The following is a 72089-nucleotide window of genomic DNA, read 5'->3' as shown; positions in this document are numbered from 1 at the left end:
TCTGCTGTTAACTCTGAGAGTCAGTGGTTACTTTCTCTGAGAGAGGCAGACTACGTTATTTTTTACAGTGGATTCAAATATTGCCTGATTATATCCTCTTGATTGCCTTTATGTGTCATTCTTAGACTGATGACTGAAGACCCTTTGTTTTAGAAAACATTGGCTTAGTGTGCAGCACTTGACATGGTGCTTGACACATATAACAGCTTTGAGTTTATATTCCTCTAGATAGACATTTTTTTTTTGCTTTACCTTCATTTAAAAAATTATATATTTTGAAATAATTATAAATATGCAGAAAATTGCAAACATAGTATACAAGTCCTTAGCTACTTTTCCCCAATTGTTATATATAAGTAGCTATATATATAGTACATAGTTATAAATACATATATATACGTATGTGTGTGTGTGTGTGTGTATCATGTGGTATCATGTGTGTATAATTTGATGTCACTTATCACATGTGTAGGTTTTTTAGTAACCCAGGCTATTAAGATGTAGTACTCTTCTCCCTCTTGTACCCCTGTATTCATACTCATTTTACATTTTCCCATCCCTAGCCCTATCCATTGTGTTTCCCATCTCTAACTTCATTTTTTTCAAATTAAATCTGGTTTGATATAATTTTATAGACAACCAAGATTTCTACACTATTTATTAGTTCTTATACTTATGCATTTAAGTATTTACCTATTTTGCTTGGTGACACTGGAAATGACCTCGAAAAGTGAGAAAATCACCTGATAATTTATGCAAGTGTTTATAATTTTTATGGTGTCATATAAAGGGATGAAATCAAACAACCTCTAAAACTCATGGCCACCAGTGTACATCCCTAAAATAAGAAAGTATTTGTTAGTATATTCCAATTTTTTTATGGTAAAACTGACTTTTCCAAGATGCTTGCTATTCATTTTAGTATTAGTCATGAAAGCTTAAAATGTAAGTATAGACTTATAATTACTACTTACAGCAGTTCCTCTTATATTGAGACAGTTTTCATTTGCACTAAACCTATAAAATTGATAATTATATGCAAGGATATTTAATTAATTAAAAACTGATTATGGAGTCTTTCTTATTCATTTGGAAAAACAGGGCTCTTTTCCCAAGTATTTAAGTATTTTAAAACATGAATCCTCTCAGGCATTGCTAGGATGTTCTAGACATAATAATACTATTACTGGCTTGAAATATATTATTCTCACTATGTAAGCCATCAAACATGTGATTACCAGAAAAAAAAATCTTTTGAAACAGTTTGTACTGAAGTAAGTCTAAAAATCCAGCTGAATAATATTAAATTATAAGTCACGGTGTCCAAGTATGTGTTTCATTGGAAACTTTAAACTCCAGATTTTAAATTATTACAGGAAGGAGGCAAAATTTTACTTCTGGAAATATTAGATATTATGCTTTTTTTCTTCTCAGACAGTAGAGTAAATATTATCAAAATTAATATTTAATTTCTGAATGAATATTAATTTCTCAAATTAATATTTAAGAATTTCCATATCGTATTTTGTTCATGTATTAAAATTGTCTTTCTCTTTGCTATAGAAACAAAAGATAAAGGGGCCATTTTAAACAAGATTTATAGTAATATTTATTTGACCAAGACAATTTATGTTGACATGACTAAAAATTAAGCATCCATCTCTGAACATAATTAATTTATGAACAGTTCAAATGCCATTTTTTATTTGGAACTTGTTATGAATTATGTAATAATTCGCCCTCTCTCATGAAGTCCTAACCCCAGTATCTTAGAATGTGACTGCATTTGGATATTGGGTCTTCAAAGAGATAATTGAATTAAAATGGGGTTGTTAGGTTGGAGTCCTAATCCAATGTGATTAGTGTCCTTATAATAAGAGAAGATTAGGACACTAACATGCAGAAAGGAGAAAATACATGAAGATTCAGGGGGGAATGGCCATCACAAGTCAAGGAGACAGGTCTCGGAAATAACCGAATCTTCAGACAAATTTAATGATTCAAATGCAAAATCTTTTCTGATTTACTGCCTGTCATTTGAGTATCTCTGTATGGCCTTATTGATTTGCTGTATTTACTTACCTTCTGTTATTAATTTAGCAACAAAGGTAAAGATGTGCCAATCTGCAGTCACCTTAATTTTGAACTTCTAGTCCAGAACTGGGAGAAATAAAATTCTTTTGTTGAAGCCTCCCACTCTCTGGACTTTGCTATGGCAGTGTAGTGATAGCTATGGAAATATCAAGACCAATATTCACTCTTCTGAGAGGTTTTATGAATTCTAACCCTTGCAGCTGCAAACTTTGTTGTGGTCAACTTCTCTACTTCCTCTGACCCCATGCCAGGTAGATACACAGAGCGTATTGTAATGGGTAGTGAGAGTTTGATATGTCCCATAACATGGCAATACTGAATTTGTTCCCTCTATAGCTCCATGTGTTTATGTAAAAAAGTAAAACAGACTGTGTGTGCACAAGTGTGGGTACCTGTACATGAAGGGTTGTGTGTGGGTGTGCATCTTGAAGACATATTATTGTGTACTGGTTTAGAGTACAGACTCTGATACCAGATGGAGCCTAACTTTCTGTTCCACATGTATTAACTGTGATCTTGGGCAAGTTATTTAACCTTTTTGGATCTCATATCCTTGACCTGTAAAATGGGTTTGGAACTAGTCCCTATATCATTAGGGACTAGTTCCCGATTAATTAGAAAATTTAGAATAGTGCCTGACATATACAGATGGTCCCCTACTTATGATGGCTTGACTTAAGATATTTTTTTTTTTACTTTAAAATGGTGTGAAAGCATTAGTAGAAATTGTACTTCGAATTTTGAGTTTTGATTTTTTTTTCTGGGCTAATGATACATGGTATGATAGGCTCTTGTCATGCTGGGCAGTGGCAGTGGGATGCAGCAGCTTGTCAGCCACATGATCACGAGGGTAAACAATTGATACTCAGCAGACTTTTTCACTTTCAGTATAATGTTCAATACACTGCATGAAAAATTTGATACTTTATTATAAAATAGGCTTTATGCTGGGTGATTTTGCCCAACTGTGTCTAACATAAGTGTTCTGAGCATGTTTAAGATAGGTTAGGACAAACTATGGTTGGTAGGGTAGTGCATTAAACGCATTCTTGATTTAACAATATTTCCAATTCATAATGGGGTGGAGGAAGATTTGTAGTAAGTGCGAGCAAGTGTTGAATATTATGGTATGTATCTTTGCATTTGATTGGCAGGTAGCTTCAAGTTGAATGAAATGTTAGACTCAGCCATTGATGAGAAATAAAATACATAGCAAGTTAAGATGTCCATATTGTTTAAAAAAATGAGAGCTCGCCTTTCTTTTTATACATTTCAATAATTATTGATTTGAATTATTTCTTTTGTTCCTTCAGTCACCAGCTTACCTGATTTTGGGCAACATATCTGACCTCTGAGCTCAAAGCTTTAGTTTCCTCAACAATAAAGTAAGAGTAATGATCTCTATTTCGTAGGGTTATTGTGAAGATTAATGAAATATGCAAAGGTTGGAAGTACTTTACGTGGTACCTGGAATCTGGTAGACTCTAAACATCTGTAACCTTCTCTTCTATTCTCAATATTCCCATAATTTCAATATGGTACTAATGCTTGACACTCAAAGAGGGGAATTAAAGTGTGAGAACTAGAAAAGCACCTTAAGCAACCATTTGAGCACTCATGAGCAGATCCAGAGCAGTGAGGCAGGTGGAAGAGAGAACGGCAGACACCACATTCTTGTTATTTCCACATCAACATGTTGTCCTCCTATCATACCCGTTTTATTTCTCCCCTCTCCCTCCCACTCCAGGGATAGTCATACTTAATACAATCAATGGCTTATGGTAGGCAAAGATTGGCAGAGAAAACCAGACAATAGTAAAATTTCGGCAAATGTGAACATGCTTTATTTTTCATAGGATGATGACCATCAGCCTTTTAGGAGTAGATGATACAAATGCTGAATCTTTTCTGATTCCCTTCCTGCCCTTCGAACTTCGCTGTATAGCCTTTTTGATTTGCTGTATTTACTTAGCTTCCCTTATTAATTTAGCGTCCCATCAGCCTAGGTAAAGGTGCACCAAACTCCTTTGCTCTCTGAATCCAGAACTGACATATCCCTTAGCAGTGCTTTGGCACAGTGATGGATCTGTGATGAATTTCTCTTTTGCCAGTAAAATTACATTAGTCAATTAATTTCCATTTTAACCTCTTTATGATCCTAACATATTGCAGACAAGTAGAGTATATTGATAAGATTAGAAATGTTTAAGTAATATAAATCCAGTTCACCCGAATTTCAATCATTTTTCAACCATTGCAAAATTCTGGTGAGGCTGAAAATGAGCTCAGGAAGAAAAGCTTGTAGGTTTACAAGAGGCCAGATGGTGGCAGCAGAGAACTTGAGAGGAAAAAATAACTATTTAAAAACATGAATATGTACAAACAGTTGCAAAACTACTAATTATTGATGATGATTAAAATAAGGAAATTCACTTTATTATGAAAACAAGAACATACATTTATCACCATAGTTACCTAAATGTGACTCATTGGCAGTGTGAACTCAGGCAAACCTACTAATTTTTCTAAATTTTGTTTATTTGTAAAGTAGTGGTAATAACAGTTGCAGGTTGTTGTTTGGGGATTGAGAGAAAATTAGAAGAGTTAGCCCCTTACCTAGAAAGTTGTTAAGTATTGAGAGGGGGGGAGGGGGGGAGAGAGAGAGAGAGAGAGAGAGAGAAGGAAATACTGAATCTAGAACTTATTTCTAGACAGTGGGATTCCATGAGGAGATGGGAGCAATCAATGAGTGCAGGCAAAAAGGACAGACACTGGTAGTGGAGAGTTTAAAAAAAGAGTTTATCCTTCAGCCTCTGACATATGTGCCTTTTAGACAGTTTTCTTACTAAATCCTTTCTAATCCAATTGGATTAATTTTTTAAAAAGATTTATTTATTTATGCATACAAGAGCTGGGGTACAGGCTAGAAGCATGGGGGTTGAGAGGATTCACCAGAGACAGAGTGGGGAACAGAACAGGCGGATTGACTGAAATACACTGCTGAGGGGAGCAGCGGGCGCGACAGGAGAGGTCTGCTGTGCCATGTGGGTACCTTCCTGGCCTGCCGGGGATCAAACTTGTGCTAGAGAGGCTGTGGACAGCTTCATAGGTTGCGTCTTAACCCCTTATGCCACCAGGAGACCCTCCAATTGGATTTATTGTTCAATGGAGGATACTCTCCTTCAGAGGTTCAAGATAAGAGCTGGGTTTTCCTGGGAAGCCCTCTCCATCTGCTTGGGCCTACAAGGATCTCTCCCTTCTTGTGTATTTAGCTGTTAGCAGGTAACATCTGCTATCCTGCTCTGAAATGTGTTTTGCAACTCCCTCCCGATGTAAGGGAGCATTGATGGAACTATACTACTTCCATAATCTAGACCAACTTTAGGTTTTGATATCATTTGAGATCACACTTGGGGCTCACAAATCTGCTTAGAGGCCAAGCTATTCTACTTCACAGAATAGACCAACTGCTAGATCTCTTTTATTTTGGACTTCCTTGAGACAAGCACACCTACCATAAGTAGTGTAGATTATACACAAATATTGGACGTCCATGAAGGAAAAAATATGGTTACATTGTGGTTTTGCGGCAAGAGATGGGGGCTTGTATCTCAGAACTGAGATAAGTATGAGAGGCTCCATGCATGACCACTGAGTCCAAATGACATTATAAAGTTATTTTTCAATCATTTTCTGTGGGATCTGAAATTCTTTTGCCTTTTATTTTTGCTGATGCCAAATCTAATGCAATTTTTGTTTATTTTTGATGTAAAGAAAACTGTGGTTTATTTTATTTTATATATTAATTCATTAATTTTCTTACATCTTTGTTAATTTTTGGATAGTATTTGATTTCTCCCCTCAGTTGTAGTCCCTGTAGTTCTCCCACATCCATAGCACCCATAATCCATCACCACAGTCCCTTGTGCTCTTCCCTCAACTGTTTTGACTCCTCACCACCCCCCTCCCCTGCTGTATGCCTCAGAAGGATGGTCAGCTTGCAAGTTTTGATTTTTTATTTTGTTTTTCCTGATATTTTGGTTTGTTTTTTATTTTTTAATTTAATTTATTTTATTATTTTTTAAAGTTTATTTTTATATTCCCCATACAATTGCAACCCCCTTATTTTGACCCCAATCCTTCCTTTCCCTACCCCCCACCCCCATAGTGTGTCTCTGGTTCATAGTTGTTTGTTGATTTTGATTTTTTCTTTTTTATAGTTATTCTTTTTCCTGGTCCCTTATTTAGGTTTTCTAGATTCCTGTTATGAGTGAGACCATCCGGTATTTTTCATTTTCTGTCTGGCTTATTTCACTGAGCATGATCCCTTCCAGCTCCATCCATGTTGCTACAAATTGCATGTGTTTATCTTTTTTGATTGCTGACTAATATTCCATCGTGCATATGTACCACATCTTCTTGATTTTGATTTGGTTTTTTAATGCCAGTTTTAGCATGTGATGTCCATTCCCATTGTGGATTGCATGAAAAATAGTGAGTCTTTGAACTCAAGCCTTAACCTTACATCTATATCCTAACCAGTTTTTGTAAACTGTATGCTGTCAATGTTTACCTTGATATTCCAAAAGATAAATATGTTTTTAGCAAGACTATATCAGGTAGTAGATGTACTTAAATGAGGTTACTGGAGAAGGTCAGTTTGAAACATCTTTCTTCAAATTCTCACATTCAACAAATTAGTTGTATACTGTTAGATCCTTTGTGAAAAACTCAACCAGTGCTAGGATCAAAGACTCAATCTCCAGAAGGACAGGGAGCTTAATGGAACTCAATTAAAGTACTCGAGAAAGAAAGAAGCATCTGTGGGCTGAGGGGGTTCTGTTCAAGAGGCATTCTGAACCAGTGGTTTGGGTTTATTCCTCTCAGACTCCAGTGAAGTTGGACATGGTGTATAGTCTTATTGCTTGTGGGAGTAGGGTGAGGAGAAATTTGCCTCATCTCATCGTCGATTAGATTTACTGTTCTAGTTGTTTCAAGAACCTTATTTCAGGACCATGTCCTTAACAAAGATCTGAGGAAAGCATGGTAGAGAACATGGTTGAAGTCTTTTGCTATCTGAGATACTGCTGTATAAGAAACGGCCGAGGCCTAGTCTCTAGAAACCCAAGAAACTATGGTAATTCCCTTGCGTTTCTCAATTCTATAACTCCCATCATGTCCTACTTTGTTCAATGTAATCTTTATTTTCCTTAGGTCAAAGGCTGCACACCTGAGATCTCAGGATTGAATTTGACCAACTGAAGTACTTGCTCTCCAATTTGTTATAGTCTCTGCCACTCCCTTTTGATTCCCAACAAACAAACTGAACGTGGTTATCATCATCCTTTTGCTGTTACTTTCCTTACATTTGTAGTTCAGAATACAAAAGAATACAGCGCTTAGAACCAGATTGTCCAAGTTGGAATCTAAGCCCATATCACTCACTATGATTTGGCCAAGTTATGTAAATTTTTTGTATTTAAGTGTCCCTAATTTTAAGTTACAAAGACTACAACTATCTGATAAGGGTAATGTATGAATTAATTAAGTTAATATACGTGTGGCCTTTAGGACAATTACTTAATGCATAGTAAGTGCTTTGTAGAAGTGTTATTCTTTTTTATCATTATTGTCTACTTTTTATTATTACCGACTTGTCTCTTACAGGTGTTTGAATGAAATGAATGCACTAGATCTGTGAACATAAAGGTCTTAGTGGGGGGTCTTACTTCTTCAAAATATTGATAGTTGCATCTTCAATCACACCCAAGCAACATTTTTTTACTTTCAACAATGAACAATGTTTTATCTCCTTGGAAGTAAACAAAAAGGTCTAATAAACTTTTTTTGTTAGGGAGAGGGGAACTATCTTTTGTTCCTTTGATCTGAGATTAGTAATTTAAATTCAACCCTATTACATTTTAACAGACCAAAGAAAATTTACTCAATTTTTAACTCTGAAGTCTGCACAGATTTCTTCACTCTGCTCCCTACTTATACATTACCAAGAGTATGTTTCTACTGCATTGAGAAATTGGCTAAATGTTTTCCTCCATCTGTTTCCTAGAACTAAATTGTGACTTTCTTTTCATATCACTTATAACTCAAAATAATTTGAGTGGCTTCTTAAAGTCTAGGGATAAACTCGTTAGTTGGGTTGTCAGTCATCCATTTTCTGTGTTGAGTCAAAAATATTTTACACTTGGTGAATAAAATATGGATATTTCATTTTATTGAACCATTTCTAGTTACCAGCATTGAGTTCTTGATCTCTTGGGATTTTTGCACCTGCTTAATTTTGATACATAACCTTTAGATTACTTTGAAAGTCAAACTTCGAAAGGGTGAGATTTTATTGCACAGTACATATTGGCATGTTTCATGGGTTCCTAGGCTCGCTCTTTTATGTGCAGAGGATGAAAATAAATGATCCGTTGACAGTCGTCAGTTGGAGTTTTATTACCTTTGTCTGACCATGTCCCTTAGGTGAAATGACAGCCAGGAGTGCTGGGTTTTTATTTATTGTTATGGCATTGTACACATAGATTTTCTTTCTTTTTTTTAAAGATTTATTTATTTATTTATTCAAGCACTGGGTACAGTCAGAAGTGCGGGAGGGTGAGAGAATTTACCAGAGCCAGAGCGGGGAACAGAACAGACAGACTGACGAAATACACTGCTGAGGGGAGCACAAGGCAAGGCAGGAAAGGTCTGTCGCACCATGCGGGACCCTCACCGGCAGCCAGGGATCGAACTGGCGCTGCAGAGGCTGAGGGCAGCCTCGCAGCCCAGCGCTCAACCGCTGCACCACCAGAGGAGGCCCTACATATATATATTTTTAAGACTTTTAAAATTTATTTTTCATACCAGAGCTGGGGTGTAGGCCAGAGGTATAGGGGGGGAGGTGAGAGGACTCATCAGAGACATAATGGGGAGCAGAACAGGCAGACTGACTGAAATACACTGCTGAGCGGAGTAGCTGGCAAGACGGGAGAGGTCTGCTGCGCCATATGGGTTATCTCCCTGGCCTGGGATGGAACTTGTGCTGCCATGGCTGCCAATAGCTTGATAGCCTGGAGACTTAATCCCTGAACCACCAGGGAGGCTCTTGTACACATTTAACATCAAAATCAACAAGCAACTATCAACCGGAGACACACTACGGTGGGGAGGAGGGAGTAGGATCAAAACAAGGGGGTGATGGGAATTGTATGGGGACTATAACCAAGATGAAAATGCATACATTGTGCAAAAATGAAAAATGATGTAAAAAATATATAAAATAAAAATATAATAATAAAAAAAGGAACCACGGTTAAGGTCTGGAAAGAGTCCATGTAGGAATCAGGAATCCTAACCACAGAAACTTCTTGAATGAGCCTGTGATGAAATGAGCAGATCCTAATCTTGCTTCTTGTTGCATTCACTTTTGGATAAATAAATCGCTGCCACCCTTTGTGGGAGGTAGGACAGGACTTTCTCTAAGATTGTACTTTTTTAAAAAAAATTTTTTAAACATGCTTTTTTATTTTTTCTCAGTAGAATATTTCTCCCCTTCAGGTGCAGTCACTATAGTTTTCCCACCACCGAAGCCCCTCTGCTCTCCACCACACTCCATGGAGCTCTCCTCAACCCCCTTTTCTACCCTCCCCCCTCCCCGTACTTTCCCCTTGAGAGTCCCCCTGAGAGTCTCTCCCCTCCATGAGAGTCTCAGATCTGCTTTCCAGGGTCAGACTTACAGTTTGTCTTGTCTGACCCTTTGTTTGGTTTCTCTAGATTCCACATATAAACCATCCAGTATTTATCTTTCTCGTTCTGGCTCATTTCACTTAAAATGATCCTTTCTAGTTCTACCCATGTCACTGCAAATGGCCAGATTGGACCTTTTTAAATCACTCACGCTCTTCCTCACATGCTGGTCCCACAGCTCACTTTAGAAACGTGGAGACCGAAGGTCAGCGGGGGATATTAAAGGATTCAAGGGAAGAGGATCATTTTTAAAAATATGTTTCAGAACAAAACATGCAATGAAATATGTTAGAGAACACATTTGTGGTGGTGGTGAGTGTGGTTGTTAAATATCCAGGCTTAGAGGAAAAGGAAAAAAAAAAAAACTGTGTTCTAAGAATTGTTTTCAATGCTTTAGAGGCATTATATAATTTTCACCCCAAAATAATCACAAAATATAAAAATTTATTTATTGAAGTGATATTGGTTTATGATACTGTTCATGATTCAGGGAAATAGGTTTGCATCTCCCACCATACTCACCACCATTGTTTTTTTCTTGTTAAAGATTTATTTATTTATGTATATGAGAGATGTGGGGGGTGAGAGGATCCACCAGAGACAGAGTGGGGAGCAGAACAGGCAGACTGACTGAAATATACTGCTGAGGGGAGCAGTGGGCGAGACAGGAGAGGTCTGCTTCACCATGTGGGTTTCTCCCAGGCCGGCTGGGGATCTAACTCGTGCTGCAGAGGCTGCAGATTGCTTCAATAGTGCGGTGCTTAACCCCTTGCACCACCAGGGAGGCCCTCACCACCATTTTTTTTTAGCAGCCTTGTATTCCATTGTATATATGTACCGTATCTTTTTAATCCACTTCTCTGTCATTGGGCACTTATGTTTCCATACCTTGGCTATTGTAACTAGTGCTGCAATGAACATGGCAGTACATGTACTCTTTCGAATTAGTGATTTTGCATTCTTTGGGTAGATACCTAGGAGTGGAATTGCTGAGTAATATAGGTATAATTTAATATTTTGAGAACCTTCATATTATTTCCATAGGGGCTGGACTAGTCTACATTCCCACCCACAGTGTATGAGGGTTCCTTTTTTCCCACATCTTCACCAAAGTCGCTGTTTCTGGTGTTCTTGATATGGGCCATTGTCATGGAAGTAAGATGGGATCTCACTGTGGTTTTAACTGGCATTTATTTGATGATCAGTGATATTGAATATTTTTTCATGTGCCTATAGGCCATCTGTATGTCTTCTTTGGAGAAGGGTCTAATTCTTCTGTCCATCTTTTGATTGGGTTATTTGTTTCCTTTTACTAAATTATATGAGTTTTTGTAGATCTTGGATATTACCCTCTTGTTAGAGATATGATGTGCAAATATTTTCTCCTATTTGTCAGAATATCTTTTTATTTTAATGATAGTTTATTTTGTTGTGCAGAAGATTTTTAGTCCCATTTGTTTACTTTTGCTTTTATTTTCCTTGCCAGTGGAGCTGGGAACCCAAAGATAACATGGAAATCAATTCATGGAGTATTTTGCTTATGTTTTCTTCTATGTATTTTATAGCTTCAGGACTTTTTGATTTTTTGAGTTCAGATTTGTATGATATAGGAGAGTGATCTGGTTTCCATTTTGAATATTAATGGAGAAATGAATAGGCACAGGAAACTATTTTCCAAATTTCACAACAAAGTCAGGTCTGTGAAGAATTGAAGCATTTTAAAGGATTCAATAGCTGTTCCAGGAGTCAATATCAGTTCCTGTGAGCTGGTCATTTTGTCATCCGCTCAGATATGGGCATTTGCGAATTCTTACTGTGGTCATTCTGGCTCACACTGCTGTGACCAATATAGAGAGGTCCTGGGACAAAGCCATTACAATGTTAATAGAAGACATTTCCTGCAAAAATACCTCCTCAATGCAGTTCACGTTTGTATTGCTGTAATTACTGTGAAGTATAGAAACAATAAATATATATTTGCATTGAAATAATTTGGATTCTCCAGAGACTATAAAACTCCAACATATAGTTGAAAATAAGTATTGAGATATCCAAAGCCTTGGTGATTTTTCCATTTAGATTATATCTCAGTGTCCTCACTACAAGAATCAAGTGATCTTTCACTTCTGACTTCAGCACAATTATCTTATTTAGTCTGTACATCTTGCTTGCAGTGTATTGAATGGTTATGTCCCCCCAAAATTCATATGTTGAAATACTAACCATCTAGGTGATAGTATTAATAACTAAGACCTTTGGAAGGCAAGTGGGTCATGAGAGAGTAGCTCTAAAGGTTGGGATTAGCGTCCCTATGAAAGGAGACACCGAAAGACCCTTTACTCCTCTGCCCTGCAAGGTTACATTTAGAAGGTGCTGGCTAGAAGCCAGAAATCAGGACCTCACCAGACATAGGATCTAGTGACCCCTTGATCTTTGACTTCTCAGTTTCCAGAACTGCAAAAAATAAATATCTGTTGTTTATAAATTACCAATCTATGGTATTTTGTTACAGCAGCCCAAGTGGATTAAAATATCGCCTTGGGATTAGTTATTCCTGCAGCATGTTGTATTGACAGTAATGAAAATTGTGGGCTTGGAATTATATTACTGGCTTCTTCACCTTATGTAAATTTGATTAAATTTTCTGAGCCTCAGATTTCCTGGGGTAATTAAAATGAGGTTAATAATTTTTACTTTGTTTAAAACCAATTATGAATAAACCTTTGTGAAAAAAAAATTGCAAAAGTCTTGTGTATGAGTCATTCATCAAGCAGTGTCTTCAACAGAGAAGGGGTTATTAAAGTTATGTCGGAATGAGTTTAATATAATTTGCAGTGATTGGAAGATGATTTCTTGTTTTTCATCCTCATATTTTGAGATCTTTTGCCATCTGAGACTCCTGAAAACTACATCTCAATTTGACTTAGTCATGGGGAAAAGGAAATAATCAAAAGAAGGAGTGACATAAGCGAGCCTCCTTTTCTCACCTGGGCTATAAAAGTTCTCTGGAGATTGAAACTGGGACCCTCAATAGACTCTTTGAATTGCCCTGTGTCAGCTGATGGCAGCGCTGAGCACTGGGGACCTGCCATTAGTGCCTGCGCCATTAGTACTCAAGGCAGCAGGAGTCCCTGCAGGAGGGATGGTGCTGTCTTTTAAGCTGTTCCCTCTGCTCTTGGAGAAAAACCTGCACGATTATGATTTCCTTCTACAAAAAACAAACAAACAAAGACCACATTTTTTTCCTACACCTGGTGCACACAAGACTAGAAGTTAAATTAGAGGAGTCACAGAGTTCTAGGGGTGATCACAGCTTCTCACTGTTTCTTGGGCTACAGTGTGTAAAGGACTTGCTTGAACATGGGGTCGGGGGTGGCAGATTTCAAGTAGGAAGAAATCAACAACCTGTTGGTAGCATATTATTTGAAAATAAACATTTGACATTGCAACGACAGAAATATAAAAGCCGATATCTCATCATAGGAGCATAGAGATTGGGCCTTTTTCTCTTTTCCCTTCTCTGAATGTTTTTATTCAGAGAAGGATTATCTCCCTTTTGTTTCAAACAGCAGAAAAAACGTGCAGGTTCAGGGAAGGAGGGGGTTGAGACAGGGAGAGAGGGAATTAGAAGGGAGAGGCACTTTGTGCTGGCATGTGGTGCTATTGAACAGCTTTAAAGGTATTTTAATCATAGGCCTTTAATGCTATTTTAGAATATGTGTGTGGCTCCCTAGCGTATCTCCTCCCTTCTGCTCCAGTTGCTGAGAAATAGGCAAATTGCTTTCAGAAAGACAAATGCAGTGTATTTAGGGACCCTGTATTTTGGACTGCAAGCGCTATGAACAAGCAAGTTCATAAAAGCATGTGCCTGGAAGCCTGACCCTGTGATTAGGGTTCTCTGTCTCTGGGAAATGAGGAGCTAGCACCCCCTCTTCATATTAACTCAGCTTCAGAAGCCTAAGACAAGTAGCTACCTGTGGAGGTGCAATGTGCTGATTTGTCACTGCCTTTATTCTCCTGAAATATGACTTTCTATTCATGCCATCCTGGTTTCTATTCTACCCTGTAATTTGTGCAAAAGAAAAGTATCAGACATGCCTGCTGAAGAGTCTCTATTGACATTTTGCAGAACAGAACAGATTGGACCTATTTTCTTTCTGCAATCAGTTTAAAGTGTTTGAACCTTCCTAACAGCTGTGAAGCAATATTTATTCTTAATCAGCAACTGATTTCATGAGTCTAATGCTATGTAATGCATGTGACTGTATTAAAACATGCAGAGCTGCCTGAGTGATGAGGCAGAACTACAACAAGAGGAGATCAAGTGTGCCTTGGGAGCACTGCTTTGGGGTCGTGGAATGGGTGAGACTCCATCCTCCAAATGTAATAAAATAGTTCTCTGGGCAGTTGAGAAAGGTGCCAAGGATTTCCATTTCCAGGAGGGTCAGCAAATTGGAAGGCCAAGGGAATATTTATAGATTTTTACCTGGTGATGGTGGTAGTGGGGTCACAGTTAGTACAGCAGGAAGTTGTGAGAGGATGAATAGGAAGTAGCCATTTGGGTTTGAATTTCACAGGAACCAAATAAATTTCAACAGCATCTGCTAATTTTCATGCTATTAAAAGAGTCATAGGGGAGGGTTCAGGATATGCATCTTTGGAGTGTGTGGATAGAATCACCTTGGGAACATATTAAAAATGCAGAATCCTATTTACATACTCTAGATTTTCTGGTTCAGAAGGTCGAGGGTGGAGTAACATAATTTGCATTTAAAATAATCACATGTAGTTCTGATGCCTGTCATTTAAGAAACACTGTTTCAAAGATTTCAAAAGGAGAATGAAGAATCTAGTATTTTTATTGTCCATGATTAAAACTCTTCACTTCTCCATAAATATTCAAGAATAAAAAACAGGAAGCAAACTCAACTCTAAAATATTATTGTGTAGATTGTTTGTAAGTAATGGGGAAGGCAACGAACAGGTTTTTTTTTTTTTTTTTTGGTCCTTAATATATATTGGAAGATTGAAAATAAATTTTATTAAATTTTACTAATTTAATCTTACTGACAGGTGGTAAAATTGTCTCAGAGATGTTGGGTAACTTGTCCAAAATGACGTATAGTAATTATGAGGACACTTTAGGCTTCTCATTCTCCCTGTTATGCTTAGGGAGTTTTATCTACCATGGGTGCTATCACAATATCTACACCAACAAATCAATTTCTCCAGCATCTATCCCCTGGCCTGTTTGACATATTTGATTAGATATTTCTTAGTCACCTCAAATTCTAAATATTTTCAATTGTGATTAGACTTTTATCTCCATAATTTTTCTCCTCTACTATCCTCAACTCAACCAACAGGCCCTACCTAAACATATTGGTGCCAGCCCAAAATCATGCTGTTCATGATCAAAACACCTGAGGATCTTTTACCTCCTAGTACTACTATCAGTGCTCCCTGCTTATCTGTTAGTTCAAGCTGGCATCATTTCTTGCCAGGCATATCAGTTAGAGTTTGCACACAACACAACTCTTCACATAACCAAGAGGCTTAAATTAGAAATTATTTTTCTATAACTTGCAAATATGCAGGACAACCAGGCAGTGCTTTGGATCTTGACCAGTTCAGCTAATCCCAGCTTGACTTTTCTTTTGCATCTGTGATCTGCTGGAAAGTTGGCTGGTGGCTAAATGGTCACCAGGGTCTCATTCATATATCTGGTTGTAGGTTTATCAGTTGACAACCGGGCTGGCTTCTGACTGGGATGATTTTCCAGTGTGGCTGCTCATTCTTCAGCAGGCTAGGAGGGGCTCATCCATATGGTGGTCTCAGGATTTAAAGTGCAATATGAGAAAACAAGCCCTATGTAAAAGTCTCTGATGAAGAGTATTTAACCATTGTTTACACCATATTTGGTAATGTCTCCCAGAGGCACCCAGTAACAAGGCACTACCAAAGGTTTTGAGTGAAAGAAAAGGACTATTTTATGGTCATTTTTGCCCTCGATTATACTATACTGCACTCTGTAACAACCTCTTAAACGATTTCCTTACAAGCTTTCTTGCTTCCTCCAATCCACTTTTTATAAAGCAATCAATGAATGGTCTATCAGGTTACTACCACCTTAAAACTTTATTGGTATTGAGGACCAAACTCATCTAATCTTCCTCTATTCTTCTAGTCTATACAACTGGAAAATTATTAAACTGATGCAAGAGAGAAAGAGAAGACAAACTTTGATTGCATATGCTTATAAAATAATAGGACCTAGCATCTGATCATTCCAGTGAGGTTATAGTTTCTAGAAAGGGCACAATAAATTTAGGGGGAGGGGAACAAAGAACTTTGCAATGTAAAGAAAAATGAAATTTGTAGATACTCCTCTACATATACATGCAAAACAGACTTTGCCAGCCCTAACTGGGATAACCCTATCTCTCACCTTCCAGACGCCACAGAGAAGATTTAGGGAGACAGGTAACTGGGCAAAAAGCACCACTCTTGTTTTTTTTTTGCCTCTTAATTTCTTCTAATTCTAAATAATCAGCATGTTGCTAGACACATCTAGGAGCTGCCTGTCTTTGGTCCCAACATTGGCACACCATTGTCAGAATCTTCTAAAGTCCTACACCTTAACATGACTTACAGGCAGCCAGGATTTGTAGTCCATCTACTGTTTCTCTATATTGTTAATTACTCTTGCTTAATAGCCAGATTTAGTCTCCCTTAGTCAGAGAGAATATGCTGCAGTAAGTGCTCATTAGTCTCATCTCTCTGTACCTAAAAAACTTTTCCTCATTTATCTGTCTCCTTCTCTTCTTCTGCCTAACAAACTTATTTATCTTTCAGTCTGAGTGTGAAGAAAATATCCCTTCCTCAGGCCTCCCGTGTATTGGTTCTTAACCCTGAGGTCCTCAGGTGGAATTTGAAACTTACTTTTTCTTTTTTTTAAAGGTTTATTTTTATTTATACAAGAGGGGGTACAGGCCAGAGTTGTGGGAGGGTGAGAGGATTCACCAGAGGCAGAGCAGGGAGCAGAACAGGCAGACGGACCGAAAGCACTGCTGAGGGGAGCAGTGGGCGCGACAGGAGAGATCTGCCTCGCCAGATGGGATTCTCTCTGGCTGGTCGGGAATCGAACCGATGCTGCGGAGGCTGCGGACAGCTTCACAGCGCTGCGCTCACCCACTGCGCCACCTGGGAGGCCCTGGAATTTGAAACTTTCATGGTACATGAAGGGCAAGAAAGGACCAAAAGAAAGAGGTAGACCTCTCCAGCTTGGGGATGGCCATTTTAATAACACAGGAACCTCCATACAAGGCTTGTCTTGGGGCTACAAAATGGGTAGGTCTCCTATAAGGAGGACTTAATGTGGTTTTGTCACGTACAGTCTAGATGCTCTCAGCATTACTCTCTCAAGACTATCCTGGAAGGGGCGCCTAATATGGGAACAGTAGTTAGAATGTATGCTAAGGACAGGTGAGGTCGAGTGTAAGGAGCCTCCAATTTCTGGGTACTGCTTCATGATTAACCAGCAGTCGTGTCCTCTTAGTTGATGGTCTGCAACAACTGACTCCTTTAAATATCATCACTTACCCTTTATTAGAATTATGTGTTCTGGCCTCCCGGTGGCACACAGGGTTAAGACGTAACCTATGAAGCTATCTGCAGCCACTGCAGCAAGAGTTTGATCCCCGCCAGGGAGTTATCCACTGGGTGCAACACACCTCTCCAGACTCAACTGCTGCTCCCCTCAGCAGTGTGTTTCAGTCAGTCTGCCTGTTCTGTTCCCCACTCTGTCTCTGGTGAATCCTCTCACACCTCCCAACACCTCTGGCCTGTACCCCAGTTCTTGTATGCATGAATCAATAAACCTTAAAAAAAAGAATTATGTGTTAATAGTCTGACTTTCCTATGAGAATGTAAGTTTTGTGAACTCAGGACCCATATCCATTTTACCTAGTACTGAATATCTAACAGTACAGCTCTTGCTATATCTTTGGTGCTTAGTAAATACAGGTTGAAAAATAAAAACATTCCTCACTTGTCTGGTTTCAGAATTGTTCTTACTGTGGGACACTATGACATAGATTCAATTTGCTAGCCTGGTATCTTCTGCTTATATTTTAAATGTATTTTGTGTTCATGTACTAAAATGATTTTAGTAGTGTAGGGAGAAGGGAAGCATATATATATTAAATTAAATGTACAATGCATCTTTCACAGAGGTCAGATATAATGAAATTTTATGTCAATGTACTTTTTTTGCATTTAACCTCCTAAGAAACAAAAATAAGTGAGTCATTTAAGGTTAAAATGATTGAACCATTCCGGAGCAAATTTAGACATTTCTAGCAGTCTTGTACTGCTTCTGTGGCCATGTCCTGTGGCTGCATGGATATTTTCCTGGCAGACGCACAACGTGACGATCAGCCAAGGTCTGCTCTGTGGAGGACTTCATTCTAAAAGGAAGGGAAAAACCTACTTAGGAAATGTAGTCTCAAGGCCGACCTTCTTTGACGTGTGTATTTTCTGAGGTATGACTGTGTCCTGCATATTTTCTCAAGTGAAGCTGCCACTATGAAGTTCATAATTATACTGGGAGGTCTGTTACTATAAAGAAGAGAAAAAGAAAAAAGAAAAAATTACAAACCTTCTCTGGACACTAGAGAAAGTTCTCAAACCAAATAATTCTCTTAATTCAAAATTATTCTTATTGTCCTAAAAGCAAAGTAATGTCTAATTTGTGCAAATATCATTAGTTAGAAACTTAATAGAGTGATTTATGGCCTCTTGCCATAGCCTTCATCTTCCAGGATATCTCAGTTTACCCCTCCATGAAATGGACATACCTTCCAGCTAGGTATTTATAATCTGTAACGGGACAGTTACCGTGTTTGAAAAAATAATGACAAGTGGTATAAACATGCCCACAAGTCTCATAAAAGGGGGATAATTGTGAGTTTTATTTATTTATTTTAGGATTAAGAAAAGTCAGGCTAAAGTCACAAAACAAAATGGCATCAAGGACAAACGAACGAGAAAAAAAATAAAAGTTCAGCAGTGGGAAACAATTATCTGTTCATTTATACATGCCCTCAGAAATAGATGACCATGTTGAAACTTCATGAAGAAGATGCTCCTCCATTAACTAAAGATCAGAAAAGAGAATATGACAACTTATAAAGTAAAACAAATAGTTCTGACTAAGGATTTGGTAAAGACTATATTGAAATGCTTTTTACAATACAGCCCAACAATGTATGAGCTCAGCAGGAAAATGGGAGGAAAGCTGAGTTCTAATTAGAATCATTGCCTGCACTTTGTGTCTGCATAAAGGGCCATAACTCCTTCATATCCTCTTAGTTAGCCCTCGTGAAGGGCTTCGAGATGGGTAAGTTTCCTGAGTTATTTTTTTTTTTTTTTTAAGATTTATTTATTTATACAAGCACTGGGTACAGTCAGAAGCGCGGGATGGTGAGAGGATTCACCAGAACCAGAGCGGGGAGTAGAACAGGCAGACTGATGAAATACACTGCTGAGGGGAGCAGCGGGCGGCAGGAGAGGTCTGCACGCCATGTGGGACCCTTGCCAGCAGATGGGGATCAAACCAGCGCTGTGGAGGCTGCAGGCAGCTTTGCAGCCCAGTGCTCAACCACTGCACCACCAGGGGAGGCCCCTGAGTTAGTTTTAAAGGTAGACATCGGTGCAAAATAAAGTCAATGAAAAAAACAGCAAAATATTTTAAAGGTAAATAATTCATAATATCAGGGAAACACACACCTATACACAGACTAATTTCCCACTTTCAGATATATTACACTATAGATCAGACATACAATTTAAATTATTCAGAAGGAAGTCATTGAAAGTGACAGGGGGCACTATTTATAATAGTCACCAGGAAAACAGGCACAAGCCAGGACTGTCCCAGGTAAACTGGATATATGCCGACTTTAGTTATAGAGACTATACAGTTAAACTTTCTTGAACAGGGCAAAACAAATGGCTCTGTGACATTTGTGTGTCACACAGAATGTCTCTGTGTGTATGTGTGTTTCCTTTTTAAGGAATTCCTAGTAATTCTGATATTGAAGCACTAGAAATTTGGCTCAGGTAGAACTTATTTTCTAGGTGGGAATGGACTGGGATAAGGACCAGTACATTAAGGTGGTTAGAAGCATTTCTAGTTTTAAATCCTGGTTAATTTATTGTGTGACTGTGGACAAGTTGCTTGACCTCTCTTTTCCTTAATTTCCTCACTAATAAACTAGTGATAATAATGGTGTTTTGGTGAGAATTCAATGAGCTAATATATGAAAAGTGATTACAACAGTGCCTGGCCCACAGCATTATGTAAATATTTGGTATTTTTGTAATTTCCTCCATTTTTATAGACTGCAAAAACTCCCCTACAAACACAAAAGGAACAAATAATCATGTTCAGGGTTACCTGAAATTTAGATTCACTTGATGGTAGTCAAAAGTCATCCAGGCATTAGGTTCAGCTGGATACTTGGGCCTCCTCCAGAAAGAAGTGTTTCCAAATTTTTTCTAGAAATGAATGGAAGGAAGATCAGACTACAGCTTATTTTATTGGCTTTTTAAAAAAAGATTTATTTATGGCCTCCCCTGGTGGCGCAGCGGTTGAGCGCTGGGCTGCGAAGCTACCCGCAGCCTCTGCAGCGCCGGTTCGATCCCCGGCTGCTCCCCGGCCACCGGAGGAGGGTCCCACATGGCGCGCAGACCTCTCCTGCCGCCCGCTCCTCCCCTCAGCAGTGTACTTCGGTCCTTCTGCCTGCTCTGCTCCCCGCTCTGGCTCTGGTGAATTCTCTCACCCTCCCGCGCTTCTGACTGTACCCAACGCTTGTATAAATAAATAAAGAAATCTTTAAAAAAAATTTATTTATTGATGCATACAAGAGCTGGGGTACAGGCCAGATGTGTGGGGGGGGGTGAGAGGATTCACCAGAGACAGAGTGGGGAACAGAACAGGCAGATTGACCGAAGTACACTGCTGAGGGGAGCAGCAAGTGAGGGTGAGTCAGGAGAGGTCTGCTGTGCCATATGGGCTGCTCCCTGGCGGGCCGGGGGATTGAACTCATGCTGCAGTGGCTGCGGACAGCTCCATAGGTTGCGTCTTAACCCCTTGCGCCACCAGGGAGGTCTAGGCTTATTTTTTTTTAAGAATTATTATTTTTTTATTTATGCATACAAGAAACTGGGTGAGAGGATTTGCCAGAGACAGAGTGGGGAGCAGAACAGGTGGAAATACACTGCTGAGGGGAGCAGTAAACAAAACAGGAGAGGTCTGCTGCACCATGTGGGTGAGCTACCTGACCAGGAATGGAACTCAGGCCGCAGTGACAGCTTCATAGTGCTGAGCCTTAACCCTTATGCAACAAGGGAAGCCCTATTTTAATGGTTTAGTTTAAAGACTCTGGGTCAGATTGATATGAGACTTTTACTTTATAGTTGTGTCATCAAGGCAAATGAAGTTTGAAAAAACACTAGAAACAGAAAAACAAGATCCAGAGTTACATGCTTACATTTAAGTCTTGCTACTGGGCTGAATCCTTTGCATAAATAATAATTTTAGTGACTATTCCTCGACATGCACTAGATACCAGTCCCTGCCCTAACCGTTCCACATGTATTAACTCATTTAATCCTTACAACAAATATTTGAGCTAAGTACTGTTATTTTTACACTATTAAAGATGAGGATACTGAGGGATAGGGAAGTTAAGGATTTATACATTTTTGCATTTCACTGGTGCCAGACACATACCAAGCACCTATTAAGTATTTATTGAGTCAATTTGTTTATAGGTTGATCGATATTTTCTAGAAGAGGTAGAAATAACAAAATAAGATGAGAAGACTCTATGGAGTTTTACTTAATTAATTCAAGAAGGCAAAACACATAACCTACTCTAGGGATAAAACACTTTTAACTGAATTAAAAATTTCAGTTCAATAAAGCACTTCAATGGTTTATTTCATTCAGTACGAAGGAATTTTGACAATCTATTTAGAGGAAAAACATTTACAGCTGCTTTGCATATCTTTGTCCTTGGTATTTTGATTTCTGCAAGATCATGAGAGTTTGTAATTCTGAGCAACATTTTAAATAACCTTTTAAGTACCATCTTGGGTAAGGATAGAAATATAAAATGAGATTTTAAATTCTGGAAATCAACCTGACAAATGAACATGGAAAATGTGTAATAAAGCATTTATATTTAGCTTCAGAAAACATTGTTATAGACTTTTTTTCCTCCCAGGATTTGAATTCCTAATTATGTTGACCTCAGGACAATATTATAATTGCTTGCATTTTCTGAGTACTCAGAGGCTGATGAGGGGAGGGGAGAAATACTGGACAATGCTATAAATGTTGGTGGGCCAGGCTGGGGTTAATGATGTGCTCTGAATCTTCTCTACAGTGGAAAATCCATACAGGAGAATCTTCCAGTGGATAGTAAGCCCATGGTAAAATATGTCAAGTACAGAAAGGATATCAAGCAGACAAAGAGGCAGCAGCAAAGATATCAACAGCAAAGAACATGGGGGAGGTAGCACCAGTAGCCATTAGAAGCAATTGACCTGGGAAACAAATAAAGATGGTAGTAAATTTTTATTTTCCTTGGCGGGCTATTTTGCAATGGTACTTTGTGTCCTAAGTGATTGGTTACAAAGCAGACACCACATTTTAATGTTCTGGGCCAGTTATAAAAACAGTAACAGGGAGAAATAGTATCCTCAAGGACATGGCGATGTCAGTGTGTTTATTTGCTATATTTAAAATTTAAAGGATCAGGCTTGTGAAATGAATTTTAGAGTAAACACTTTTATAAATGCCAAAGTGATGCAAAGATTTATCCCTGTTCCCCTCACCATGACCCAGTTTCGTGACTGAATCCTCAGCACCACCATAATCTCATCAACCTTGCTTCTTTAATGAAAGGTATTACCTTCACTAATGCAACCATTGAACATTCGATTACTACAGACAGGATGGAAATGCTAAAACACAGTTACACAGATCACCCCATGACTGCAATCATACTAAATGCCATGAAGAAAAGTTGTTTCTCAGAATATTTTATAGAAAGACTTAATCTAGACAGATGTGTGCATTGAAAGAAGTAGATTTGATAGAAAGTGTCCTTGAATAAGATATATTTAAGGAGATTTGAAGAATAAATGAGCATTGACCAGATGAAAGCCACAGTGGAAGAGTCAGGTACACATGGCCGATCTTGCTCTGGTTTTTATCTTAAAAGGGTTCTGTGAGAAGGGAGGTACAAAATAAACCCACTTTTCTATTTCTGGTGTGACTGATTGAATGGAATGTAATATAAATTGGAAACATCACAAAATAATAACAGGGCACTGGGTTGACATGTGCCATTCTTTTAAAACACTTCTCTCCACCCTGGAAAGCAGAGATGAGTGGTAGAATTATAGAAGTGTAAGTGTAAGTTGCTTTTATTTCTGACTTTTAAGAAGGGGGGAGGAAGGGACTTTGGATTCAGAAGAAGGAAAATACAGTAAGCAGGAAATGTTGTATTGCTCTCCCCAGGGATGCACGGTTATTATAGGCTAACAGGACCTCTCTCTGGACAGCCAGGGAAATACATAAAATGCCTTCTAAAGTTGGCTGATATAAAAAGCCCAGATGCCAGATGTAAAAACCTCATTTCCAGAGACATCCTAAGGGGAATTAAGAGCTGCTCTCCGAGCAAGGATTTTAAACCTACACCACCAAAGACTATTGTGGATCGTTACACATATTTTCATTGCTATATGGGGAGAGGAGAGTTAAACAACTTTTTGTGTGCTTAATCCTGGATTCTGTGAATAGCCTCAGAATAAGTCTGACATTAAAAGTAAAAAGGAGTTAAAATCCCACGTTAAAAAAAGAGAAAATTGTGGGAGGCTGCGCTCAGTCTGGGAGACATGAGAGGAAAGCTCTCACGAAGTTCACAGCCCACATGAGCACGTGGTGTCAATTCTCAGGGAGGGAATTCTTTGGCAACCACTGCATATTCAATCACATCTTCCTCAAAGCAGAAGATTATATATTCAAGCATGCAATTCACATTAAGGTTTAAAGAATTGCTCTTTAATTATAAAAATGCTGAAACATTTTCCTATAACACTGCTGGGGTGCAAGGGGAAATTGCCCCACCCTGGTAGGGTCTCCTGAGTCTGGACGAACAAATTAAAATCAAATGGGTAAGTAGGAAAGAAACACCAGCTTTAATAACCTGTGTGTGGTGAATGACCACAAATTCCTGTGGTGTCAAGAGAGAAGGGAGTTTCACAAGACAAGGAGGGAATGACTTCATATGATACAAACTCACCTGTAGATGTATGCTTTGCCTTAAGATAAGTTTCTCCAATATAAAGGTTGTTTTTGAGGCTGTATATCCCCAAATCTAGATTATCTTCATTCTTCAATTAACAGTTTCTCCCAAGGCCCACAGGGACTGGTTCCACACACGAAGGTGACATGGATAGTAAAAAGCTTACTCTGGAAATCTTGGGGTAAAGCTTCTCTAACCACTTTTTGGGGAGACTGAGTCTACTTCCCTTATACCATTAGGTTAGGAAGTAGCACTGTTTTATATCTCCACATGAAATAATTGAGATCAGAAAAATTCAGCAGTTTGCTCACAAAGCTGATGTGGTAGAGTCAGCACCTACCTTTAAACTTTCTCTTGGGCCTCCCTGGTGGTGAAGGGGTTAAGTATCTATCTCTTGCTATCACTATCTCCTTGAATTCTTCCCTGGCCAGGGAGCTAACCCACAAGGAACAGCAGACCTCTCCTGCCTCGCCCACTGCCCCTCTCAGCAGTGCATTTCAGTAGATCTGTCTGTTTTGCTCTCTACTCTGTCTCTGGTGAATCCTCTCACCCCTGAACCTCTGGTCTACACCCCAGATATTATATGAATAAATAAATAAAAATAAATCTTTAAAAATAAATAAATAAGTGTTCTTTTTTCACTTTCCATGTGCAAAACAAGGTGGGGGGGTGGAAATTGTATGGGGACTATAACCAAGATGAAAATGCATACGTTGTGCAAAAATGAAAAATGATGTAAAAAATATATAAAATTTAAAAAAATGAAAAAAATTAAATAAATTAAATTTTAATTAAAAAAATTAAAATGCTCACATCTGTACAATCTCAAGATAAAACCATTCATTGAAACTGCTCTCCTTTCTCCTTCATTATCTTCATTTGCTTCTACTTCCTGCCTTTCATGCTTCAAGTGCAAAGTTTGTGCCTCCCATTTTCTTGTAACATCTAATGGAGACTGCCTGCTTCTTTTATCACCCAAACTTTCTGAAATTTTTAATTTTGTTGACAACTCTCTTTTATGAAACATATTCCCCTTTCTTTAGAGTTCTTTTCTCTCATTCTTTCCCATTTTAATTTGGCGGATTCTTTTTCCTCTTACTACTACTTAAAAGTTGGTGTTCCTGGGCCTCCCCTGGTGGTGCAGCGGTTGAGTGCTGGGCTGCAGAGCTGCCCCCAGCCTCTGCAGAGCTGGACGATCCCCATACCCCCACAAGGGCCCCACATGGTGCGACAGACCTCTCCTGTCGGCCCGCTGCTCCCCTCAGCAGTGTACTTTGTCGGTCTGACTGTTCTGTTCCCCATTCTGGCTCTGGTGAATTCTCTCACCCTCCCATGCTTCTGACTGTACCCAGTGCTTGTATAAATAAACAAACAAACAAATAAATAAATAAATATTAAAAAAAGTTGATGTTCCTCAGGGTTCTCACTCCTTCACCCAATCTTTTTGTACTCTCAATATTTTGCTGATAATATCATTCACTCGTTACAATACATATACCATTCACCCCTATGTCTTTTAACTAGTCCACATGTCATTCTTGAATTCTATAAGCATTTAATTCATTTCTGTTTGACGTTCTCAATTTAGATGCCACACAGTCATATCAAGCTTAACATTTCTGAAACTGAATATATAATCTCTCTCTCAAGAAATGTCTTTCTTTCTAACATTGCCTCCTTGTCTCAGAAATTTGCCCATTTGTCTAAGTTGGAAATTGCACCTCACCTTTCAGTCTGTTCTTTCATTCACCCCCCTCTACGCACCCAATCAAGTTCTAAGTCTTGTCAATTAACAAAAAATTCTATTTCCTAAATACAATCTACTTAATAGGCTTTTTTTTCATTCATCATGTCTTACAATTTGCCATTATCCGTGTCTCCTGAACATTAAATGCTGAAGCTACGTTATTTGTCATTTTCAGAAAACGGCATGCCTTTTCATAATTTGAAAAGAGCCTTATCTTTTCCTCCTTTTTATGTTTGGGGAAAATCATTCAATAATCAGTTGTATTATTATTACTTTTGTGACTCTTGTGAAATTTTCTTGGAGGCAAAGTTGGCTGCTCACCAATCCTCCCTTCTGTGCTATCATAGAACTTTGCATCCACATCCTTTGTAACTACTTATCAGGAAGGTTATTTTAAATTATTTACTTTATTGAAGTAACATGATTTATAACACTGTCTATGTTTTAGGGGTATAGATTCACACCTCTTCAAACATATGTTATCATACCACTCCCACCACCAAAATACCAATAATCCTTCACTGTAGTCCATTTAGTTCTTTCACCCCTTTGCTTCCTACCTCCCATCCTCCCACACTGGTAGCCTCAGTTCTGTAGCCAGATTTCTAGCATTTTTCTTGTTGTTTTTAATTTTTTCTAAAGATTTATTTAATTTATTTATGCATATAAGAACTGGGGTACAGGCCAGAGATGCAGGGGATGAAAGGATTCACCAGAGACAGAGGGGGGAGCAGAACAGGCAGATCCACTGAAATACACGGCTGAGGGGAGCAGCGGGGGAGATAGGAGAGATCTGCTGCGCCATGTGGGTAGCTCCCTGGCCGGGAATTGATCCAATGCCACAGCGGTGGTAGCATGATAGTGCTGAGACTTAGCCCCTGTGGCACCTCTAGGATTTGTTTTGATTTAATTTTATCTGCTCCTTTGCTTTCTTTATATTCCACATAGCACTGAAATCATACAGCTTTTTCTTCTTCTAACTCATTTTGCCTAGCATAACCACCTTAGGTTTCATCATGTCACAAAAGGCAAGATATTATCTTTTTTTAATAGCTTAATTGTATTCCTTTGTGTAAAAATATCACATCCTTTTCATTCCCATATCTTTGCACACTTAGTTTGTTTCCATAACTGGGCTATTATAAACAGTGTTGCAATGAACATAGGTGTGCATATATCCCTTTGCATTAGTGTTCTTGTGTTTTTTGGGCTAGATGCCTAGGAGTGGAATTGTTTTCCATAGGGACTGGTCCAATCTATAGTCCCACCAACAGTGGATGACTGTTCCTTCTCTCCATATCCTCACCAGTACTTGTTGTTTCTGGTCTTTTTAACGTGGCCCATTCTCACAAGCAAGAGACAATATACTTTTGTGGTTTCAATTTGCATTTTCCTGATAACTAAGGATGATGGACACTTTTTTTCCATGTGTCTACTAGCCATCTGTGTACCTTCTTTGGAAAACTGTCTATTTAGCTCTTCTGTTAAATCTGTTTTCTTATTAAGCTGTATGACTCTTCATAGATCTTGGATATTAGCCCCTTGTTGGATATATGATGTACAAGCAACTTAAATATTCATCTGTCCTTCCAGATTGTGAGAGCCTTGAGAAAAAGAAGCTTGTATTTGCTGCAGTGAATTGGGCACTTTGAAAATGCTTTTGCTAACAGACCAGTTTGCTGAATGGCCACTTGTCTAATGATCAAAATCACCAAAATTTAACCTTGATCTTTCACCTAAGAAACTGTCAAAAATATATAAATGCTACAACTTAGCAAAACAGAATCAGTATAAATTTAAAAAATTCTCAAGGGAAAAGCAGTTTCTGACTTTTTTCTCCATTTTATGTGTAATGGACCGCCTGTCTGCCTTTGAAATATTTTCAGCTACTTGTGAATGTCATTCTCTATTTCAGTAAACTTTAAGCATTTTCCTTATTCTTTAACCACTTCCTCAAATGGCATACCAGCTTTCCTTTTATATATACATAGCATTTAAAGTTTTAGATTAAATTAAACTTTAAGGAACATTAAAATTTAAATTTAAACACACAGGCACTAAAATAAATCAGAATTTAAATTAAATTAAAATGCAACTAAATAAAATGTTTAAATTAAGTTAAATTTAAACTTTAAATTCATTCAAAAGTATCATAACTAGTTAAAACCATCACATCTCACATGAAAATAAAAGCATGTTTTTTTACCAAGAAATAATTAGGGTATCTTGTCTTGGTTGATAGTTATTTGCAAATGATTTTCCTTGAAGACACAAAAATCAATAGAAAGAAATGATTACAAATGGACCAAATGAAAAAGATGTTAAAGAAGGCTAAAAAATAAATGGATTGAAATTCTATAAATGATGAGATGAATGCTAAACAGTTGGCTCAATACAAAATAATATTCTAAAAAGGAATAAAATCAGTATAAAATGAGAATTCCCATATAAAAATTTAAAATTTTACATACTACATGTGAACTATTTCATAGTCATCAAATCAAATATTCCTCTTGAACTTATATCATTATCTCTTGTCAAATCAATATATTCAATGAATTGTACTTAATCAGCTGTTGGCTGAACTGAAATTTAGTGATCTTGTCTGCTTGTCACCAGCAAACTTGCTTATATCCTCCAATCCCTTCGTCAGCTTCTACAACTTTCTTATACTAACTAAAGTCTATCTCCTGAGATACTCTGGCATCCTTCCTCAATGATGACTGTTTACTCTTTTATAACCCAGATACCTCAGGCTTCTTCTGTTCATAAATGAAGTTTTATTGAAACATAGTCGTGTTCATTTTTTTAAAATTATTTTTTATTGAGGTAATGATGGTGTACAATATGGTTTGTGGTTCAGAGGTACAGGCTCACACTCTTCAGATGTGTGTTACCACACCCCACCCAACACCAAAGCACCCATAGTTCTATCACTGTTTTGAGGAGATAATTTTTTTAAAGATTTATTTATTTATGCATACAAGAACTGGGGTACAGAGTAGAGGTGTGAGGGGATGAGAGGATACACCAGAGACAGAGTGGGGAACAGGATAGGTGGGTTAACTGAAATACACTGCTGAGGGGAGCAGTGGGTGAGTCAGGAGAGGTCTGCTGTGCCATGTGGGTCAACTCCCTGGCCAGGGATCGAACTCATGCTGAAGTGTCTGTGGATAGCTTCATAGTGCTGAGACTTAGCCCTTGTGCCACCAGGGAGCCCCTATTTTGAGGAGATAATTTGTCAGTCTGTGGCTCTAGACCTGACCTATGTCATCATGGGCAGAGCCCATATCTGACTTGGATGGCTAAAAATTCCTGAAATTCAATGTTTCCAAGATGAAAGGGAGGTATATTCTTCTACCCCCTCCCTTCCCCCACCTTAGACTCTCAAAATCTGATCCTTGGAGTTCTCTGTTTAGGATTTGGTACCACTTCCTTCATGTGGCATAAACCAGAAACCAAGGGGTCCTTTATGTCACTCCACCTCCAACTTCAACTCACCACTGGTTCTTCTTCATATTTTTCAATGACTTGACAGCATTCCTTTCCCTTGCCCCACCTAATCCAAACTACCATCATCTTCTGTTAAAACTACTATCATAGTCTATTACTCATGGGGTTGTAAGGACTAAATACTTTCACTTACAAGCTGTTAAAAGAATTTGGCACCTAGTAAGCCCTCACTAAATATATGGTAATTTGGTAAAAGTACTATATTGTTTTGTTTTTTAAAGATTTATTTATTTATGCATACAAGAGCTGGGGTGCAGACCAGAGGTAAGAGTGGGAGGGGCTGTGAGAGGATTCACCAGAGACAGAGTGGGGAGCAGAACAGGCAGATTGACCAAAGTACACTGCTGAGGGGAGCAGCAGGTGAGCCAGGAGAGGTCTGCTTCACCATGTGGGTTGCTCTGTGGCTGGCTGGGGATCGAACTTGTGCTGCAGAGGCTATGATTACTTCATAGTGCGGTGCTTAACCCCTTGTGCCACCAGGGAGGCCCGAAAAGTAGTATATTGTTTTAGACCTTAATCTCTCTTTTCTGAAAACTTACTTTGAAACATTTACTATGTTTCTAAAATACAATTCTATCACTATCCTGTGATAGAATCTTCCTGTTACTCTTCAAGACCTAAATTCATAATGTCCACACGATATTGCAAGTTTGGTCCTTGAATACGCTCCCATTTCTTGGAGAACTTTCTCCTTCTCTGGGTTCCTCTGCTTCTCTGGATATTGACCTTTTCAGACTCTGGAATGTGTCCTGCCGCTTAATATTTTCACTTACAAGCTGTTAAAAGAATTTGGCACCTAGTAAGCCCTCACTAAATGTATGGTAATTTGGTAAAAGTAGTATATTGCCACTGCCTTAGTTCTTCTACCTTCTTGGCCTCGCCTCCTCCTACCATTCCAGGGCCCTTGCCTGTGAACACTTCTTTTTTTTTGTTTTTTTAAAGATTTGGTTTTTATTTTTTATTTATTTTTTTAAAGATTTATTTATTGATTGATTGATTAATTGATACATACATACATACAAGCACTGGGTACAGTCAGAAGCGCGGGAGGGTGAGAGAATTCACCAGAGCCAGAGCGGGGAGCAGAGCAGGCAGAAGGACCGAAGTACACTGCTGAGGGGAGCCACGGGCGGCAGGAGAGGTCTGCGCGCCATGTGGGACCCTCCTCCGGTGGCCGGGGAGCAGCCGGGGATTGAACCGGCGCCGCAGAGGCCGCGGGCAGCTTCGCAACCCAGCGCTCAACCGCTGCGCCACCGGGGAGGCCCAAAGATTTGGTTTTTAAATAATTTCAAATTCACAGTAAAATTGGGTAGACAGGACAGGGCATTTCCATATACTCCTTGCTCCCCAGCTCTCCTATGCTCTTCCTCTTTTGATCTCACCCCCTGCATCTGTTTCTTTTATCACTGACGCTTATAAATTTCTTCCTCAGGTGCCACTTACAGTTTGTAATTCTTTTGGTATGACTATTTGTTCCTTGTTCTTTTTTTCTTTACAAGGTATAAACTCCATAAGGGCAAATACCATATTACTGCTTATTATTTGCTTCCTAAGATCTGACCCAATAACTGATAAATTATAGTAGATGGTCAATAAACATTCATCATTAGAGTAGAATGACATATATCACATAATCCTATCACCTGAGAAAAAACATATTTATATATTATCAGACTTTGAAAACCTACAATAAAAATTAACAATCACTTTACTATTAGCTTTTGTCTCAGGCTAATTAAGCATTCTGCATTTACAAATAACTATTCTTGTTCAGTAGCTTTTAAAGTTAGCCATAGATATTTTACTGAGTATGCACATTACTGAAAATAACATTATTCTATTATTAAATATGACATTTATTTCTACTTTGTTTCTTCTCTGTTTTCAAATCTGAAATGTTTGTTCTCTTGCTGTAAAAATTTGCTTATCTTACCAGCAAAACATGTACTACCACAAGGGGGCAGGAATAGACAAATATTCAGTTCTTTCGACTCCAAAGTTCTGTAGCATAAGAATATCATTCTTTGACAGAGTTAAATTTGGGCCATTATTTTTTGCATGAGTTTATTTTTTCATATGTCATTCAGTTTAAAATCTATAAGTACTATTACCCTTTTCATACATTGTATGTCTTTTAAAAGCCCTCCACTATACAAATTGTAGGCATGAAATAACTCATCTCCTTAGTACATTAAGTAATTTTATAGCTATAAGAAGGTTATTGCAGACATTGAAATAAATTGTTCATTGATAATTTTTTAGCTAGCTTCTATTCTTTTATTTTAGCCTATACACGCACACAAACACACACACACACACACAAAAAACTGGTAGGGGAAAGGAGACTGTGTGTTTAAAAACAACAATCATCCAGAGAATACTGAGGCATTTATAGCACAGAAATGAGAAATTGAACATTTTGGGGACAGCATTTTCCAGTACAGTTTGTTTTATTTTTCTATCTATTCATCTTTACTTTAAGAAAAACACATCTTGGGCCTCGTTGGTGGTGCAAGGGTTAAAGTCTCAGCTCTGTCAAGCTATTGCCAGTCACTGCAGCATGAGTTCAATTCCTGGTCAGGGAGCTAATCCATATGGTGCAGCTAATCCATATGGTGCTCCCACCCAATGCTCCCCTCAGCAGTGTATTTCAGTAGATCCACCTGTTCTTCTCCCCACTGGCTCTGGTGAATCCTCTCACCTCCCATACCTCTCTGGTCTACACCCAAGTTCTTGCATGCATAAAAAAAATAAAAATAAATCTTAAAAAAGTAAGAAAATCACATCTTGAGCTACATGCAGTTATCTTTTTAAAAAAATATTTTTTTATTTATGCATACAAGAACTGGGGTACAGACCGGAGGTGTGGGGGTGAGAGGATTCACCAGAGACAGAGTGGGATCAGAACAGGCTGATGTGCTGAAATTCACTGCTGAGGGAAGCAGCAGGCGAGACAGCAGGGTCGCACCATGTGGATTTCTCCCTGGCTGGCTGGGATCGATCACGTGCTGCAGAGGCTGCGGACAAGTTCATAGTGCTGTGCTTAACCCCTTGCACCATCAGGGAGGCCCATATGTAGTTATCTTGACATAGTCTCCTAAAGAGTTTGGCTAAGACTTTATACTAGTGATTGAATTATAGGACTGTTTTATAAGCTTTTCTGAAATGTAGTGCCCTATATATGAAGACCCCATCAAATTTAGAATCAAATTTTAAGTTCAATGACAGTGATGATGAGGTGACTGCATGCGAACAGATGCCTTAGGAGGAAGTTTAGAAGTGAAAGAGAGCTTTTTAAAAGAAACTAATAGAAAGATTGAGATTGATTCATCCTGGAAACCACCTGAAAGCACATGGGCAGTTCAGGGATAAGTCATCTCAACTGGACGCTTTCCCATGCGCTGATCTGCCCTTGCTAGTCTTCCACTTCTGGAATAATGCCTCACCCCTGTACCCCTTCATTTAATGTAGGTAACTGGGCAAACCTGTTCTCTATTTTCTTGAGAGCTATTGCTAATAAATCACAGTATCCCCTTAAACCCCACCCTCCCCAATCTTGCCTCAGTATCCTCTCTGTTCAGCTCCGTAGAATAGCTCAGATATCAATACCAATTAATGAAATTGGCTTATGAAGTAAAAAAATATTTGCCATGTTCTTGATTTAACCCAAGTTGGCAACAGGTTAGTTAGAGCAGGATTGGGTATTTTTGGAGACTCTCATATTGACTTGAATATAGAGATGTTGGTGGAATAGAATGTCCCTTCTTCCGTACATAGAGTTTCAGAAGAATAAAACATTTAAATCTGAGAGTGAGAAAATAAAGCAAATAAGAGATCTTGTAATTTAACGAGTCGAAGTCAGGCTGAATTGGAATATTCATTCATGAGTGCCATAAAGGAAAAAACATGTTTATTTTGTTCATCATTATATCTCCAGCATTTATTTAGCTAAGGTTCTGACATATGGCAAGTAACTCAGTAATATTTGCTGATTGAATGTGTGATGAGTGAATAATGGCAAATACTGTATTTTAAGGCACATGATTTTTTCCATAAAATGAGGTAGTTTTTCACTCTAATTTGTTAACTTCTCTGGAAAACATTTCAATAGACTAAAAACTTAAAATCTTATAATTCATGTGATAACAATATTCATGAATGATTTTCAATCTTATTGTGTTGTACCATAGAAGCAGATGACCTCTGGGTCATCTGTCAATTATTCACACATTAAGGAAAAGTTTAAGAAATGTCTCAGAGCTAAGTAGTGAATACATTTCTAAGTTCCTTGGCAATATCTGTACCAGTGCTGTTAAATAGAAATTTTTGCCATGATGACAATGTAGCCACTACTTATATGTGTCCATTGAGTATTAACATGGCTAGTGCAATGGAGAGCTGATTATCTAATTTTATTTAAAATAAGTGATTAAAATTTATATTTAAATGGCCATACATGACTATCAAGATTGTACTAGACATTGCAGACTAGGAGAATGAATGCTGAATTAGAGAGCTGAAATTTTTGAGATGAGATATTGAACATTGCAACAAACAAGGGTTGGAATTTTTTAAAGCCACAAGGTGAGCGAGGACCTGCCTTGCATGGGTCCTTTGATAGGCAGTTTCATTTCAGTGAAAGCTTATAGCAACTCTGCAAGAAAATATTTTATCTTCATTTTATAAGCAGTAAGTCAGACCTTAGAATTTCCCCAGTGGAAATAGGATTACAATTTACATACAACCAGTTTCAAAAGCCCTGTTTTTATAAATTTAAGTGAGCAGAGAATAAGTGCCCAGAAGCACTTGTGACTTTTATGAGACAAGCTCAGAGCTGGAGTGAGTGTCCTATCCAAATACTGACCTGAAATTATTTAAATTCCACGTTGCTAAGGTTAAGATTGGTTTATGATGATCTAAGAGGGCTGAAGCTAAAGGTAGGTCAAGTGGTCTCTGGTTGGATAGAAGATGGCTGGTGAGGCAGGGGCTCAGGTATACAAGAAGAGAACATTTCTGGGGAGCATCAGTCTCATAGAATATGGAACCTCACGTATGTGAATTGCTAGACTTGCAATTTCCATTAGAAGTACTTGTTTAGGGCCTCCCCGGTGGCGCAGCAGTTGAGCGCTGGGTTGCGAAGCTGCCCACGGCCTCTGCGGCGCCAGTTCGATCCCCGGCTGCTCCCCAGCCACCGACCAGAGGAGGGTCCCGCATGGCGTATAGACCTCCCCTGCCACCTGCTGCTCCCCTCAGCAGTGTACTTCGGTCCTTCTGCCTGCTCTGCTCCCCGCTCTGGCTCTGGTGAATTCTCTCACCCTCCCACACTTCTGACTACTCAGTGCATGTATAAACAAACACAAACAAACAAATAAAATAAATATAGAAATAAAACATGCCTCTATAAAAAAAAGAAGTACTTGTTTAAGGCAGCATCCTCTGTTACAATTTTTTGACTGATACTTTGATGGTTTTTTTCCTCTCTGACGGTACTCTGAGACCTGATTTCATTCTTATTCATCATATGACTTAGGCAGTGTGGCCTTCAACTTACTGTGAGTTGGGGTATTTCTCTGTCATAATTGTGTCAGGAAACAATTTCTGTAACACCACTTGTTGACTCTATCATTAAACTCAATGTGCCTGGGTACATATGTTTTGCTAGCATCTAGATCACACTGTGGTATTTAGAGTGGCTGCTTCTATAAAGAGCCACAGTGTGAATGGAATTTGGTAGTGCCTTGGGGCAGAATAAAACACCTATCCAGATTTTTTATATGATACTAAAAAAGGAGGGAAAACCCAGGAATAATTGGGATTACATTCTCTCCACACTGGTGAGTTAGATGTAAATTGACTAAGTGTGATTGGATTTAAAGAAAAAGAAACAGTGCTTTATTTTTTCCACATCTGGATTCATGGATTAGAGTTCCTATCTGCTCTCATTCTAGCAGGGAACACACATTTTTAGCAATTGATTACTATTGTGAATTGATGGACCTACATAGGAAGTATTCAGGGTTTTTGGAAAATGTGGAACTGGGAGCCTAGTTGAGAATATGTGAGCAGGAATGGTGGAGAGAAATGATCCTCTGAGTGAATATTTTAGCTGTTATCTCTAGGACAAATAAGATTTAGCTTGGGTAAGGGGACATGAGAAGACTGGAGAGTGTTTCAGGCAGTGAAAAAATGTGGACATGTCCTGAGATGGAGTAAAAGATGGAATAAAACTTGGATCAGCCAAGCTAAGACATGAGAGCAGTAGAGAGAATGAGTGGTACAGAGGACAGAGAGAGATACCACAGGTCTTGGGGGAACTACTAGACTAAATTAAACAATGATCATAAGAGCTAAGGCAATCACTTAAGGATTTTAAGTAGGGGACTAAATGGAAAGATTTGAGATTTCCTTTTATTAAGGTAACTTTGGTTCACAACATTGTATATGATTTAGGACAATGTGTTCACACCTCCTTGGATGTATGTCACCACACTACACCCACCATCAAAGCATTCATTCTCAGATTAACTTTGGCTGCTCATTGAAGAATTAATTAAACAAAGTGACAGAGGGGATTTGGAGGATCAATTATTAGTTTTGTGATTATCGTTGGTTGCACTAGCTTGTGGCAGGAAAGATGGTGAGAAATTCATAATAATGAGATTTTTAGGATATTGAATCAACATATCTTGATGACTAATATTGAGGGGGAAGGCAACAGGAAGAGAGAAAATCATGACAGCTTCTTATGTTTCTGGCTTAAGCAACAAGGCAAATGAGGTAAAATTATGGTATAAAGAAATACCAGTAGAAGAACACATTTTAGGTTTAGTTTTGAGCACAATGAGTTTGATCTGCTTTGGAGACAGCTAAGCTTTTATAGACATATTCTAATAAATTTATCGATACACTTATAATTCATTATTGGACTAAACGTGATTAAAATAAGTAATATGATAAATAAAAATAAAATATTTTATTTCAGTGGATACATTACAAATAAATTTAAAAAGGTGGTTCTGAGCAATTATAGTCAACATCCTTGTCCCAGAAATTAGCTAAAGATTGTGATACTAATGAAATTTCTTCAGATTTCCAGGTGACATAAGATAGAAGCTGATAGAAGAAATATCTGAACTGGCTAACATAAAAAACCTACATTGAAGGATGTCTGCTGATAAGTTCTCTCTTCATTTCAGAAGCTTTAGGATTATAAATTAGTGACATCCACAATGGATGTTCCATCAAGTTACCATGAAGATAGCTGTCAGCCAACAATCCTCTATGTCTCGACTTTTCCAAATGCATCACTTCTAGGGCCTCCCTGTGGCATGGGGGTTAAAGACAGAGCTACCAAATACATCACTTCCAAGAAGCATGAACTGAATGGATTAGTGTGTGGTTATTGGTCAAAAAAGGTCTTTATATATTTTTGCATTGTTTGGATTTTAATCAGTTGCTAAACTTGCCACTTCTCTAAACTCTATTTAAAATTTTTATTGAAGGAACATTAGTTTATAATATTATACAAGTTTGAGGTATAGAGTATTATAAACCAACATCTGTATATATTATATTCACTATTAAAAGTCTGCTTCCTGCCCTTCACCATATAATTTACCCCTTTTACCTGATTTACCTTCCACCCTTACCTTTATCATAAAGCCCATCCAGATTAAATATTCCAAGTAGTTTCTTTTTTTTTTTTAAAGATTTATTTATTTTTTACACAAGAACTGGGGTACAGGTCAGAGGTGCGGGAGTGTGAGAGGATTCACCAGAGACAGAGCAGGCAGATGGACCAAAACACACTGCTGAGGGGAGCGGTGGGCGAGACAGGAGAGGTCTGCCACGCCATGTGTGTATCTCCCTGGCCAGCCGGGTATCGAACCTGTGCTGCAGAAGCTGCAGACAGTTTCACAGCACTGCATTCAACCTGCCGCGCCACCAGGGAGGCTCTGCAAGTAGCTTCTAACAGGTCTTTTCTTTGCTTCATGTAGGAGGTCACAGTAGGGGCTGGATGTTTATAGTCATGGCTTTTCCATAAAAAATGGTAATGGAAATAGATGCTTCATGAAGCAAAAACAGATGGATAACCAATAAGAGATTATTGACAGGTTATCAACGTATCTTTGCTTACAATCACTGTTGCCACCATGTGGCAGTGTTGGAAGCAGCACAGGAGGAGGGAAAAATTACTCAAAGTCAAAGTGTGTTGGAGCAATGAGTAGCCTAGAGGGGCTGCAGGGGGAGAGAATGTGGGGCCCTGATCCAAAGGCATTGTCCTATTTATTAGAATCAAGTTCAAAGGTGGGGCAAATTCATAGGCAGTGTACATGTTTGGGGGATGCATTATCAGGGATGTAAGCTAGGGTGGAGTGACCAGAGGCTATTGCCAGGTGTGGGTGGGGGGGTGGGGGGGAGGGGCTCCATTGTTCAGCTAGTCAAAGCATATTATCTCTATTCTTACCTAACTTTCTGCTAATCCTTACAAGTAAGGCTTTTAGCAGAATCTTGCTAACCTGGTCATAATATTTGCCTGTTGTTTTCAGCAGATACTAGTTTCCCAGTATGTTCCTCATACCAAGACTTTTGTTGGTGGCAAGAGACCCCCTGTCTGACTGTATGCCTCGCTGACTAGCAAGAACTCTGGGTACCGAGACAATTGCACCGAGAACAAGGAGGGCCAGGGTTCCCACACTTGGTCAAGTAATTAATGCAAGAATTTTTGAGAAGCCAGGCAAAAATTCCTGGAAATTCTGTGGGGTCTGTTTTCTCGTGACACCTATTTCACTTAATGACAGCTTTTCTATCTTATTGTGTGGTTAAATGGCAAGTGTTCCTCTTTCTAGGTAAGTACAAACTTTAAATAGCAGACAGGGAAGAGTTAAAGAGTTTCTATGTACTTATTCTAGCCAGCAGCATTTGGCAGAATTGATTACGAGGCTGGTTACAACAGTTGGGAAGCATTTGGTCAGGGGACATTTTGAAAGAAAAACAGGAAAAGACTATGGAGAAAGAAATCTATTGTCCCCCAGTGACATGGTCTTCCTTGTAGCCTTGTGCCTGGAAACTCCTTCCCAAATAACACCTTGTGGAGGCTAAGAGTAGAAAATTTAGGAAGGGGGTGTCACAAGACCAGAAACCAGAGGTGGCGGTAGAAATGATTAACAGAGTTGTTAAGCCAGCTATAGAAATGAAAATCCTTAGGCCAACTGCTATAGCAAGTATCAGATGCTATAGAAAGTATCCAGAGCCCAGACCAGAGGTGGGGGTATAGAGATTGAGGGCCATTGTAGAGAATCATTGGTCCTTGCACATCAACAGTCACACGCTAGAAGTAATTAATTTAATAATAGATGACAATTCCACAAAGGAACGACCACCTCCCCAAAGGAACACTCTATAAATACAATTTCTGCACTGGCAAAATACAGCTCTCATCCCAACACTGCCTGCCTGTGTCTATGCAGCCATTTTTTTTTTTAAAAACCTGTCCCTTTCAGAGGCAGCTCTTTCTGCCCACTTGTGTTTGCACAAGTGTCCTCTTCTCCTTTGCTGTTTTATATATTATAGAAATCCTGCCCCTTTGAATATAACCAAAAGTCTCCACTTTATGGGGAAGATCTCCATTTGCCCCTGAAAGGGCATCTCTGGTGAAACTTTACTCAGAGGTAACCCAAGGATGAGGTTCTCAGAACCCAATACCTCTCCAAAACGACATCAACATCTGTAGAGCGAAAGATCTCAAACTGGAGGTACTGGATTGTGAGGTACAGTCAAAGAAGGGGGTTGTCCAACTGTAAATATGCAATGGTCTGTTTAAGCTAGCTGTTGGATTAGGAGGTTACACTAGTCATAGTAAGGAATGGGAATGTGTGGGAAGAATTATGTGCTGGTCAAGATGGCTCTAGAAGGTTAGATCGCTTTGGCTGAGCTGCGTGTACTCAATGCTTGCCTCACTATATACTCAATAAATGTCAACCTTATCACTATGAGTCAGACTGGCTAACAAGACCAGACATATTTACTATGATGGCCCTCAAATTCTCAGAGTAATTACTATCTATGATGTCATTGATGCTGAAAATTTTTTTAATTGAATTCTAAAATGTAACAGTTTAAAATCACATATGATCTGCATTATCTTTTGGTAGGAATTAATATTTCCATGGTGATTGAAATTTGGCCCATTAATATCTTTTATTCTAAGTAGATGAAATGTACATGCAAGTTGTAGTTTTAAGGTTTAAGATCACATCTAAATAGTATCAAAGAGCATCTGGATAAAAAATGAGAAGTGGAAAAATTCTAAAATGTTAATCTTTGGATATTGAAGGGTTGTTCTGCAATATATGGAAGCAGTCTAAAGTGTAATATTTTAATTTTAAACTCCATCCCCAAACCTATTCACGTTATAGCTGCCTTTATATAAAGAGGGAAAACCAGTCATCCAGCATTTTCTGATAATTTCAATTAGTTTAGATTTGAGAATACAAATTGAAATAAGAAAAGAAATGCTTGAGGTCCTGAGAAATGGTATCAACATTATTGAGACTCTTTGGTGCTTTAATTGGGCTGGTAAAAAATACTAATAGGTTCAACGATTGAAAGCTCAATGAAATGCAATCAACCAGGAGCAGAAAGGGTGAGACAGCGCTGGGGGAGGCTGAGAGGTTAATATCGACTTTCATTGAATCGAGGATTTGAATTAAAGAGCAAAGAAACTCAAACCTGCTCAAATCATGCTGCCATCTGTGACTCTGATGTGGCATTTGGAAGAGTAAAAACACATGCTGGAAAATTATCAAGACAAAGAAAAATTCTGGGATCTCGACACAGGATTTTCCTTCTGTGGCTAAAAGGCTGAGCTACTTTGGAAACATTTGGATTCCTTTTTGCTTCATCTGAACTGCAAAGCCTCTCTTTTTAAACATACATGTTACATCCTATATGAGGAAGAACCTTTGGAGTTAATCAGAAATTATTTTCCTGGTTTACCCAAGAGTCACATCATTAGGAAATATGTGTTGGTAGTTATTATCCAACAACAATGAGAACAAGGGAAATTAAAAATCTTGTTTAAGTGGCATAATGCTTAATGAGCTCTAAGATGTTCTGTTGAGCCCCAGTTCCCCTGGAAATTATTTAATATTGAAAGGGAGTTCAAAGTACCTAGGGAGATTGCATGTTTTCAGAGCACCTAGGCAGAGAAGCAAAGCAGGGAGAGTCTGCACCTTTCAATAAAACATTTTGTCTGGCATGCATATCTACGGTCACATTTATTCATATGAATTCCGGGAAGCTAGCTGAAGACAGAAGACAACTCAGTTACTCTTTCAATTTTTAAGAGTTGAAATAACATCTTATTTTGTATACCTTACACACGTTTCAAGTAAGAGTTTAAGGACAGGTTTTTGTTTTATTTATTTATTTTTTTACATCAAAGGGAAATTATATGATACAAAAATATCCTAGAATAATACTGTTTTCTGTGAAGCCCCTGGTCAATAAATGAATTCCATTCAATTTAGTGTAAGAGAATTAAAAAAAAATTTGGGACTAATCTCCTGGCCTGCAGCCATGATTTAGAGTATGACAGATATCTAGGACAATACAGCTGCCCCCTTCTCACCACCAGCTCTCCACCTGCCAGCATTCACTGTTGCCCTCACCTGAAGTGACATCATCCTCATTTAATTACCTTCCTCCAGTGCCTGGACCACTAGTCTCATGGTGAGTGAAAATAATATGGACTTTAGAGTTTGTGCTTCTGGTTCTAATGCTGTCTGTCTGTCAGCAGACAGATGTCTGTCTGTCATTAGTTTCAAAGTTGTTGGCAAGTTACTGAACTTCTCCATAACTTAGTTTTTTCCTCTGTAAATCAAGGATAGAATCAGCTACTGTAGAGCTATGAAAGTTAAGTAAGATGCTCAATGCTACCTCCCACCACCCTTTCCCATCAGTGGTGACAGGCAGGCACCATCTGTTCCTTTACCAGAAAGACCACCTATGAAAAATAGGGTTTGGTGTCCAATGGAATTGACTCCTATTTTCACCCCCTTTTTATTTTTTTGGTAATAGCACTCTTATATTATACCTTTGAGGAAATAACCTTACCTCCTACTATCATATGAGGTGAATGCAGGCCTAAAGATATTACACACACAGTTACTATGACCACAGTATTAGGTTCAGGTTACCTAACTTGATCTTTCAGTCAAAAGTGCAGGTAGGAAGGATAGTGCAGGCCCACGAGAATGTCTCCTTTCTGTGGCACCAACTAAGAAATCATGGAGGACAGCAATTTCCAAAGGATGGGTTTCAATCTTTTATTCAAACTTCAAAACCCAGCATCCCAAAGCTAATAAGCTAATAAGTCAAGAAATTATGTTTTTTGCTTCATCAAGTTTGAATTAGTTTTTAACACTTCCAAAGAAAAGGATGTTGATGAATATTTCCAAGTTCAAGATCAACTGGGGTGAGTGGCAAAATTTAAATTTAGGGTAAGATCATTTTTTACTTGCAGACTTTTTCTTCAAATGCTCATTACATCATATTAATTCTTCAATTTATATAGGGTGATATAATTTAGGATATTTAAATTTTTTTGTGTTGCAATTGTAAGAATCACAAAAGGGTCTTATATCCTGAGGAAAGAACAACACAGAGGACATCATCTGAGGCATGTACCCAATAATGGCACATCTCCACCAGAAAGGAGATCTGCAGCTGCTTCTACAGCTCTATAGGAGGAAAGGCATATTTTGGGAACCAGGAAACATCTGCTTCAAGAGAGAGACTTTGGAAAGTCAGGATACATGCTGTCTATCAAAAAGGAAATGGTTAACAGAAACAATATTAGAATAAATAAGAAGAGGACAATTGTAGAGTTCCAACATGGACTTGTTGACCAATTCTGGCAGTCTATCCTAGAGGCAACACTCACTGGGAAGCAGAGGGCACATTGCAGTGCAAAGTCATAAAATTTATTGTCCCAGGGGTCTTATGAGCCAAATCAGTAATGTGGAGAGTCTTAGATAAATTTATTCTTAGGAGATAAATAGCTAGTTTTTGAAGCTAGAGGACAATTTGGGAGACACTTTTAATATTTAATGTCTACAGAGTGTCTGCAGTGGGGATAGAAAGACCCTCATGACTCATGGAGTTATGAATTTGGTTTAGCATCTTCTGAACTGTGTGATCTTCAGTCCACTTATCAATACGGGGTCATTATACTGCTATCTGACATCATTGTTATCATTGTAGGGAACTCAAAAGAGATACTTTGATACATTAGTGCCTTTGAATGACATGGAATGAAGTTGAAAATAAATAAAATACTGTTATCATGATTATCAGTAACCTCTATCAGCTGTACCCATAGTCATCCTATTACTAGGTCTTATTTGGTCAACATTATTTGGCAAGTTTTCACTGTGTCTTTGAAACAGTTTTGTTCACCACGGGGATGCCACCCTTGTTACCTGTTTCTCCTTTATTGGATTCTCCTATTCTCTTTGCTGTTGCTTATCCTTCAGTCTCTAACTGTCGGAGGTAGGTGCCTTAAGGCTCAATCCTCTCTTTTCTATATACTCTCTTTTTGAGAGCAATTTCATGCAGACCAATGGCTTTAAGTACTGCCCATGGACAATGTAATTTGTGTCTTCAGGGAGGAGTCTTCTTTGAAACTGGTAATCTCTATATTCAGCTTTCCACCTAGAGGCATCATTAGTTATCCAATTAAACTATGCCCAAAGCTGGGCTTCTAGTACATCCTTTTAAATTTGTTCCTCCTGAAACTTCCTCATTCAGTTAATGTTCTCTGGATTCATTAAGCTGCTCAGTTCAAGATCTTTGAGTCATCATTCATTCATCCTTTTCTCTTACTTCATATTCCAGTCCATCCTTTCTACTCTTCGAATTCTATCCAGATTTTGACCTTCGGTCACCGTTGTCTCTGCCTCCACCTTGTCCTGAACCACCCTTCACTCACAAGGATGCCTGAATTACCTAATAGCTTCCAAATTGTCCTTGAACTCTTGCCCTTATTCTTTAGTTTTTATGACACGCAAGCAAAGTGACCTGATGTAAGTCAGGACTTGCTCCTCCTCTTCTGAGAAAGCACTAGTGGTTCCCATTTGTATTAAACCATTTAACTATTTAACTTGAAGACACAGAACAACTTTAGTCTTTGAATGATTTATGTTGGCATACAAGCATTTAGGTAAGATTTTTTTAGTTTTTGATTCTAGATATTAATACTTTAGTATTCCAGTATGTACTTGTGATTCTACTTTATATAGTCACATTTACTTAGTTTTCATCTTAGGCATGTCAAAATAAGCTTGTACACACAGATGTAGCTGGAAATTTTCTCCTTTCTAAAAACAATCGTCACCATTTAAATATGCTCCCGACTCCTAAAAAAAAGAAAGAAAAAAAAAGACACAAGACATAAAGTTCAATTAGTTTTTTTCCCCCTGAATTACTCTGTCATAGTAACACATACACTTTCCTTTTTCTGAGGCAGATTTTTCTTTTTCTCCAACACTGTACTTGTTTTGCCTTTTATGGGATTTGATGATTTTCATTTTTCTCTAGTCTATGTATCTGGCCACATTCAAACAGAAATTAATACAGTCCTTTGTGTAGAAAAAAAAATTGCAACCAATATTTTAAAATGATAAATACAATAAATAAGAAAAAGAGTTGACTTTAGCATTAATTCAGAAACTGCAGAAAATGTTTAGTGGAAAATGAAGATATTTTCAGGTGATGAGCTAGTTTTTAGAGTTATCTTCAACTTTGCCATTATCAACAACTACCATTTCTTCTTTTTTTGAACATACATTTTCAAATTAAAGTCAACTCTGTTATTCTGAGTGAGAGAATCTTGTGTAATTTAGTATTAAACTGTTGTTGAAAATATGTTTTCATTTTGAGGTTAGATTTTTTTTTTCACATTTTATCTGTGTGGATTCCTGTTGTATTCCTCTAACAGATAAATCTAAGTCTTAAATCCCTGGTGACTATGAATGTGATTTTATTTGGAAATAGAGTCTTTGCAGATGTAGTCAAGTGAGGAGGGAGTGATGGTATAAGTCCCAGTCTAAGTCGAGAGTACGAAATCTAGGGGTACCAGGTCCCAGGGAGGGAGAAGATGGATACCACAGGCCAAAGCAGAGAGTGAATTTGCCCTTCCTTCATTTAAAAAAAAATTTAATTAAAGTAACATCTGTTTATAATATTACATAGGCTTCAGGTACACAGAATTATAATTCAACATCTGTATATGCCACTTTATGATACCAACCACAAGTCAGTTTCCATCTACCACCATACAACTGACCCCCTTTACTTGATTTGCCCATCCCTCAACCCCTTACCCCATTTTGTTTTCATAATCATCTGCCTTTTTATTATATTCAGCTCCTCAAAGGATTATATGATGCCTACCACGTTAATGAGAAATTCCTCTTCATTCCATTTGCAAAATCAGACACCACCCAAAAATGTTTAGACAATCATGTAGACCCTTAGTGAGGCTAGAGAGGGGGAAATGCAAAGATGGACATTTGTAAAACAAAATAATTCTTCTTTGTGTGCATATTAATTTCCTACTAAAAGTGCATGGATTTCTATTAAATACAGAAGTATTTGAAGCTACTCAACTGTTGCTGGCACCTGTTTTTCAACCTTCTCTCTGTGGTTTGTAATTCAGGGCAGAAAGGAGAGGGGGAATTTTGACACTAGTTAGAGGTTGTTTTGCTCAATATTGGTCAAGAAACTTTTAAATAAAAGAAGATCAAGGGAATGTCTTTTGTGAATCTTAATATTATCTGAGATTATATCTGGGGGTGGGTATATCAAGGGATATGCCCCAAACACACACTTTTCCTATAGTTCAGGAAGCCTCCAATCCAGATATTTTAATCTAACTAGGGTGAACAACCATCTCGGTTTGCATGGGACTGGGGGGTTTCCAGGGACCCTGAAGGCCCCCAGAGAAATCAGGAAGTATTGGTCACCATAATGAAGACTTCAAAAATCTGTTTTTAAAACTGAGCCAAAAAGATACCAAGAGATGAAGAATCCCCCCCCTTTCCACCTATTATCTGTGTGCTGATTGCTTAGAGCATGCCTATGTATGTAATGTGACAGATTACAGGAAGATCAATTTACTGGCAAACAGTTTATAAATTACTTCATTACTCATATCAGCATCATCTGAGATTTCTATTTGTCTGACTAAACCAAACAATAAAACAGACAGAAGCTTCTCTTTTCATGGAAACCGCGTAAGTGCTAAACCTATCTGCCTGCTGGCAACCTACGCCTGGGTGGGAGTTTGATGGCAGCTCTGAGTAGATTTTTCTCTCCTTTAGATGTTACCATTAGAATTAGGAGTGGGAGGAAACAGGATGGGGATGGAGGGAAAACATCTTGGCACAGTTAGACTAGGGAACAGCTCACCCTGTCTCTACTGTCACCTTCATGGCAAATGGATTTTTTTCCCTTCGTGTAGTCATGGATCGGGGTCATTGATGTGTCCAGGCACCAAAGAACCCAGGTCTGTGTGCCCCAATCCTTACACCTGGAATTTAAACCTTAATCCCAGTGCTTCAGCTAGAGCTACTGTAACCTCTCTCCTCTCCAGCCTAGGACTGAGGGTTTCTTCTAGGCTATTTCTTCTCTAAGAGAACTTAAGTCTTGCCCCTGACTCCCACCAACTGCTTAGGGCCCTTAGCAGAAAAACTGACACTCTTCTGTGAACTCAACTTGACTGTCCAGATCTCTTGGCATTCTCATGGCCACAGTTAATTTGCCTAAGATCTGGATGAAGATGGACCTGTTGCTGGGGCACTGTTTTATATCGATGCGTTGAAATGCTAGCACTGTGTTCCTGGGTGGAGGATGTCAGTCATGTGTCAGGCTAAATGTGAGCAGGTGACACATAGCTGAGTGTGCTGCTGGGGGAGCTGTAACAGAAACAGGATGTTGTGTCTGGAAGCCTGAAAAAGTTCTGTGACTGCAGCATCAGTACCAGGAGCTTAGCGGAGAGTCAGGCCCAATGTGCGGTGGCAGAGTGAAGTCTGGGGATCAGGGAAATCTGGAGTCTGGGGATTCAGGACTAATGGAAGTCCTGAAGAGGAGGAACCTAGGAAAAGCTCTGGAAGGTTATTGAGCAGTAGATTTTATCCCCGGTGGCTCATACTCAATAGGCATGGTTAACTTTTTAACATGTGCATCTCGAGGAGGATGTAATAAAATATCCACTGATTTGATCCAACATACAGGTCTGTTGCTAATTCCTGTACTTCTTAGAGAAGTGGTCTTGCAGTTATCATTGGGAAAAGTGTTGAAAAACTGTCGAAAAACTGTCAGAGAGGTCTAAAAACCTCTCTCACTGGTTCTGGTTGCAGACCAAATGACAACAAAAAGGCCTTTGGTGCAGAAAAATACCATATTCTAAACAACAGGAGAAAGGAAGAGGGAGAACTAGCAGGGTGTGTGGAGAAGGTCCAGTTACTGTGATGGTGCCAAGTGGAACTTCTGTAACAGGAGCCCACAGGGTGTAGAAAATGTGTGTGGAACTGGGGCCTACTGTGCCACAGAGCAAAGTCTTACCAAGTCCTGCCACCACTGGGGTGGTAGAGGCTGCTGAGGTTGGGACAGCTGCTATCCACAGCAGCCCCAACAATAAAGAGATGACCCCCTTTGCATTGCTGCTTATTAAAGACTCTCAGAATGGCTGCACAGTTCCACCCCTTTCCTGTCTCAGGACATTGGGGGTGGAGTCCAGGCCATGGCACCATGAAGGCATCATCCCCTCCCGCCTGCATGGTGTCCAGAGGTCAGTGGACACAGTTAGCCCCTCATCCTGTGGTGAACTGGATTTGCAGCCTGCAGGGGATCCAGTGCCAGCTGCCTCAGAGGGTCAGAGGCAGGGCTTAGCTGCACCAGGTCACTCCAGCACTGTGAGGTAACAGCAAATTCTCCCCAACAATTATAAAATCATTTCCAATGTTCTTTTGTAGGGCCAATATTTTGACTCTCATCTAGATGGAGTTCTGTTATGGGCCTTTACCAAGAGTGATTCTGAGTCTGTAGGGAATATCTATTTAGATGAGTTTTTTTTCTCAAAGGCTGGATCATGACTGATTATTTAATGATTATGCAACTAACTGAGGAAAATATTGTAAGATGATAATTGCCATGTCAGAGAAAGAGAAGTAGAGCCTGCCTTATGTCAGAACAAACAATGCTTCAAGTTTTTACATTTTGATGTTAGCAATGACCATGGAAAATTTTTCATCCTTGGAACAAGGTCATTTAACTTGTTCAGCGGTCAGGTCCTACCTCTAGCTATTAGGGTGTAGGAGGTATTTGTAGATGGAAAAGTTCTGTTATTGAAACATCACATCTTTAGACACAAATTCTACTCAGCTGCATACAACATAGGTCCCTGGGTGCATGTTTGTCAGGGGAGAACGTTTGCTTGGAGGCTTTTTCCCTCCAACCATTTCAGGAACATCTCTATACCACTGGGGTAAGACTATTCTGTTCGTGCACTGCAATCACTTGTATTTTTTTTTAAAGATTTATTTTTTATTTATTTATGCATAAGAGCTAGGGTGTAGGCCAGAGGTACAGAAAAGGGGTGAGAGGATTCACCAGAGACAGATTGGGGAGCAGAACAGGCAGATTGAGTGAAATACACTGCTGAGGGGAGCAGCGGGTGAGTCAGGAGAGGCCTGCTGGGCCATGTGTGTCAACTACTTGGCTGGGGATCTAACTCTTGCCGCTGTGGCTGCTGATAGCTTCATAGTGCTGAGACTTAACTCTTTGCTGAGACTTGACTCAGAAGCATTTATTCTACTGCACTGAAGCATGGATCTGCTGAGAGCACACCTTGTTCAGAACTTTACTAGAAAGTACACAAGCACAGCTTTGCAAGACTCCCTTCTAGAAACCCATTTCATCCAAATGAGAAGCAAAAGTCACAGATGTGTGTTAGCCCTTATAGGACCAGCACAAATCTCAGATATTTACATGAAGAGATTTAGGTCTTTATAACCCACAGGGGGAATATGACAAGCGTGCAATGTTTTTTGCTTGATGACGTAGGAGTCACGACCACATCCAGCCACTGCTAGGAACAGTTGTGCCATCTCAGTACTTTGCCTCCCTCCCTTCCTTTTTATAAACAAATAAAATTGTTGTTAAGAAAAAGAACACTTGGAAGTAATTGAAACCTTTCATCTTTAAATATCTTATGTCAAAACTAAGACTTAACAGAATAGGATCTAAACAGTGAATTTGAAAGGGAGATGGCATTCCTGACAAAGACTATATTAGTGGATGCATATGTGCTGTCTATTTTGTGCCTGGCACTGCTCAAAGCGCTTCACATATTTTGACTCATCTCATTTTTATAATAATCCTATGAAATAGATATCCTTAGTAATTTTGCAAATGAGGGAACTGAAGATTGAAGTTATGCAAGGTCAAAAGTTGCACACACAGAGTTGGAGTCTTCTGTTAGGTCCCCTTTGAAGAGTTAGATATTTGATCATGAGGGGCTGATCATGAGTTAGATGTTTGATCATGAGGGGCTGTTAGATATTTGATCATGAGGGGCTTCACACAGTTTTTTGGTTTAGGTAAATCAACTGTGCATGTTCTAGACACATGTAAATTTGTGCAGTCAAGTTTGCACGGGTTATCCATATTGAATCCACATGTTGAATCAGCATCATTCAAAAATGACATAAAGAGGGTTATATGTATTGACCGGAAGTGTACATGGGGCTTTAGAATCTCCAGTCTTTTTGGTTCCTACCTACTTCTTGGACGTGCCCATTATGTTTGAAGTTATCTTCTCAGTGTGTCTGATTCCCACTTCTCTTTGTTAATCACCTTCCCCACTTTGCATGCTCTTCCCAGAGGGCTCACAGTTTGTAGCTGCAAGAACAGAATGCCCTGACTACTCTTCTAAATTAAAATTCTCCTAACACAGGACTGTCTGAATCTTCTTTTCCTGTCAACTATTTTGTCTCATTTTCTAAAGGCCCTGATGTTTATTTTTTATTTTTTTAAAAGATTTATTTATTTATTTATACAAGCACTGGGTACAGTCAGAAGCATGGGAGGGTGAGAGAATTCACCAGAGCCAGAGCAGGGAACAGAACAGGCAGACCGACAAAAAACACTGCTGAGGGGAGCAGCGGGCACGGCAGGAGAGGTCTGCGTGCCATGTGGGACCCTCGCCTGCGGCCGGGGATCGAACCTGCGCTGCAGAGGCTGCGGGCAGCTTCGCAGCCCAGCGCTCAACCCTGTGCCACCAGGGGAGGCCCAGGCCCTGATGTTTATTCTTTCCTGATGCATCCTGTCTGAAACCTGAAATATATTTCTGCCCTTTTCTAACCTTCCTAACTTTTCTCCTTCCAACTTTAAGATCTTTCAATTTGTCCTTTCTGCCTGTGTTCGGTGATTACTTGTTCCAGCTCATCTATCCACCTCCACCTATTTTACATGTGGGTCTCCTTCCCCAGCTCCAGGTACTTTTTTACTTTCCATTGCACTGTAAACTTAGTTCATGCATTAGACTTAATCAAGCATTCACTTTGTCTTTTGTCAAAGTAATTCTTAACATTTTCATCCCATTCACTAAAAAGAGCTCACGGACAAATGTTTATAATTCTCTTCTGAGCTTCTCCTTCTCTCCTGCTTCTCAAAATATCCAGTCCTCTATATTAGAGGCATTTCTGATATAACACAAATAAGAGTTAACTTTTTCTGTGCCAGATGTATTCATTCATAATGATGTATGAGATGAGTGCTTTGTTACAACTGCCCTCTCTTATCTACAGTTTTGTTTTCTGTGGTTTCAGCTACAGCTGCTCAACTGTGGTCTAAAAGTAATGGATATAAGCTAGAGAAGAGGACCATAGTCACATAACTTTTATTACAGTATATTGTTGTAATTGTTGTATCATTGTTAATCTTTTACTGTGACTAACTTATAAATTAAATTTTATCAGAGACATATGTACACAAGGAAAAAAAATAGTATATATAGGGCTTGATATTCTCTGCTGTTTCAGGGTTATACTGTGGGTCTTGGAATGTATCCCCTGAGCATTAGGGGAGGGGAAACTGCTGTATTCTCATTTTACAGATGTTAAAGCTGAAGACCAGAGAGGCAGCATAACTTGCTTAAGGTCAAGAAAATGGTAGAACTAGGTTCTAAATATAAATAAGGGGATTGCAAATCTGGGATTTTAATCCCTGTACATTAGTGCCTTTCAAAGACAGCAATTTCACAACCTCTATCATCCAGTTGCAACACATATTGTGGTTTCTGTGTCACTTAATAAATGGGTGATAAGTATTGCCAAGGATGGAATTTACCTCTCTTTTCTGCCTAAGATGTCGTAATTCTGCTGCCTCCCCCACTCTCAACACTAACCAGCCCTCAGGATTTTAATTTAATTTTACTTGTTCAGCACTAATATATCACATTCATTTTTGAATTGGGAATGGTTGAGGTGGTGTTTAAATGCAATCTCACTATTTAAAAGGCAGTTTCATATAATATAGGCATATCTATGCTACTGTTTTTCTTGTTTTTTAAAGTAATTTTCAGAAGTTTGTATTAAATAACAACAATGGAAATTAAATACATCACCAATAGCTACCATGAAATAGATTGCTTAATATTTACCCCCTTCCAGTTCTTATTAATATGTATACATCATTTTTACATAATTATAATCAAAGAAGAGATAGAAAATTTTTCATTTTTCTTATTATGTGTGAGCATTTTCCATGTAGCTAGATTTTTTTAAAATTATCATTTTAATGGATATATGTTACTCCACAAAGTTACAGTGGATATATGTTACTCCACAAAGTTACAGCAAAATGCATGTAATGATTTCCATACCATCTAATGTTAGGTTGTTTCTAATTTTTTACTGGCATAAATAATGAGCCATAAGTAAATGGAACTTAGAGTCTAGAAGACCTAGTTTGGGTTGTGACTTTGCTATTTACAAGGTATGGAGCCCTGGGTCAGGTGCATAGCTTCCCAATTCAACAATTTTTAGAAACTCACAAAAATTTTTTATATCAGAAACCATTTTTAGTGCTGGGTACACAGTGAAACACAAGAAAGATGTGATCCATTCCCTGCACAAATATGTAGTTAAAGAGTATAGCCTAAAGTAATGGTAACAGTAATACCTGTCTCTTGTGATTGTTGTAAGGATTAACTAAAAATTCTCAGAGCATGTACTTCACACAAGCTTGGTGTGTTGGCACAGGCTGGTAACAATAGCAGATAATACCTTCATCCCTACTATTATTTCCTGGTACACAGAGAAGGTAAAAAAAATCCATACAGTGCACTTTATGCCAAGAACTTACAAAAAATAAATTGATAGCAACTAATGTATCACGTCTTTGCCCTATACAGAGATCTCCATACATAGCCATCAGCATGAATGGTACAAGGATACCATTGGAGAGTGCAAGGTGCTTGCTTACCAGACACTGTGATAAATTCTTTATTTCCATTATTTCATGTTATTCTTACAATAGTCCTTCAGGATGGCTATTTTGAGATAATACTTACTTCATAAAATCTGCTTGCCTAGGGTAAAGCAGCTAAAATTTTGTTTCATAAGCTAGAAGGGAGCATGACCTGAAACATAAATGCAACTTTGTACTGGAATTGAAAACATTTTTTCTTTCCTATGTATACCACTGATAAAAGGAGTTATCCAGATTGTTGACTAAAGTCTGACTCAATTCTCCTCTAACAACCTCATTTGTTCCTGCTTTGCATATCGCTCTTTGGAAAGTTGGAGCTCAGGCAGAAGTTTGAGTTGGCATCTCTCATCAGTCCCTGCAGGCTCATTCCTGAGAATGGGATGTTGTTGCTGAGCTGGCACAGATGGGTTGATTGAGGAGAGGATGGGGAAATAAGGAGCAGGCATCATGTGCTGTGATAATAAGACAGGGAATATTTTTTGAAACAGGGAAATGATAGTATCTCTCTTTCAATGCCTTTTGGAGATCATAGCAGAGGAATTATCTGCTGGAACCCATGAGTGTTCGAGAAAACCCATTGGTCAGCATGGTGTGGTCTTACTACCTAGCCCCTGATTTTAAAAATACTTATATAAAAAATGAGAAACTCAGAGTCCCTGGCGAAATCTCCCTGCCTGCCAAATACACATCAATCTTACCAGACTAAAGCTTGACAAAATCAAAGTCAGGGCTAATACTGCTTTCCCAACACAAATGGAAACTCCTTGATTTCTTGATATTTAGGTTTATGTAAATTGATCTATCAAAGGACATTTGTAAAGGTTGTAACCATGCTTTTTTATTAACATTTGTTGAAAGAAATAAAAAAGAATGGATTTTCTCATGTCTTTTCTTCGAAACTTCCACAGGACATTCCTAAGGGATCCTCAACCTAGAAGCAGCTCATCAAAGGTGACAATAATGTTTTGATCAAGCCGGCATGCTATATCTCATTATTCAATCAGCATGAAATATTTTCACCTTTGAAATATTTTCACCTTTTGCTATAATAAAAGCCAAAAGATTTTCTTTTCTGTATACAATAATACCCTGCTTACTTAGCCAATAAATTGTATTAGTGATAGAATTTTAAGATCATTGGACAAATCACTTGACAAATGGAGTCAATGACAGTTGAATGACACTGAATCCTTATGGAAGACAGTGTCTTATTCACTATCCTTTTGTCCTCTGTATTATATTCATTTCCAGTGCCCAGAACAGCTCTTGATATATAGTAGATGCTTACAAACTGCATACTGAAAGAAGATTCTAAATTTATGAGAGGGGCCTCCCCAGTGGCACAGTGGGTTGAGCACAGTGCAGTGAAGCTGTGCACAGCCTCTGCAGTGCAGGTTTGATTCCCGGAAAGCCAGGAAGATACCCACATGGTGCAGCAGACCTCTCCTGTCTCACTCGCTGCTCCCCTCAGCAGTGTATTTCAGTTGATCTGCCTGTTCTGCTCCCACTCTGTTTCTGATGAATCCTCTAATACCCTGCACCTCTTGCCTGTACCCCAGTTCTTGTATGAATAAATAAATCTTTTTTTTAAAAATAAATAAGTAAATTTATGAAAGTCCCTGAACCATATTCTCCTGATCTTTCCCTTAAAACAAAGATACATCTATTTTTAAACTGGACATCTTTCATTTGATGTGTTGATAATAATTTGTTTTTTAACACTATGGGAAGAACTTGCCTCATGAATACTGGATATCATTTTTGCACACAGGTAGAAATTTTGTGTTTCTCCTTCTTCCATTAAAAATAAAATCAACAGATGAACAAAATGAGCACCTGAGTTGCTTTCTGAGAATTCACTGTGCATATTGGGAACAACCACCAAGAAACACTTGGGAAAAAGCAATTGATGTTCGTCATCTCTAGAATTGCTATGATATTAGGGCTGCCATGGAATTATAAGCCAAAAGGATAATAAATTTAATTTGCTCTGTTGTTTTTAATAAGTCTAGAGCTAAATAACATATCCCTGGAGGTTTTTTGCCTTTCTCCAAGTTTTAAATAGACTACAAAGACAGTAAAGCCTATCATTTGGTCATGCTAATGTACTAAACACCTTTAAATATGCAGGTATTACTGTAATACCAAAAAGAATCTTTGCTTTTGAAAATTACCAAGTTTCCTAAGATTGCAGAGTTTTAAAGTGCGGTTAGAATTTCCTCTCAACAGTGAGTCACCCACACAGTTTTTCAAACATATGTCTTATAACAAAAAGTCCCAGAATATTATTGTTCATGGGAGCTTCTGAAATATTAATTCTGAAATAAAACAAATTGATATTACATATTTACATGTGAATTGGTGTTTTGAGATTCTTCAGTATGATTCTATAAATTAAATTCTTGTACAAAATATTACTATTAGCTCATGGAAAACAATATTTCAAGCTACCTTCTTTTTCCCAGAAAAATCTTTCATGTTAATTATGAAAGATTCATAGTTCAGCCAATTTCCCTTGCTTCCATGCATATTTTGAAAGGAGGGTGTAACCACACTGTATCAGCAGTTACAGATGTGAGATACTAAAAGGATGATTTTTCTCTTTAATTTCTGTTTTTTGTTTTTTGAATGCTGAATGCAGAAAAGCTAAAAGGAAATGAAATGGACAAGGAAAGTGATTTTTAGATCAGTAGCTCTCTCTTTAATTTTAAATTTTATTTATATATTTTTACATCATTGTTCATTTTTAAACCACATTTGTTTCCCCCTCACCTTCCCCTGCCCCATGTGGTCCCCTTCAAATTTCCTTCCCCAATGCACCCGAGCACCATCACCTCAGTCCTCTGTGCTCCTTCCTCCCTCCTCTGATCCCTCTCCAGCCTCCTTCCCTGCAGGATGTCTCTGGTTCATAATTGTTTGTTTTTGTTTTGCTTTGTTGTATTTTGTATAGTTATAGCCCTCTCTTTCAAGAGGGATATGTAAAACAGAATAATCCCCTCTAAGATGAAGGGTGAAGTGTTTGGTTGGGTAAAACCCAGTCCTCTACCAAGACTCATAGAAAGGAGAACGAGGAGAGCATGTGTTGTGCTCTGCTACAGATGGATCTACAGCATCACCTCTGTCCCTGTACACGCACCACATGGATGTTCAAGGAAGGGGTGCTAATGATACACAAAGATGTATGTATTGAAACTAGAATTGGAGCCAGTCCCTGATGACATGACTGAGTTCCCAAGGGCAGCATCAATTTTACACTATGCAAATCAAAAATTTCCCCCTTTATTTTATTTTGTTCATTTATTTTTTAAAAGATTTTATTTATATTTGTGTAGAAGAATTGGTTTGCAGACCAGTGGTCGGGGAAGGGGGTGAGAGAATTCACCAGAGACAGAGTGGGGAGCAGAACAGGAAAGGTTTGTGTGCCATGTGGGTCAGCTCCTAGGCTGGGGATTGAACTCAGGCCGTAGAGATGATAGTGCTAAGACGTAAACCCTAGGTCAGGAGGGAGAACCCAAAATTTCCCCTTTAAATTTAATTTTGTTTAAGTTGCTTTTTCACTTGCAATGGAAAGAATGAATGTATCAGTCATTTATCAACAATCATTTCGTGTCTATTCCACTATCATTTCCAGTGGAATTAATTGTTTACAATGAGAAGGCAGAAAGTTACAATATAAAAGGTAAAATTTAGTTTGCCACCTAGCAATAAGGTGGCTGTTCATAAAAGTTTTCAAATGGGCAAATTGTCTGTCACTGTTGACATATTTTTTAGTAAATATGTGTTCCATCAACATCTAGATGTGGCAAGAAAGAATATCAGCTGTGACTTGAAGACTGAATCCAGGTTCAGTCTAAGAAGGAGAGTTACTGAGTGTTGTGGTGCTGTGGAGCTATAAAGACCAGCCTTAGCACTGTCTGGATTACTTCAGTGTTGAGGACTATGTTTCTTCAATACTGTCTGTCTTTATTATTCACCTTCCTACAATCCTCTTCCCGGTGCCACCTTGTCTTGCTTTAAGGAGTCTAAGTGTTTTCTCATCCCTGACACTTGCTTTGGAAACCTGAGGCCTGTCTGTAGCTGTGCTGCCTGGGATCACTGCCCAAGAGGCAACAAAATTAGAGCAATTCCTGATTCAGTGCACAAAAGTTAAATTTAGATCCCTTTTGTGGAAAACTTGGGTAACAGTAAAGAACACATGTTTTGAGGGGCCTCCCTGGTGGTGCAAGTGGTTAAGACGCAGCACTATGGAGCTTTCCGCAGCCACTGCAGCAGCACGAGTTTGAAACCCAGCCAGGGAGCTACCCACATGGCGCAGCAGACCTCTCCTGACTTACCCGCTGCTCCCCTCAGCAGTTTATTTCAGTCAGTCTGCCTGTTCTGTTCCCCATTCTGTCTCTGGTGAATCCTCTCACACCCCGCGCCCCCAACACACACCACTGGGCTCTACCCCAGTTCTTGTATGCATAAATAAATAAATAAATCTTTATTTAAAAAAAAAAAAACCTGTGTTATTTTTAAAAAAGAACATTTATGCATACAAGAACTGGGGTACAGGCCAGAGGTGCAGGGGAGGGGTGTGTGTATGTGTGAAAAGATTCACCAGAGACAGAGTGGGGAACAGAACAGGCAGATCTACTGAAATACATTGCTGAGCAGAGCAGCGGGTGAGTCAGCAGATGTCTGCTGCACCATGTGGGTCACCTCCCTGGCCAGGTATTGATCTCCTGCTGCAGTGGCTGAGGATAGCTTCATAGTGCTGACACTTAACCCCTTGCACCACCACTGAGGCCCAGAACACAGGTTTTGAGTGAGAATAGACCCAGTGTAAAATTCTGTCTCTGCTACAGGCTAGCAATGTGGGTGTCATCTATAAGAGGTGGACAATAATAACAATCTTAGAATTATCATAAGAATTAAATAAAATAATGTTTCTGCATAGATTGTCAATAAAACACATCATCAATATTTTTATAATGCAGTGGGCTCAGTGCATCCCTTAACTGATTTTCTGATACAAAGAAATGAACCCTGTTGCAATTTCTCTTTCTCAATCTAAGGTCATGGGGTTCTTCTTCTGTTGCTGGTGACCTTTTATCACCAGATACCTCAATACCTTCACGCCTTTAATCACAGTCAGAGGTCAAAGATGCTCTTGTATGCATAGTAAAAATGTACTTAGTTCCATGGTGTTTACTGTACAATACAAAATACTATGGTTGACACTGTTCTTAGACCCTTTGTTTTCCTGGAGGCTGAGCTCCCATTAGCAGCTCTAAGCTAGTCTGTTTTCTTCCCACATAAAGGATGCAGTTTCAACAGAGTGAAAATTGCCGTGAAAGCCCATGTGAATCATTTTCCGGAAACCAGAATTATTTTAAGGGGCAGAATAATGTAACATCTTAGAGTATGGAGAGATTTTGGATCCTAGCTTTGCCTTTTTCTTGTTGAGTGATACTAAGGATATTATTTGTTCTCTCTGTGCCTCAACTTTTGTCATTGAGCATAATGTTGTTTATGAGGATTAAATGAATTAAGTGTGAAAAAAAATGAATTAAGTGTGAAGCATTTTTAATTTTGCCTGGAGCCTTGTGATCATTGAGTGAATATTAACTATTATTATTCTGCTGAGGTTAATATGAATATTATGATTATTTTAGAAGACTGTCTCTTTTCATTTCCTGTTTCTCGTACCTAAGTTTTGAGAACATTAGGAAATACATTACCCATCTTCAGAGGTAATGAGCCACTTGAGAGTGTCTCAGGGATTGTCCAAGTAGGAGTAGGTATTTCACTTGTAGCAATTACATTGGAAAGGGATTTTCTCATTTTGGGACTCCAGGGCAGTGTGTTCCCATGTATAATGAGGAAAGTTTTTGAAACTACTTTTTAACTATGGGAAATCTGAGGTTTAACTCTTTAAATGGGACCATAGCCATCAATAAAACAAGCAGGTTCTAAGATATTTTAGGGACCATTTCGTACAATCTTTGTGAGATTTTGTTAAACATGCATCCAAAAATTATTTAATTAGCTTAATTATTACCACCCAGTCAAACAACTTTTTGGTAATTTATTTAAGAAGTTGTCAGCCAGAGCCAGCAGAATTTGATTTGTTGAGATAGACTGACTTATAACTATGCTCCATTGCTGGAGATTGCTGAACCTGAAATGGTGCATTTGAATGATGGACTCACTTTTAAAATAGAAGAAAGCAGGGCCTCCCCAGTGGCGCAATGGTTGAGCGCTGGATTGCGAAGCTGCCCACAGCCTCAGCAGCGCTGGTTCGATCCCCAGCTGCTCCCCGGCCACCAGAGAAGGGTCCCACATGGTGCGCAGACCTCTCCTGCCACGCTCGCTGCTCCCCTCAGCAGTGTATTTTGTCAGTCTGCCTGTTCTGCTCCCCACTCTGGCTCTGGTGAATTCTCTCACTGTCCTGCGCTTCTGACTGTACCCAGTCCTCGAATGAATGAATGAATGAATGAATAAATAAATATCTTTAAAATAAATAAATAAATAAAATAGAAGAAGGCAGAACGTGTCATAACTCCATTTTTAGATGTTTTTGGTAAGTAAATTTCTGGAGATACTGGTTTCAAAATGGCCACTATTGTTTTAACTGCTTTGGAACTCACCTTTTATCTGGAGAGTCTTGTTGAGAGGCTCCCATTCCACATTACAGCAAAAATCCCCAGCAAAATTTGGGGCATGCTGGGTCAAGACCTATGACATGGTAAGGTATGTAGTGGCAGAATATTTAGAAGAATGGTCTATGCAGTAATGTGAAAATAATAGAATTTGTAAACAATGAAACTGCCTATTTAACAAAGGGAATTTCCAAGTATTGACGGTGTTTCTAGGATTTCTTTAGTTGTTTATAGTAAATTAAAGAGGAGAGAGATAAATTGAAGGATGAATCATTAAACAAAAAGGAACCATAACTTGATAATTTAGATAATTCTCAGCTGATCCAGATGGCAAAATGTTGAAATTCAGAAATGACTGCTCAAAGCATGGCATGAAGGAAAGACTGAAAGTGAGGTAATACAACCTTTTGCTGAAAATGCTGGTAGATGAAAAGATCAGTGCATTCAGTCCACGAGATTAAGGCAGTCTCACAGATCTCAGCTTTAAAGATGCTGTGTGGGGTGTCCCTTGGCTGACTCACTGAAAGCCATAAAACGAAAAGGGATTTTCGCAGAAAGACTGTAGATGAGCCTATTATCTAATCCAGTGATATTCACGAAATCTATGCAAAACTCACATGGAGCTAGAGAAAATTATTTTGGGAGTAACATTGCCAACTTGGACTGAAAAGGACAGAGAAAAAGTATGAAATGAAAGGAGGCTATCAACTCCACACCCTACCACAAACTAGTCGTCTAAAAAGATTTTACATTTCATGCAAAAATGAAGAATGAATCAGAATGGAGCCATGAATTCAGAGAATAGAACCTAGAACCTAGAACAGGGTGGAGTTGAGAATCAAAAGTGCGAAGTGCAGATTCACAAGATTTATTCCTGGCAGGAAACTGCTGGTTTTGCCCTGACGGGTTTGAATTTGGTTTGCACTGATGATTCCTGTTCACTTTCAATATTTCCCCTTCGCATTCTTCTGCTAAACATTTCTACCACATTATATCTTGATTATATCTTGATTACTGTGGCTTTTGGTAAGCCTTGATATCTGGTATTACATAAGTCCAACTTTGTTTTATCTTCTGCAAGACTAAGCTATTCTGAGACTTTGGCATTTCTGTATAAACTTTATGATTAGCTTGTCAATTTCATGAAATATTTACAGATATTTTATTGGAATTGAGTTTATAAATATATTAGAGAAATGTCTCCTTAATACACTGAATCCTTCAATCCATAAATATGGTATGTCTCTATTTATTTAGATTAACTTTTCTTAGTGGTGCTTTTCTAGCTTTCACTTTACAGTCCTTGCAAATAATTTGCTAAATTTATTCTTAAATATTTCACACTTCTGATGCTACTGGAAATGATAGTGCTTTTAAATAAATTTTAGTTTCCAATTGTTCATTGCTAGTATATAAAAATAAAATTGATTTTAAAACATTGTCTTTGTAATTTATGATATTGCAAAATTCATTTACTAGTTTTAATGTTTTTTGGAGATACTTTGGATTTTTAATGTAGAAAATATCTGTGAATAATGACAGTTTTTCTTTCTTGAAATTTTATTTATTTCATTTATTGCTTTAGTATTCTGGCAAGGGCCTGATGCAGAGTTTCTTCTTTCTTTGCAATTTTTATTTGTTTATTTCCTTCATTGCTGTAGTGTTCTGGTTAGGGCCCTGGCACAATATTGTATATTATTGAAGGAGGTGGGCATCCTTATTTATTCTGTAACTCAGTTGGAAAGCATTCATTTTTCATGCTAGTATGATGTTAAAATATGCATTTTAGATATTCTTTATTAAATTAAAAAGTTCCTTTTCATTCCTAGTTTGCTAGAGAATTTAGGTTGGATGGGGCTTGAGTTATCAAATATATTTTCTGTATCTATTAAGATGATCATATTTTTATTAACCTTTATTCTGTTAATATTAATATTAGTAAAAAATAATGTGAGTAAAATCCTCTGGTTTTCAAATGTTAATGTAATTTTGAATTCTTGGAATAAGCCCCAATTGTCATGATATTCTGTGTTGTTGGAAGAATATGTCCATTTTTAAAAAGTGTGGGTTTATTTCTGGATCCTCAAGTGTATTCACTTGGTCTGTGTGTCTCTTTTTATTCTAATACCATACTGTTTTGATTATTATTGCTTTGTATTATGTCATATAGTTTGAAGCCTGGGGTATGACACCGCTAGTTTTTTTTTTTTTTGTCAGCTTTGCTTTGACTATTCAGGGTCTTTTGTAGTTCCAAATAAATTTTAGTAATGTTTGTTCATTTTTTTTGAAGAATGCCATTGAAACTTTGATAGGATTACATTGAACCAACATGCATTTTGTGTGTGTACGAGGCGGCTATTTTAACAATGTTAATTCTTCCAATCCACGAGCAAGGAATGTTGTTCGGTTTCTTTATGTTTTCTATTTCTTTTAATAGAATCTTATAGTTTTCATTTTATAGGTCTTTCACCTCATTTGTTAATTCCTAGGTATTTTTTTTAGTGATTATTAATGGGATGTTTTCTTGATTTATTTCTCTAATAGTTCACAATTTCCTGTCCAGTTTATGTATATTGATTTTGTAGCCTGCCACTTCACTGTTGATTTACAGTTACTAATAGTTTTTTAGTAGGTTCTTTAAGGTTTCCTTTTTATATTACTATGTCATCAGCAAGTAGTCATAGTTTTACTGCAATTTCACAATTTGGATTCCTTTCATATCTTTCTCCTGCCTATTTGTTCTAACTAGGACCTCCAATAATGTGTTGAGAAGTGGCAAAAGTGGATATCCTTCTCTTGTACCTGATACTAGAGGATAAACTTTGATGTTAGCTATGGGTCTGATATATAGTCTGTATTGTATTGAGGATGTTCTTTCTAGCCCCATATTTTTGTGAAAATTTTGGTCATAAATAAATGTGTGTTGAATCTTGTCAAATGCTTTCTTTGCATCCATATGATCATACAATTTTTATCTTTTCTTTTACTGATGTGGTGGATTGCAGTGATTGGTTTGTGGATGTTGAACCATCCTTGGAGCCTTGGAATAAATACTACTTGATCATGATGCATGATACTTTTAATGTATGGTTGAATTTTTGATTTGCTAAGATTTTGTTGAGAATATTTGCATCTGTTTTCATCAGGAATATTGGTCTGTAGTTTCCTTTTTTTGTGTGTGTGATGTCCTTTTCTGCATTTGGCGTTAGGGTTAATGTTGGCCTTATCAAATATGTTTAAGAGTATTCCCTCTTCCTCAAATTTTTGAAATGTTTAAAAAGGATAAGTATTAGTTTGTCTTTGAAGGTTTGGTAGAACTCACTTGTGAAATCATCTTGTCCTGGGGTTTTGTTTTTTTGGGGACATTTGTTTCAATATCCTTGTTTGTAATTAGTATGTTCAGGTTTTCTATTTCTTCCTGATATTTGTCTTAGAAAGTGTATGCTTCTAAAAATTTGCCCATTCTAGGTTATTCAATATATGGTCATAAAGATCTTTATAGCATTCTCTTATGGTTCTCTATATTTCTGAGGTGTCTGTCGTAACTTCTCTTTCATTTCTTAATCAATTTTTGGAGTTTTTAAATTCTATTTTATTTCTTGAGACTAGCTAGAAGCTTGTCTATTTTATCTTTTTAATGAGCCAGCTTTTGTATCCATCAACATTTTGAACTCTTTATGTCTATTTTATTTTCACTCTGATTTTATTGTTTCATTTTTGCTAGTAGATTTTGTCTTTGTTATTTTTCTAGTTCCTTAAGATATAAGGTTGTTGTTACTATTATTGGCCTGTATTACTATATTCTTTATTTGTAGTCCTGCTTTGTCCCACAAGTTCTGGTAGCTCATGTCTTCATTTTCATTAGTCTCCGGGTATTTTTTAGTTTTTCTTTCCATTTCCTTTTTAATCCAATATTCATTCAGTGGCATGTTATTAAGTCTGCAAATATTTTAGGTTTTTCCCACATTCTTTATGTGGTTGATTTCTAGATTGATACCATTGTGATCAGAGATGATTTTTGATTTGATTTCAATCTTCATGAATTTGTTGACACTTGTTTTGTGTCCCAACATGTGGTCTCTAATTGAGAATTCCACATACACTTGTGAAGAATGAGTAGTCAACTTTTGGGAGGTGTGGTGCCTTATAAATGTCTATGAAATCCTTCTGATCTAATTCCTCATTGAAGACAATTGTTTCTTTATTGATTTTTCTGTCTGGTTGATCTGTCCATCGGTGTAAGTGTGGTTTTGAAGTCCTCCACTATTTGTTGTTGTTGCTGTTGTGACCAGTTTTTAAGTTTGTTAATATTTGCTTCATGCTCTTTCATTTGTTGCATATATATTGATGCATGTTGTGTCTTCCGGTATATTTATTCCTTAATCATTACATCATGTCTGTCCCTGGAAATCATTTTATCTGATATAAGGTTTTCCTCATCTTATTTTAGGTATGCTGGTATGATTACTTTCCAACCACTAATTTTAAACTTATGTTTATATTTGGCACTATTTATATTTGGTGCAAATGAGCTCAGTATTATGTTTTTCTTAATTTTGTTGTATCTCTTTACTTTTCCAAGGTCTCTTGTATCATTTGCCTTTCTACATTTTTTTCTGCCTTTGATTTTATCATAGAAATTTTGAACTCACTTTCTGAAGGGAAATAAAATCTTCCATGTCTTTGTGATTAGATTCTGGAAAGCTGTTTTTTCCTTGTGATGTCATATTACCCTGCGGTTTCAAGCTATCATGTGTATTTTTTCACTGGCCGTTAGATTTTTCTTTTTTTAAAAAAACATCTGCATCAGTAACTTAGACAGGTGAAGTACTTTTACTTTTCCAGTAGATGGCACTGTGGTTTTATTTAATTTGATTTTTGCTTTTTGGTCTTTGCTGGCTTCCATATGTATTGAGACCTATTTTTGCAATTGCTAATTTAGGTGATGGTGGGAATGTACTGGAGGGGTAAGGGCTCTTTCATGTTTGTGGCACTGCTCATACTCCTCTCCTCTGGAATTCCAGATCTGAGACACCCTGCAGTCTGTGTGTTATCAGTGCACTTCATGAGGTCAGTGTTGGTGCCAGTCTGGTGAATGCTGGTAGTAATGGAGTGTGCAATCCAGAGCACAATATCTGATTTCCTTACTGAGGATCTGGTCTGTGTGTAATTCCCAAGCTCCTCCACACATGATTCCTCTTGGACAAGGGTTCTGGCTCTGCCCTGTTCAGCTCTTCCCTCCTCAGGCCCCTGATTGGGTTGAAAGCCCTGGTCTCTGTATCACCACCCCAAACTACAGTCCCCACTTATCTCTTGTTCAATGAAGCATGACTTTCCTCTGTCTCATCCTCTGGGACACATCTGTGTTGGTCTCTGATGTCCAAGATATGTTCCATTTCCCCCCAAACCTTGGCTCCCTGGATGTAGTATCCCTCTACACAACTGTTAGGTAATCATCTTTGGAGCAATTCAAATTCTTTTCTAATTTATTTTAGTATTTCCTTTGACTCTATATTATTTAGATATATATTTAATATCCAAACACATGGGAGGGGATTTTCTAGTTATTGGTGTTGATTTCCTATTTACTTCTTCATGCTTAAAGAATATATTTACAATTTCAGGTTTTTAAAATATGATTTGAAATGTTTTATCACTCAGCATATAGCTTATTTTGGTAAATTTTCCTTACTGTACATACTCTACAGTATTGAAGTATTTTATATATTTCAATGATAACACTGTTCATAGTGTTCAAATTTTTCCTGTTTGGTCTGTACTAATTGTTGTTCTTATTCTATCATTTTAAGAGATTTATCTTAAGTTCAAATTGTTTTGGATCTGTATATTTCTCCTTTTAGTTCTTATAATGTTGATTCTATGTATTTTTAATGTATTTTACTTCTAATTCTACACATAGAATTGCACAACTTTCTTTTCCTATCTACACTTGACTTGGATCTGTTGTCATTGTGAAATCTCCCATTTTACCTTTAGCAAAACATCTTGACTTAAAGTCCGCTTTTTTCCCTTATATTAGTTTGTTATATTACATTTTTTAGTATTGTGTGTGCATTTCTTTTATTTTTATACTTTCTGTGTTCTCATTATTAAAGCATATTTCTTACAAATAAGTATGTATCTGTGCTTTTTATTATAAAGAATATTACTTTATTTATTGTTATTTTATATATTTTTTACATCATTTTTCATTTTTGGACAATGTATGTATTTTCATCTTGGTTATAGTCCCCATACAATTCCCACTCTCCCCCCCAACCCTACCCCCACCCTTGTTTTGATCCTACTCCCTCCTCACCTGCTGTGGTGTATCTCTGGTTTATAGTTGCTTGTTGATTTTGATTTTTACTTTATCATAATTAGTCTTTTTTCCTGGTCCCTTATTTAGGTTTTCTAAATTCCTGCTGTGAGTGAGACCATTGGTATTTTTCTTTTTCTTTCTGGCTTATTTCACTGAGCATGATCCCTTCCAGCTCCATCCATGTTGCTGCAAATGGCATGAGTTTATCTTTTTGATTGCTGAGTAATATTCCACTGTGTATATGTACCACATCTTCTTGATCCAGTCATCTATTTTTGGGCATTTGGGTTGTTTCCATAGCTTAGCTCTTGTAAATAGTGCCGCTATAAACATAGGGGTGCAGGTGCCCTTTTGAATTAATGCTTCCGTGTCCTTTGGGTAAATACCTAGGAGTGGAAGGGTCCTTGAATAGGCTATTAAGTTGTCACCTTTCTGGTAAAGTTAGAATAAATATAAAAATTATGTTAAATTATAGAAAATAAAGGTTTCTTTGTATACTTTATGTGCATGAATACATGATATATACACTAATCTTTGTTTAATGACATAGTCTTTCTTCTAGAGTAAACAATAAAACGATCTCATCACAAGAGCATTAATGTGACTTTTCATTTTATTTAGCCATATTCAAAACAGAAAAAAAAATGTTGAATCTTTAAAAGAAACATGGTTACTTAGATTTTTGTTTTTGTGTTTGTGTTTTGGTGTTTTTCTTTTTTCTGTTGCCTCCTCTATCTGAGAACATGTTGCAATCATGAGAGCTCTGTTATGCTCTGTACACTCAGTCCTCAAGCCCATATATTGTCTCCACATTATTAAAAGTTTTTGGTCTGACTCACGAATGTCACGAAGCAGAAATTTTGTCTGACTTTCATATACCATTTGACAGCCTCCTACTCAGGGAGAACTGGCAGACAGACTGAGTAGTTATTGTGTCCTAAATAAGAGAATTAATTCCAGGAAATAGTCATACAATAGGAAGAGAAAATGAAACCCACAGATTTTAGAACAATATGAATTGATTCACTTCAGATAGTGAATATCTCAGTTAAGGTTACAGAAATGAGATCCTTCTCATTTAAATTTCTGTACATTTTTTAAAAAGACGTGAACGTTTTTCATTAAGATTAAAATAATCTTTCCATATTCATTCCTGTGTTTGTAGAACTGTTACTTAAATTATAGTACTTACATTTAAGAAATATCAGTTCTGATTTATTCCTACGAGGGTGGCCCCCTCCCTATTTCATGTTCACTCACACATTCACTTTGTAAATTGCTTGTTCAGGTTTTCTAATGTGAACAGAGTGCGTTGAAAGACACTATTAATTGCCTCTCTGAATATAAGACCTTTGCAAAGTGGCCTTCCATGAAGAAATAAGCCTATTTCCTTGCTCCAAGAATCTGGGTTGATCTTGTGGCTTGTCTTGGCCAATCGAATGGGCTGAGGTAATTGCTTTGGCCAATAAATGGGCTGAGGTATGCCTCTTCTGAGGTTAGGCCTCAGGAGGTCATGCCTGCTTCTACTTCTCTTGAAACAATATCACCATGTCACTGTTGTGAATAAAACTGGATTACTTTGGGGAATAGGGCTTCAGTAAATGACTTTTCAGGGGAGCACAGTTCAGTCTATAACAGTGTTTAAAGAGGTCACATGCTTCAATCTTGAAGAAATATATATTTATTTCAAGATTTTTATAACAAAGAGGATCAAAACTCTACTTAAAATATTCCTGTTAGTGATGATTGAGTAACCATTGTGGTGATAATTCATATATTTTACAGTCAATAGGTCTTGCTTATATCTAGCTCTACTTTTTCAATTTGTTGAAATTTCTCCAATTTAATTCAGCATTTATGCTCTCTTCTGTACAGTTAGAGAATGAATGATTTGTGTATTTATTGAAATTTCATTTTTGAAGGCAGAATGCTCTTATTATTATTTCTTTCCTCGTTGTGTTTATTGATATTCCAGGACTGTATCTCAAATCACCAGTCATTCCAATTAGGGTCTCTGGAGGTTGTTTTTTCTAGGCAACATGTGAAATTTTCTTAAATTGGATAACTGATTACATAAAGCATGCTGTTTCCATGGTACCCACAGATAAAATTCAGAACTACATAAGTCGCTTCCTACACAGGAGGAAAATGCACTTACAAGAATTTCTTTTAGAATAAGAATCAAAAAGTATATTAATTTTAGTTGATATAACTGGTGTTTACATTAGTATAGAAGCTGATTTGCCTTGGTTATATTTGTATATGGCTTTAGTCACTTTCTTATGAGTACATTGTACAGATTTCTACCAGTTTCCTTTTCTTTCATTCTTGGATTTATTTCATTGATTCATTTGTTTTTTGAATTAATAATTGGTGAGATACTTCAAAGTATTAGGTACTTCTCTGGGGATATGGATAACCAAATAAGGCAAGGATTCTGCTCCTAAGGATCTTTCTATCTATTGGGAAGATAACGTAAAAATAAATATAAAAATATGCTGTCTGATGTCACTATATGTTATGAAGAAAAATATTAAGATATATAGAAAGAGGGTAAAAGGCAATTATTTTATTATCTTTTTTTTAAAAAAACAAAAACTTAATTTCCTGCAATTACAGGTAGTAAGGTTTTTACTTCTTAAGTTATTAGTATTTATTGAAATAATCACATACAACACTGTATATGATTCAGAGGCATTGGGTCACACCTCCTCAAGTATATTTCCTCATCCCATACCCACCACCAAGGTACTCATAATACCCCACCATAGTCCATTATGCCCCTCCCTACTGTACACCCCCTCCATAGCCTCGATTCCACGGGCAGTTTTCTAGGGTTTGTTATTGGTTTAGTTTTATCTTACCTTTTATTTTGTTTCTCTATATTCCATGTATAAGTGGAAATACCAAATATTTATCTTTCTCTTTCTGACTTATTATTCCTTCCATTTCTAGCTATATTGTCACAAGTGGCAAGATTTCATCTTTTTTTTTTATAGCTGAGTAGTATTCCTGAGTGTTTGTGTGTGTGTATGTATGTACACACACCACATTTTTCTAATCCACTCCTCTGCCCGTGGGCACCTAGATTATTTCCATAACTTGCTTATTGTAGATAGAATACAATGAATATGAGCACATATATCCCTCTAAATTAGTGATTTTGCACAGTTTGGGTAGATAACTGGGAGTGGAATTTCTGGATCATATTATAGATTTTTTTTTTTAAAATATTTTGAGAAGCCTCCATATTCCCACCAAGAGTGTCCAGGGTTCCTTTTTATCAACATCCCCCAACACTTGTTGTTTCTGGTCATTTAATACCATTGTGATCAGAGAATGATTATAGATCAATGTGATTTCAGTCTTCATGAACTTATTAACGCTTATTTTGTAAACCGGCATATAGCCTCTCCTAGAGAATATTCTGTGTGCTCTTGAGAAGAATGTGTACTCAGTTGTTTTGAGTTTTATGTAGTCTATGAATATCTGTTAAGCCTATGTAGTCTAACTCCTCATTCAAAACTATTGGCTCCTTGTTGATTTTTCATCTGGATGAGCTGTCCATTGGTGAAAGTGAAATGTTAAGGTCTCTTATGGTTATTGTGCTGCTGTCAATGTTTGGTCTCATATTATATACTAGTTGCCTTATATATTTTGATGGTTTTTCATTTAGTATATAGATAATATATATATATACTATATATAAACTATATATATAACATTAGGAAGACATATAAAACATTAGGAAGACACAGCACTTAGCACTTTAGTGTATATATATAAATATAAATATATATTTATATATATTTAATATATAAAATATATAATATATATTTAAATATATATACTAAATATATATATAATATATATTTAAATATATATACTAAAGTGCTAAGTGCTGTGTCTTCCTAATGTTTTGATCACTTAATCATTATGTAATATCTATCTCTATCTTGTAACTGTTTAGTTAGAAATTAATTATATCTGATATGACTGTCACAGTCCTTTTCGTGGGGAGGTTCCACTTGTTTGTGGGATTTTCCAGCCTTTTGCTTTGAGTCAATGTTTACCTGTAGAGCTTAATGTTAAGTTTTGATTTTTGAACCAACCAGCCATTTTGTATCTTTTGATTGATGAATTCACTCCATTTTCACGTAGGGTAATTACTGATCTATGAGGATTTATTATTGCATTTTGGTCTTTAACTTTCTGTTTTACCTTATTTATTGTTCAATATTTTGTGAATTGTCTTCTCTTTGATTTAGATAGTATTCCCTTTCAACATTTCTTGTAGGGGAGGCCTGTTGTTGGCAAATTCTCTCAGCTTCTGTTTGTCTGGGTAGATACTTATTTCTCCCTCATATCTGAACAAGAGAAATGTAAGATATTGCATTCTTGAATTCCAATTTTTATCATTAAGTGTTTTGAATATATCACTCCATTGTCTTCTTGCCCATAAGATTTTCTAAGAGAAGTCAGATGTCATCTTGATGGGCTTTCCTTTATGTTACTTGTTTCTCTTCTCTAGCCATTTTCATTAGTCTTTCTTTATCTTGAACTCTTGGTGGTTTCATGACTTTGTGTCTTGGTTTAGGTATCATTACATTTAGATGACCACATTTTTTTTAGCTTAATGAACTTTTATATTTAATTCTTTCCATGGGTTTGGGAAGTATTATTTCTTGGAATAATCTTCCTGTCCTCTTTTCTTTCTTTTTGCCTTCCAGTAAATTACCATTATCCTTATTTTGTCCTTTCCAATGGAGTTGGATAGGTCTTGAAATATTTGGCCTTTTTAAATTTTGTATTTCTTTCTTCTTCCACCTGGGTTTTTTGTGCATTATGGTTTTCAAGTCACTGGCTATTACTCCATTTGATCTAGTCTGCTTCTACAGCTTTCTGAACAATTTCTTATCTCCTCTATTGATCCCTTTGTGTCCTGTACCTCTCTTGTTTTTTTGTTTAAATCTTCCATTTCTAATTTCTGTTCATTAGTTGTATTTCTCATTACATTCATTTCCCCCTGTAATTTCTTCCATTTCTTTGAATTTCTTTATCATGGCAATTCTGGCCTATCTATATGATTGCAAGGTAAGATATTCCAAATCTTTGTGGTTAGATTCTGGAGAATTGTTCCTTTGTTATGGTGACATATAGCTGAGCGATCTCAAGTTGCCATGCTTTTGTCTGTCTGGTTTTTTTTTTAAAGATTTATTTATTTATTTATTTATTTATACAAGCACTGGATACAGTCAGAGGTACAGGAGGGTGAGAGAATTCACCAGAGCCAGAGTGGAGAGCAGAACAGGCAGACTGACAAAATACGCTGCTGAGGGGAGCAGTGGGTGTGGCAGGAGAGGTCTGTGCACCATGTGGGACCCTAACCCAGCTGCCCGGGATCTAATCAGCACTCAACCGCTCAACCACTGCACCACTGGGGAGGCCCTGTCTGTTTGGTTTTTGGCTGTCCATTTATTTATCATTTTTTAAGATTTATTTATTTATTTTATACAAGAGCTGAGGTATAGGCCAGAAGTGTGGGAGAGTGAGCGGATTCACCAGAGACAGAGCAGGGACCAAAACAGGCAGACTGACTGAAATACACTGCTGAGGGGAGCAGTGGGTGTGACAGAAGAGGTCTGCCATGACATGTGGGAATCTCCCTGGCCAGCGGGGAATTGAACTTGTGCTTAGAGGCTGCAGACAGCTTCACAGGGCTGCACTCAACACACTGTGCCACCAGGGAGGCTCTGGCTGTCCATTTAGTGCTTTTAGATATTATCCCTATGACTTTTTCACTCTCTACTAGTAGCAAGTTGGGAGCTTCCAAGTTTCTAGACACTCGCCAAAGATCAACCCTGCAAACAGGCCTTTCTAAAAATAGCAGTCCCAGATTTGCTGTATAAATTATCTTCTGTACATTATCATTCACATTAAATGTCTTTCTAAAAAACATATCAGTTCTCTGATTAAGCATTTTTTGTTCTTTCTTAACTTTAATGTCAACTTCCCATGCAATGATGTATCCCTTAGATTTATAAAAGGGCTTAGCACACAATAGACATTAAACACATTGTGTAATTGATTAGGAAAATATATATAGTGTCTCATAATTTTGCCATTATGTATTTTCCAGTGTCATATCACATTCTTCCTTAAAGCATAGGTTTTATTTCACACATTAGTCTTTTTGCACAGACTTTTAGTTCTTTGCTGAATATCTCATGTTCAGCTCTTTGCACAGAAAATTTCTTCCTGAAGGGTTAGCTCCTGCTGTCTCATGTGCCCAATAATGTAATCAAGGCAGAGATTGGTATGCTGCATTTACCTCTCTGATATGCCCCCCTTTTTAAAGATTTATTTATGCATACAAGAACTGGGGTACAGGCCAAAGGTGGGGGGTTGAGGGGATTCACCAGAGACAGTGGAGTGCAGAAGTTGCAGGCTGACTGAAATACACTGCTGAGGGGAGCAGTGAGCGAGATAGGAGAGGTCTGCTGCACCATGTGTGTTGCTCCCTGACTGGGGATCTAACTCATGCTGCAGAGGCTGTAGATAGCTTTATAGTGCTGGGCTTAACCCCTTGCACCACCAGGGAGGCCCTCTGATATGGCCCTTTTTATACAGGAAATTGAAGATCACATTCAATGAGAATGAAGAGGTGTTTTACTTAGGTCAATTGGTCATCTTGAAAGATTGTCACAAGGTAGTATTTATTTGCCTCTCTGGTGACCTCACTACATCTAGGATCAGACTCAGCCTTCTGTGCTCAGAAGCAAGACTCAGTCTTGTCTCAGTTAATAAGAGTGATTGCACTTAAAGATGCTAACTCACACTGAGAGACCTCACAGAGGCCATTTTGTCAATTTAAAATGAGAAATGTAAGTGAAGCTGGCTTGACATTCACATTTGTCTGATAAGTACATTTGCTCCCTGTAGATAAGCTACACCAAAAACCAAATTATCTAGGAAATGCCTGATGAGCATGGAATCAGAACAAGGGGATTTTTATACATTGTATAATTTCAATATTTTATGGCATTAGACTCCCATAACTGTACATAATAATCTCAGTAACA

Source organism: Talpa europaea, assembly GCF_964194135.1.
Source record: "Talpa europaea genome assembly, chromosome: 9".
In the NCBI taxonomy this organism is placed as follows: Eukaryota; Metazoa; Chordata; class Mammalia; order Eulipotyphla; family Talpidae; genus Talpa; species Talpa europaea.
This window is presented reverse-complemented; position numbering follows the sequence as displayed.